Below are 69,225 nucleotides of genomic sequence, written 5' to 3'. Positions count from 1 at the left end.
TATCCCTTATACAGAATTGCTGCACTATTCCTGTTTATGTCATCCAAAATCTTTCTCAAGGGCCCTTTTGCTGTGGCTCAACCAGCTGTGCATGCACAGTATCATATGATTACTCTATATCAAATCACACGTGTCCTCTGGCATTGACTTTAAAACCAAATTAGTGAAATGCCAGTGTACTGCAGTCCACCCCTAATAGCCTCATATTGCTTCTGATTGTTAACAACAAGCAAAATAGCTTTGACAGCACTATTGGATATTCCATGCTTGAGCTAAAGCCCAGGGGTCTAACGCCACCCTATCCTGAGATCCAAGCCCCCCCGGCCTTAGTCCCTGAGGCCCTCTCTCTGGCCCACTTCCTCTTTGCATTACCTCAATCAGGCCAGGCTGCTGACACACTTGTTTAATAATTAAGGGCATGCCCATAACTTCCTCATCCATGTGGAAGTCCACAAATGGTCTTTGTGAAACTCAAGACAGTTAAATGTAACTCCTTACTTTGGGCCATGGTCAGCTCTTCATCGTTTAGTAGCAGAAAAGATGTTATGAAATCTATTCAAGGTGATGGAAAGTATTCAAGAAAGTTTCCCATTAATTACCCACTAATCATGTACTTTATCAAGTCATACAGCTTCCAATGATATATACACAATTAAACGTACATGTAAAACCAGTGTTGGTGCCACCATGACTCTGTGATACAACTCTCAAAGATCAGCTTCAACTGACAATAATATTAGCTTTACATTTAAAAAAAGTTAATATTTAAAAACACTGTAACCAAAACCTTGTGGTATTCCTAGATTACAAATTACCTTGAGATACATCATCTGGAAAATATGAACAAAATAATTTACAGCAATCCATCCAATAGTTCTAGAAATATTTTAGCCAAAAAGATAGCGGACCTATCACCCAACAAAACCATCTCTTGCCACAAGCAAAACCAGCAAAGGTTTGTTAATTTGAAGTTGTAAAGAATTTTTACTGTGGACATTTCTTCTATCTATGCAGCCTTTGTAGACTCTGTCACTGAATCTCCCAAAAATGGGTATGTCCTTGCATTATGGGGTGATGTGAATCTCAGTTTACATGCTTCTCCTGCCCAGTGTGCAGTGTCAGCCTGCTTGTCTGGGGGAGAAAATTCAAAACTTAACATCAACGAAACCAGCACTGTGACCTTCCTGCTTCAGTTAAATCCCCACACACAGCTCAGCGCCTGGAAAATACAAAACCACAAAATGGTATCAGCACAAAGCATCCAAGCCCTGCTGATATACACAAGCGGATCATCATTTAAGCTTACAGAGTGAGTTCCTGACAAAGCTCACCATTATGCTGGAGAAATATTTAATAGTCGTTACTTTCAGGGTGGTAAAAGCTAACAAAGCTGTCAACAAAAATGGTAATCTATTTAATTTGTTTGTACCATTACATATGACTTACATATGACATAATTTTTTCCTGTAAAGTATGAGCCTACATGTGACATGAGGGACATACACCTCATACAAAAATTTACACAAAGGATCAAACATCACTGTCTATCAACTAGCCACAAAGTTCATGTTGACAAATTAAGTTAAACAGCCAGCTAATATTGATGAAGAAACTGATAAAATTGATGATCTGGCTAAAAACACAAACGTTTCATTTGTGCCCCAGTGCTCCTGCCTGCTCCACCTTCAAACTTTTCTAGACCCACCCCTGCATAGCTGAAGTATAAATCCTTTCTACCACCTGTCAACTGCTGTGTTTGTGAAGGATCTAACAAAATCAATACTTTTGGGTAACTATGTGCTAGTATGAACAATGAACTAGATTTTTCCTTTTCACCTAAACAATAAACAAACGCTACTAGAGAGACGGTAATAGCAGCGGAAAATCCTATCAGCTGACAACCGACACCCGTCATGAAACACGGAACAACAGGAAACGGAAAAGACACAAAAGTGCAAAGAACCACTAGACCAGCCATGTTTGTAAACAATGCAGGAAAAGAAAGAAGATAAAAAAAAAGCAAACACCATCATCCTCCACGCTTGTGACACCTATATATTGTTCCATCAATGTTCTTTTTTTACTCAAATCCATCCATAGCCAGCAAGCTCACCTTTCCATTTTGCCTCTAGATGCTTTCAACCCAAAACCCAGACTTACCTTTCCCTGCCTGTCAACTCTGCTCCTTTTCTTTTTTTTTCTTTCTTTTTTTTACCAATGACAGGTTATTGCAGAGCCTGAATTACTGCGAACACAGTACCAATCAGTCTGTTGATCTCATTCCTTTTTATTTTACTTGATTTTTGTTTTAAAGCAAATAAATAAAATAATATAAAAAAGAACACCAGTGAGGAGAGAAGGTATTTCAACAGTGCTATACTATATGCATCAATGCATAAGAAAGACAAGCTTGACAAATAATTGGATAAAATCTACAGGAATTGCTTAGCATCACTGAAACAAAAAATAAATACATACATAAATAACTAGATCTGGGACACTGCACAGTCACAGATTATTGCCACAAAAATTTTTGGGTAGATGGGAATTATGTGAATAATAAGGATTATAGATTTCAGCATTTGTTAATCTTCATTAAAAAGTTTAAGCCTGTTGATCTCATGTCTGACTGTGAAAGGACACTCCACCCTCTCCACCCACCCATCTCAGATTTGGAAGTACTGATGATCATTCCAGTCATTTTACAGTCAGCTGCTAAACTCTCCAGTAAGTGTTGAAGATCAGGGCCCTGATGAAGCAAACAGAACTACATCATCTGCAAAAAAGCAGACCACCCTAAATGCCCTAGCTGTACCTAGAAATTCTATCCATAAAAGTTATGAACAAAATCTGTGACAAAGGGGAAACCTGGTAGAGTCCAACCCTTAATGGAAACAGATCAGACTTAATGCTGGCAATGTGGACCTAGCTTGATACTGGTCTCACAGGTACTGAACAGTTCTCATCAGAGGTTCAGGTACCCCATAATCCTGAAGCACCTTCTAAAGGACTCCCTAAGGGACATGGTCAAATGCCTTTGCCAAGTCTAAAAAGCACATGTAGATTGATTGTAGATTAATTGAGTGCATGGGTAAGCTCTCTAAGACCCTGATGAACGTGTACAGCTGGCCCACTGTTTCACGACCAGGGTGAAAACCTCTGTTCCTTCTGAATCTCAGGTTCAACTTTCCAATCTTCTCTAGAAATCCCGAATAGTCTTTATCATTTTTCAAGTTGTCACATGCACATGCAAGATGGCAGTCATAAATGCATCTGAGGCTGCGCACACCCATTTACCACTAGTAAAAAAAGAAAAAACAACACACTAATAAACTAAAAAAGACAATAAATATAAATATAATAAATAAATGGTAGTGCAAAATATAAACCTTGTTAAAGTGACATGAATAAATGATTTTTGTGTTTTTCAGCAGAAGGTAGGACACTGGCTAGTGTCATTACAGGGTAGAGTTCACAGTTCTGACAGCCTGAGGGAAGAAGCCCCTCCTGAGTCTTTCTGTGTTCACCTTAATGAGCGTCAAGCTAGATTTATACTCGCGCAGTCAGTTACGGCGTAGCTGATGCTGGTGAGTGCGCTATCACACTCCAGCGTAGGGGCATATTTTTGGTGTTGCAGTTTCTCCTCCTAATCTGAAGGTGGTAGCAGGGGTGGTATCAGCCAGTAAACTCACCAGGTTGGAGTTCTTTTGATGGTTCATTTCTGTTCCGGTACATATTTTCTGTTTTAAAACAACAATGGCATCCAATATGATTCAGTCTTTATTAGCTTGTGGAAGAAAACAAAGAAATAATTTGATCAGCCTCTCATCAACTTGATCCATTGGGTGTTGTTTTTAAAAATGGTGGTTACCACACAAATTCAGCGAGAAAATTCAGAAATCTGGAAACTCGTAATCCCAAACTGACCAATCATAAGGGAGTACCTCCGCATTAACTGTCTGTGTAGCAGGGGTGCACATTGGGTCTGGAAGAGGTGTGTGTCGGGCCTCCACGGAGCTATGCAGCTCCTACGGTGGTGACGTAGATGCTGCGTGAATATAAATCCAGCTTCAGGCACAGGCCAACCACTCAAACAGACCGTTGTTAGGATGATGAGGGTCTCTCACAATCCTGTTTACCCTTGCTGTTGTTCTCCTCATGAAGATGTCATGGAGAGTGAGGATTGTTGTACCCAGGGTATGCTCTGCTGACCCCAGCACCCTCTGCAGGGTGACATGGAATCAGGGAGGCCAAGGAATGTGATTCTTCCTGTAGTTGGAGCACACCCCTCAATTCCCTTTCTTAAAGAAGGGAACTACCACCCCATTGCCTACAGAATTGTCTCTGATGTCCATGTGATGTTGCAAAGGTGTGCCAACCAAGAGAGTCCCACAACATCAATAGTAAGTAGTCTTGAGGAATCCCCATTCCTCTGAACCTCCCTATTCAGATCTTATCCACCTCTAAGGCCCTACCACCAAGGAGCTTTTTAACCACTTCAGTGACCTCAGACCCTGAGACAGTAAAGCCCATCCCTGACTCCCCAGGTTCTGCTTCCTCATTGGAACAAACACTGGTAAGATTGAGGTCTTTGAAATACCCTCATCACTGATCCACAATGTCCCAGGTCAAGGTAAATAGTACCTCATTCCAACTGTACACAGTGTTAATGGTGCAATGCTCCTTCCTCCTGAACCACTGAATGTTGTTTGAGAATCTCCTCAAAGCCACCTGGAAGTTGTTCTCTATGGTTTCAACAAACTTCTCCTGTGCCTGTGTTTTTGCCCAACTGTTCTAGAAGCCACATTTAACTTGTCCTTTCGGTTTATCAGCTGCTGCCAGAATAACACAGGCTTAAAAGGACAAGTGATAGGACTCCTTCTTCAGCCTCACAGAATCGCTCTATGAACCATTCTCAGTGACGTCACAATGTTTGTTTGCGCCTCCGCGTTGGGTGACAAAAAGCTAGTTGTAGTTACCAGAAAAAAAAAGATTTTTGGTCGTAAATAGTAAACATGTTTAATATTTACAATTACTACGATTACTATATTGAATATCATCAGAAATGGCACTAGCGGACTTACCTTCCAAACCAGTTCAGCACTTATATGGTCGGGTCAGACAGCGATATTTTGAAAAAAAAAAAAAAGAAAAAACGTGCACTTGTTGGCGCTCAAAATCTGTATGATTTTTCAAATTCCTGGCTAAAAAAACTCCAAAACATCTAACTGACTGCAACTGACCAACATTTAACTTGGAGATAGTTTTTAGGGATGGGAATATTTAGGACCTCCCAATTCGATTGAGTTGTGATTGTGATTATGATTCAGATGTCCACGATGTGATTATTAATGCACCTTCTTTCCCTGTGTGACTACATGACTACCACTATTTTCTGAGTAACATGGTTTCTCATATTTGTTGTGAAAAACAACAAAAAAGAAAACTCTCTTATCTTTTGGTAAATGTAGGACAACTTTTGTTTCTACCAGATATGAGCAAAACATGGAACTGCAAAAAAATTGCTCTCTTGGGTTGACCATATTTCTTTCAGAAATTTTATTTTGTTTATTTTACATCTGACTACGAGCCATTTCCCCCATCCAGAGCCAGTTTTTGGCTGACAAGCACATATGTTTTGGTTGTGTTTACCCACAATGCCCTTTGTATTGTAGTTCGCTTCCTCTATTTGATTAATTTGAAGCAAACCGAGACCTACATTTATAGGCAGAGTCTCTTCTTTCTGAAAGCAGAACACCAACACATTGTTGGACATAAACGACTGCCCATGTTACACTACATACAGACAATATACAGCAGAGCCATTATACCCTGTACAGTGATGGAGGAGTATGTCAGTTTTCCTGGCCAGGACACATTAACCGGACTGCTGGTGGAATTTACAGTAAAGGCTTGTGTCGGTCAGTTGAGAGTTGTGCACACTACAAAAAATATACTTTTGACTGAACTGTCCACATAAGCATTTTGTCTTCTAAATGTGCCAGATCATATCTAAATGAATAATAATATAAAAATAATTATAACACAATGTGAGAGACTAATTGACATATCTTGATAGATACTTTTCTGTTGAAGCTCTCAGTAGTTTAAATTGGTTTCAGTTCTGTTCAGAAATTCAATTAAGAATTTAATATTAAGTCATTATTAAACTTAAAGGAGTCCATCATGATTTTCTAAAGTTGGTCATTTCCTAATTTGTTCCAAAATACAAAGGTTTTTAATGTATAACATAGAAATGTTCAGTTTCACATGAGATGCTGAAATCACAGAGGGTCTCAGATTTTTTTCTCAAAACATTAACTATAACAAATGTATTTAAATGTTTCACTATCCAGGTAACTGGGAAACTGTTTAAACATCTGCTCTCTAGTTTAAACAGCCCATACTCTGAGACTGAATGGTCACTTTTTGCAGTGTACACAGCTCCTCTGGTAAGAGCTGACAAATGGAGAGAGTGCTTTCTGCTGAGAGAGGTCCCTGCAGGTTTTCCAAGCAGGCAGCCAGCCCAGGCCCAGGAAATTATGGATATGTATCATCAACCATCATAATGCTGTCACATAAAAAAACACATACATTCTGTATGTTTCTGTTTGTATGACATTCATGTAGGTTAAATAACCTTCAAAATAGGTAAGATAAAGCAGGTTATAAAATGTGGCTAACACTGACAGTCATATGAATACTTGCAGAGGTATTTAGTTTTTTTTAATTCCTTCTGCACTACTTTAAATTTATACAACCCATTAAGGAAATATTTTAGATCTCAGGCTCAAATGTTTTGTATCTGAAGCTTTTCAGAGTGTTTTCTTCTTTTAATTATCTTAGCATATCTGTGCAACTTTCAGTTGTGATAACCTTTCATGCTTTTTAGTAGACAGAATGTACTCTTAATGCCAGCCACTGCAGCTGCTGTGCCCTTTGCACATACCCTCATCTGGTAGCTGCAGTCCTTGAGGAAAGCAAGGCTTCAGCAGTTTAACAGACTGAACCCCCGTAGAGGACATCTCTGTGGAAAAGTGAAAAATCCTGATGTAACACCTGATAGTGATTAAAGCTGTTTGTTGACTTGCATCGAGTCAGCTTATCTCATTGCAGAATGAGTTAAGTTCAGACACATGGAAACTGAAATATAAAGTCACATGTCCTAAAGCTGTAAAAATGGCCATATTATAACTTTAAATTGCCCAGACATTATTTAGTGCTACTTTTTGACCCACGTGTTTGCAATACACTGTATGAATCACTTTTAATATCTGATGCTTCATCACTCATCCTCCTCCACTCCTTTATTACAATGAACATGAATATGCAGGTTCAGCTAAACAAGGAAATCAATAAACTAAGAATCATTAAGTCTGGCAAGCTTTTATGGCAGTTTCAGTGCCAATCTCATCCCACCAGAGGCCTAAACGCTTTCTCTTTCTAGCTGCAGAAAATAAACAGATTCTATTCTGGTATGTATCAAGCATGCATCATCACCCAGATCCCTCCATTATGTTACAGTGCAGTGAGGTCTGCATGAGTGTTTGATGTTGCGGGAACACTTTCAGCAAAGCACCCCCCCCACACCCCTCTGTGTTGTTGCTGACTCACTGTCATAGCTCCTGAATCTGCTGCCTGCCTGCATTATTTACACACTTACCTTCCACTTCTACTGCCTTCTCAGCACCCACAGCCTGAAACCAGAGGGGCCAGCTCCAATCATCTGGGGTGTCTCTTTCACCGGGATGTCCAGTTATACCAGGACAACTGCTGAAACGACTGCTGACTTCAATGGGAAAAAAAGAGTTCTTGTGTATTTTGATAACTATTATCAGTTTTGTTAGAGGGGTAACCCATATCCCACTAACAAACACTGGTATCTTATGATTGTGACTTTCAAACATACAGTACCTCCATGACAATTGGTTGTCCAGAGACCACAACCACAACCCAACAGCATGATAGCACCTCCATCATGTTTTACTGTGGGTATGTGCTTTCCCTTAATCGTTTGCAAAAACAAGGTGGCATCCTCCTTAGCCTTTGCTACAAACTAGAAAAACTTGGAACCATCTGGAGTGTGGTTTTCATTTTGTAGACAGAAAACACATCTCCATGGCTCCAAGCCAGCTTGGATTACTCAAAATGTGTTTCAAGGTATTTTTACAACTCACTGACCTTCAAAGTTTCTCTTATTAAGTTGCTTCTTTAAACCACATGAATGTGTATTTAAAATTTTTTCTATTGTAAAAACTCATGTTTGCCTTTTAGCACTTCGAATGGATCCATTTTTATGATGTCACATGTGAAGCTCTCCGACAGCTCTGTCACCTACGAGTATTTGAATTCAAACTGCCAATAGTTGATTAAGGTATGAACTCTGAAAATTAAAAACATTAATCTTGTTTTGTTTGGAAAAAACATATTCAAACACAATAATTATGCCTGGAATACATTTTGTGTTTGTATTTTTCATTTCACCATACAAAATACTCTGTTTATTAAAATATTTTGGCCATACAAATCTTGGCTATTTTAATTTATTTAAGAAGATATTCTAAAGTCTGTGTGGACACCTCAAAGTAAATTATACTAATCTCTGGAATACACTGATCAGACAGGACTTTAAACTTTATTTATGTCAGTAGGTCATTAAAATGTTTTTGGAAGATGTTTGTAAAAGCATCCATACAATCCATGAGTCACAGACAAGCATAGACATTTTTTAGCAAAACCACTTGAAATGAAATCACTTTTCTTGTAAACAGACTATACTCTCATTTCATCCCCACATCCTTCTGTAGAGTGTATCATTTCTCTTGTATTCTGGGTTCTTGTCTATTTAATACATCAGCTACAGGGAAAAGTCAGAGCTATAGTATGGGTAAGGGCCAAAAACTGACAAAAGATTTATGTAAGAAAGAAGAAAGACATTGCAAAGAAAATGAAGTGAGCCAGGACTCTGTACTGCTCCCGATAAAATTAATTTAAGAATGTGAGAATATGCAGCATTGTCTATTTTTTACCTTCTATATATAGGTAGATATTTAATTTCATGTAGGCCAGCAACAATTTTTTCTTCATGTTGCCTGTCATTAAGCAATAGAACACTTACTGGTCACTTTATTAGTGGCTAATACTGAGTTGGACCCCATTTTTCCTTCAGAAGTGTTTTAATTCTTTGTTCTTTGTAGCATAGTTTCCATATATATATATATATATATATATAAATATATATATCTATATATATTTATATATATATCCACCTGTGCAAATTTCCTCATTCCTAAATATTCCACAGTCAACTGTCAGTCGTGTTATAACAAAGTGGAAGAGATTGGGAACGACAGCATCTCAGCCACGAAGTGGTAGGCCCCATAAAATGACTGAGTGGGGTCAGTGGATGCTGAGGCACATAGTGCACAAAGGTCAGCAACTTTCTGCATAATCAATTGCTACAATTCTCCAAACTTCATGTATCCTTCAGATCAGCTCAAGAACAGTACAAAGAGAGCTTCTTGGATTGGGTTTCTACGGCCGAGCAGCAGCATCCAAACCTTAAGTCACCAATAGCAATGCATAGTGTCTGATTCAGCGGTGTAGAGAACGCCACTACTAGATTCTGGTTCAGTGGAAACGTGTTCTCTGAAGTGACAAATCGTGCTTCACCGTCGACGATCTGATGGAAGAGTCTGGATATGGCGGTTGCCAGGAGAACAGTACTTGTCTGACTGCACTGTGCCAAGTGTAAAGTTTGGTAGAGGGGGGATTATGGTTTGAGGTTGTTTTTCAGGAGCTAGGCTTAGCCTCTTAGTTCCAGGGAAAGGTACTCTGAATGCTTCAGCATACCAAGAAATTTTGGACAATTCTGTGGGAACAGTTTAGGAATGGCCCTTTCCTGTTCCAACATGACTGTGCAGCAGTGCACAAAGCAAGGTCCATAAAGACAAGGATGAGCGAGTTTGGTGTAGGTAATCTTCATTGCCTTCACAGAGTCCTGACCTCAACACCTTTGGGATGAATTAGAATGGAGGCTGAGAGCCAGGCCTTCTCATCCAACATTAGTTTGACCTCACATATGCGCTTCTCAAGGAATGTTAAAAAATTCCAATAAACACACTCCTAAACCTTGTGGAAAGCCTGAGAAGAGTTGAAGCGCTTATAGCTGCAAAAGTTTGGCCAACATCATATTGAACTAATGTGATTAAGAATGGGATGTCTATTAAGCTCTTACCAGAGTCAAGGCAGGTGAGTCAATACTAATATATATATATATATATATATATATATATGTGTGTGTGCATGTAGTCTGCTTTTCTCTATATCAGCTAAAAATATCACAGGAGTAAAAAAAAAAGGGAGTAAAAAAGGAAAAAGACCTCTGCTGCAGGTATCTACTGCTGCATTGGCTGAGGAGAATGCAGAACTGCAAACTGAAGGACAGCACATATGCTTTGCTCCCTGCAGTGCTTTTATATGAAAAACATATGGCTCTGGAAAATGTTTGAGGACCTTTCTAATCTGCATTCTGGTTACATTCAAGCTGAAATGAATTTCAGTGAGGAAGATGGTATGTCTGATTAACAGTAATGTTTGTAGCATTCAGTGTCACCTTGTGTGCATGACTGATGTTTGACTGCAGAGCTTTGTCTCTGACAAAGTGATCTGCCCCCTAGTGGAAGACATTACAACAGCACACAAGTCTGATCATGAACTGTGTGGGCTACCTGATAGTACTCTGGGACACATGCAGTAAGAGTTCTTCAGTTTTGAATACCCATCAGTAATTATGTTTGATCAAGGCTGTGAGAACAAAACAGTAGACAAACACCAGCTCTGAGTTTTCAGTTTTATTTAAGGTTCATTTTTTCCAGACCTGCAGAGGACAGTTCACTTCCTTTAAGTGCCTCAAAGTAGTTTTTTTTCCTCCTTGAAACATGTTAAAACCCACTGTATGACTCTTGATTTCTCCTGGATGACTTTGTTCATTTTTGTGAATACTGTTAAATAGGGAACAGTTGGGGGGGAGGGGGGGATGGGAGGGGGTCAGAGAGAGAAAAGACAGAGCGAACACGGATCAGAATTAAGACTTTAAAAAGAAAAAAGGCGGTGGTCAGAGAGGCCAACCTCAAATCGTAAAGGCTGAGGGCTCTTTGATTCTTTACTTAAGTACTTGGTATTGTCTTGCAGCACCTCCCTTTGATGCACACTTGCATACAGCTGCTGAAGTCACATACAATATTGCATATTTTTCAGCAGTCAAACACTCCCCTTCCAAACACTCAAGCTTCTTCCTCTCAACCGTCTTATTTTAAGGCCTCGTTTAAGCCCTCATGGGTTGAACAAGAGGACCTGTTAACCCTTTTATTACACTAATTAGTACTTCTGACATATCCCCTTCCATCTTGTAATTGTCTCATCTATGTGGTGGCTGTCCATGTTAGGGCTAGCTATTGTAGGTACCACACAGTGGCACTGTGAGTCTAACCCTAGTGCTCAGGATGTGTGCCATGATCTCCCACAGCCCTGGCTCCCTGTGGTGAGGGTGCTCTATCCTCTGATACAGAGGTTCAGCAAAATTCTCCCTCCAGCAAGATGGGGCCAGTGGGAGCCCCTCACTAAAGAGAATGTGAGCCAAGTGGCCTCTCAGCAGGCCATTTGTGTCCCTACCTAACAGGGAGCCCATGCATAGCCGGTGCCCTCAACTCCTGTGTGTCATCTGCATTCACTCTCTATCCAAAGCTCAGCTTTTTTTTTTTCTAATTTTTGATATTTTTTAAAACCCACTCTCAAAAAAGTGCCAACCCTTCTTATCCCTCTCTCACCTCACCGAATTTTACAACATGGCTGTAAGGTTTAACCGTTTCAGTCTCCTGTTAAGAGTGGGGAAGATGAGGGTCTTTGGGGCAAAGCTTCAAAGAGCAGATTCACAGCTTGCTTCATTCCTCAAAAACCTAATCACACCTTCCCAAAAACACAAATGTTTTCATGCTTAATCATTAGTTATTTTTTTAAAAAAGACCTCACTTCTGCTAATTTGTTTCTTTGCCAGTTTGTAGAGTTAACTTGTGTCACCACTGGGCATCTGATGCTATACAGATTCTTGTGCTCTCCGCTGACAATAAGCTACACAATGAATCCCATGTTACGCCCAGAACTAGGTCTAAGGAGTGGTGATGGCAGCAGACAAAAGGGTAGTGATAACTTGTGTGCCACAAACAAAAACCAAAACAAACAGGCCTTCAGAGTAGACACAAAGGAAGAAGGAAGAGAAAAAGAAGAAAGCAAGTTTGTTACTTTGTTAATTTTTCATACTCTGCAGATTGGTGTATTGCGTTGGGGGTAAAAGGAAGCAGGGTACAGGATGAGTGGGTATAAAGTGGTAGTGGGGGAATGGATGGGTGTTTGCTGCAGTCTGTGTTCAGTGGCGATCCACAGCGGCACTCTGTAGTAGCTCTGTTGCGGCCTGTCCTGGGGGTCTGAAGGCGGTCTGGAAGCCTGGGGGAGGGGAGTGAAACTGGCTGGCGGGGTTGGCTGTGGGAGGGGGCATGTAGGGTGCCCAACCGCTGGCAGCTCTGTGGTGGAGAGGGAGATGGCCATCAAGGAGGCCGCTGTGGAGGGGCTGGGGAGTGGGCACCGCTGAGCAGGCAGGACCATCTATCTCTGTGAGCGCTTGCAGAGACTTGAGCCAGTGTGGTGGGTTGTCGTCTTGGAGACAGTCTAAACTGTTGCCTGCTGATGCTGGGATGCCTAAAGGGATGAGGCAAACAGAGAGGGATCATGAGAGAGATAAGTGATTATACAGATACAATGGCGAGACTTTAACAGAACAAAACTGCAGGGAAGCACAAGATAAATCATTGAGACTTTCAAGCAGAGATGTTTTGTCCTTTTCTGAGGAAGCTTTTTTTTTTTTTTTTTTTTTTTTTTTTTTTTTAAATTTGAGGCACTTGTCAAACCCCTGTTCAGGTAACCTTAAAAAAAATTAATTCTGATGGGTGGGGGGTGTGTCACACTCGTATTTCAATGAATCTACCAGAAATATAGGCTTGACACAAGGGAGGCGACATCGCTCCTTCTCCATTCATTTCCTGTGGAACTTGCACGATGAGGCGAAAACCGCACCTTGCGCTCGTTAACATAGACGTGCATATATAGTAGGATAGGATGAACCCATGTTTGTCTTTCTCTTTTGTACAATAGAGTCTACAGCAGGATTTCTGTCAATTCTAGCAAATTCTTACGACTCGTCATCCTTCAAGCCTTGTCTGGTTTGAAAATGTCAAAATTCCCTCCAATAATCACACCAATCAAATTTCTTGGAGACCAGTAATCCGAGAGCACGATGCGTGGCACTGCCGCTGTCGTTTGTCGCATCCCGTGTGTTGGGTTTCACCTGGGTGGCGGTGAGTTTTGCCTGTCGCTGTCGTTGGTCGCCCCCCCCCATGTGTCAGGCCCGGAATAATTCAGTCAAGATATGAACATTCCAAGTCCAGCAAATGTCCAGCAGGACCTGGTCCAACGTGGTCTGGATTCCCAAAAAGCAGTGGATTTGTCTTTATGTATAATCACAGATCAAAGCTTACTTCACCAACGTCTCCGCTCTGTCGTATCTAAAGAGCCGATGGTGTAGATCTAAATTGCAGCTGGATCTCAACTACACCTTTTCCAAGGCCCCGCTCAACTTCTGATTGGTCAGTAAAGCGTTTGAGAGCAAAGCAGTGTTCCTCTCATACCACTGGTAGATAAACTCAGCATGACAACATCAGCACACACATCAAGTTATTAAATTGTCTCCCCTTTTTTTTTTTCCTCACCGCAATAACTGCACACTGGAGATCCGGCACGGTGCCGGAATACTTTAACCCCTGGACTTCTATAAATTACAAGGATTTTGTGAAAAAATTGTTGTTTTTTCATTCTGAGTTGGGGCTGTTGTACAAAAGTAACCAAACAACTATGCTTGTTGACATCTTGCTGCTTAAACAATTGTAAGGTTTTATAACACTGAGGTGGCTGCATCTAACATTTGAATTTGCAACTCATCTCCTATTTTGGTAAACTTTAAAAATATCTGTCTTTTCTAACCAACTGTATTTGTCATTAAAATACAAGTTTGAAAACAAACTGATTTTAATGTTTTTACAGACCAAGACATCGGTTGAGAAAAAAAAAGCTACTAAATAAAAGTTACTTGCCAAACTAACGCAGTTTACAAAGACTTGAAGAAAGAGTAAGGCAGGAGAAGACATTTCTACCTGTAATAATAGCTGGATCCATCCAACTGGCTGTGCCATCCCAGCTCAAGCTGTGCGAGATGCCTGCTGGCCCTACTGGACCGCCGATGTGGTTAACACTGTTGGAGGATGAGGAGGATGAAGAAGAGGAGGAATTTGGGAGGCCACCAAAGTTGATATTGATGTTGGGCAGGAGAGCTCTCAAGCCATCCTGCCATTCTTTCACATTTAAGCCGTCTATAGAGCCGCTGTTCTCTGCAGGGAGAGAAGAAGAAGAGATATGTTAGTTGCTCCGGTGTTCAGATCACAGATTAATTGCAGTGCTTTTGTTTGTAAAAAAAAAAAATCAATTAAAACTAATCAAAACAAATATCCTAATGCTGTATGGCAGTGTTTACGTGTTGATTAAATAACTTCATTATGTAGCACAGCTGCTTTAACATGCACTGCTTCAATGGGACACAAAAAAGTGCCAAGGTGACCTCAGTGTCTGGTACCTGAGATGGGGATCCCTCCCAGCCCTGTGTTGTGCTGAGGGGGCAGATTCAGGTCTAGGAAGTTACTGTGTGAGGCAGCACTGGCTGAGTGGTTCAAGTGTGGGAGGTTATTTCGTGTGGGAACGCCCATCCAGGGGTGTCTGGCAGCTGGCTGCTGCTGCTGCTGCTGACTGGCCTGGCTGTTGTGGCTGCCGGGGAAACTGAAGGAGCTGTAGATGGCTCTGTGGTGAAGCTGGGGGTGGCGTGGCAGGCCACTCGGGAAGTGGTGGGAGGTGTTGGGGTTAGAAGGTGGCAGGCTGGGACCATGGCTTCCCTGGGTAAGGGGCCCAGGGGACAATGGGCTCTGGTCCTGCACTGACAACTCCTTTTCTATCAGGTCAGCCAAAGCCTTGCGGGTGACGTCGAAAGGATCGAAGCCCAGGTCGTCATCTTGCTGTTTGCTGGACGAGCCAAAGCCAAAGGCCGCCTGCCAGTCTGTGGAGGAAGACACTGGTATTGTGTCTGAGAAGAGAAAAGAAAAGGCAACTTAGTGTGGCCTCAAGACTTGGATGACTCTGTCCATTGCCAACACATCACTATGATCTCTAGGAAATTAATATAAGAACTTAAAATTTCTTTGAGTAAACAAAACTAAATTATAAACTGTTTAGTTTGATTATGAAGTTTTACTTCACCTAACAGTCAATAGCTTGTTTACCTTTCAAGAAAAATATTGATCTATGAATAGATAAACGATGAATAGATACCTGATGTGAAGAGGCTCTGCGGTTCAGGGGTCATGGGCCAGTCAGAACTGGCACGAGGAGAGCTGGGGAAGGGGGGCAGGCCAGCAGGGAGAGGATTTGGATGTCTGAAGTTGCTGTTGTCTGAAAAAAGGGACTGGGACTCAGCTGCCGCACCTTCGAAGGGTGAACGGGCTGAGAGGTCTGACATGCTAATGGGCACCACCAGGATGGGCTTGGTTAGACCCGGGGGAGGGGATGGGGAGTCACTGGTGGGTATCTACAATATCAGGAAAAAAAAAAATTATTTGAGACTGTCCACAGAATCACCCTAATTTACATTGCACCACAAAAAACATACAGGCTGTTTTACCTGTTGTAAAGTCTCTCCATTTACCATACCGATTGACTCTGGAGGTTTGTCACTGGGACTGCAGATAGAAATTATTAATACAGATCACAAAAATGTTTTCTTAAAATAATATGCAAGGAGTTTTTTGTTTTTGTTTTTTTTGTTTTTTTTTTTTAACTCCAAGAAGTGATCAGTATTACCTGTTACTGTCGCAGTTGGAGGAGAAGGGGGACAAGGCAGTGCGCTGGCCAGGACCCAGCTCTGATTCTAACCCATCTGAATTAATAGCTTCTTGGTCTAGATAGTCTAGCAGCGGAGGGGACTTCCGGTCTTCTGAGAGCCCATTGGGCAGTTTGTTGTGCCCTGACAATGTTGGCCACCCATCTTTACCATTGCTGTTGCTGGTTCTGTTACAAGGCAGAAATTTATTATTATTATTATTATTATTATTATTATATATTTTTTAAAAAGCATCACCATGCGATTAAACAACAAAGTAAAACACAAACAAACCCACAACTAACCTCTGTGTGGAGTTGGGTTTACTCTTTGACTTCTCTGTTCCACAAGCTGGAGGTTGTAGAAAGCCAGGGTTAATTTTATAGAGGTCTTGGAGGAGTTTCTGCTCATATTCTTGATGTTTCCCCGCCTAAAAACAAAGCAATACAATAAATAAATAAAAAAAGAACAAAAACAAAACAAAAAAATTAGTTAAGTAAAGAAAAAAAAAGCAAGAGAAAAAAGTTTTACCTGCATCTCCTCTTTAGTAAAGCTAGCAGCTTCATCCCCCAACTCGTGTAGATACATACAATCAGGTTTGGGACATTGCATACTTTTGAGAAAGTAACTGCAATACTTTGTTGTGCCTAAAGAAGCCTGCAAGGGGAAGACAGAAATAGAAGCTCTTAGAAAACTGAATAAAAACAGGAAAAATATGACAGTTCAGGGCCTTGCTGATCTCTGTTAAGTGATCCTACAGCAACAAAGTCAAATTCATTTAAAAAGTTTAATATGTTTGTGTTTAATTATTGTGCCTAATTTACTTCTGAAAGGGGGGGGGGGGGGGAAGCAAAACACACCCATCAGATTACTTTTATACGAATAAAACTAATCGCATCATAAACAGAATAAGCACCTAAAACCAAACTTAGTTACAAACTTAATTTCTTATGGTTAAACTTAAAACAAACTGCAAGCTTTAACTTCTTACCTTGAGTGTTCTGCCATCAACAACCACATTGTTCACACACTGTATTGCTCTTAGAGCATCTTCAGAACGAATGTAAGTGACATAAGCGCTGGCACTGGGCCCCTGAGTTGTAAACAGAGAATTAAAGTAAACATACAAGTCAAACACAACATCTGTGGCTCTCTGTGGTCATAGGATCCTTACTGCTGCGCCAAATACCTCTTCTCATGACCAGCTGATTTCATGATTAATAATTTATTAACTTTCAATCACAAGTTCAGTCATTAATCCTTGAAAATATATTTTACAAAACACTTATTAAACTCCTTCACTTTTTACCTGTGAACCTGCATAAGATGTGCTATTGTTGATGACCACTTTATGGATTTTCCCAAACCTCCCAAAATACTCTGGTCGTTTTAGGACCTGTGGGGGAAAAAAACCCAACACAGTCGGTTCTTTTATGCACAGTATTCATGTACAATGCTACTTAGACATCACTTCCTGTCAGACTACAATCCACATAGGCTTTATCTGCATATATTAACCTAAATCTAGCAGCTAGTACCTTTATTTTTGCACATTATGCTAAAATATCACAAACTTAAAAAGTAGCAAAAGTCACTAAACTTAAAAGCTGTGATTCTGTACTCACCTCTGGGTCAGCAAGTCGCTGCGAGAGCCCCACCACAAACACCAGGTTCCTCTGGACCACTCTGACACTGGCCAGATGCTTGCGGTTTTCTGTCACCTTTTGCTTTTTCTCGTTCTGTTTCTGCTTCTTTTCATTCTTTATCCTTTGGATCTCTTCCTGTGACAGAGGCTTGTACACAGCAGGGTCTTCTGGGTATGGCTACATGAAGAAAAGAAAGAAAGAAAGAAATAATAATAAAAAAAAAAAACAGAATTTAGTTACAAACTCAGTTATACACTTTGTGTAAACGACTGGGAATAAACTGTCAAACATGATCAACTTAAGCTATAGACCTTTTTGTCAAAATAGCTACTTAAAAATGAGGAATGAAACCATTATACAAATATCTGAAGACAAAATCCTCAACAATATGTCAGGTGCATATACAACAGACCCCTGTTCTCATTAATTTTGCGGACCCACAATCCACTGCATCCTTTCCTCACCTTTCTGCAGGCAGGGCAAAGGCCATTCTCATCTGTGCGGATGCGGTGCCAACAGAAGCGGCAGATCTGGTAGCCACAGGTGCAAGGGAAGAAATTGACGTCATCAATCTCTAGTGGCTCCATGCACAGAGGGCATTCCATAGGGTCGTCCTTCATTTCAGGGCTGTGGGACATCCTATTAAACAGTGAGGGCGAGTACTGAAGCTGATCACAGAGCACAAGGCTATGGGGGGAAAAACAATTTAAAAAAAAAAGGTGTAAGTATAAAAAGTGTAGAGCTCAAGTCAGACATTGCTAAAAACTGAACACATTCATTCTTTCTGTCTTTACAAAAAGGTCTTTACAAATGCTTCAGACCAGTATGGTATGGCCAATTTCTATTTAACAGCATAACCTGCTGATCAGCAAAACAACATTACACACAAACAGTTCATTAGTCCACCCAAGATTGGAGTGGTATAACTTCTTCACTGACAAAGATGAGTTTTTATTGGTGCTGATTCAATGCTTTATTTCTTTCGGAAAGTAAAGTTTGTGGTATAGTTGAATTGCACTGAGCTATCACAGAAATACTGCATATATTTTGTCTTTTTCAGAGTAAATTAACTTCATCAAATCACAGCACATGAAGCGCAACACATATGCATGTATCTCCCTTTATGATATGCACATACTTGTCCTTAAAATGCACGAGACCCATGACATTCAGAACCTACAAAAGAGTGACTATTCCTAAATACTGATGAATGCAAGGGCTAGGTCAGCAATTCTCTTTTATAGTTAAAGATTTAGTCTTCTATATGTAAGATGCTATTTTCTTTTAGTTTCATGTTAATATTTTCACCACGGGCTGAAAATGAATCGTTTTATAGACCAATTACAGTCCTGTAATTCTTTTAGGCTTCAGAGAGCAGTTTTCTGATGCTTGTTAAAATGCAATTCTAAAATATGAATTAAGTTTAAATAGATTAACCATCAGTTTATTAATCATTAGATATTCTATTAATCATTACTAATTTAAAGCATTTTAATAAAACGTAAGTTCTGAAAAGTCTCTGGGTCTGACCAGAGCTTTCACAGCCATTACATTGTAGTTGCTTATTAAAAGTCAAATAAGTAATAGTGATAAGTAATAGTTTAATAGATTTAAAACTATTATTATTAAAATTAGATAATTTTCTACCACTTTTTTGTTGCAATTCCAACTGATAACTACCTTAAACTTACTGGGTATTTGGCTAGAGACTCGATTGTGTCCACAGTGATGTTTATGGCTAATGTAGACAGACTCTCTAAATTCAGCTGGCAGAATATTAAGGGAGCTGTTGGTGTCAGATAACCACAGCAAAAGATGAAGATGCGTTCAGAGGTAAATAAAAGAGGAATGAGAAATATATGTGTGTATATATTTTTTTAATTACCCATGAACCAAAGTTATTATAGAGATTATGCAAAATAAGCTCATTCAGGCAATTATGTATTGTACAAGGCCAGTTAAAACACTCTTATAATAAGGGTTTAGTGGTTTTCTAGGTTCTCCCTGGCAGTACAGTTTAATTAATGAAGTTAAATAAACAGAAGATCAAGGCAATATAAAAGTATCAACATGGACAACATGGGCCACACTTACAAAAAATGAATAAAACGGATCCAACTAGAACAAAACATTTTAACCTTCACGAAGGTTGGATTTACTGAGACTTTGTGTTGGACGGCATTATTTTTCGCTGGGTGCGCTGTAGATATTTATGAACAGGCTAAAAACAGAACTAATGACAAATAAGTGTTAATGCGGATGTTGTGCATCTTTCGTGGGTTGAGCATACTTGACACGTCATGATGACCGATGAAATGAAATATAACAGTGCGTTGATATTTAAAAGAAGAGACTGTAGCATTTAAACACAATCCTGGATTCTATGTGACAATCAGCTGCCAGAAGACGCACTCCGTGACAAACCCAGATTGATAAATGCGGATAGGAGCTTGTTTAATTAGACGAAATGCCTACATTTTCAGATGCTTGGCAGTATTCGGACAATAAAATGACATTTACAGGAGTGTCACCGTCTTGCAGAAACACTTGGACACAAAACCGGCAAAATCATGTACAAAGCAAAATTACCTAGATAGCCCGGCTGGTAACTTTAGCTGTTCTGTCAGAGACTGGCTCTGTCTTCTGGATCGTACGTTATGACAGATGTTATTTGACTAACGTTAAGCTAAGCTAACACCAGCTACGACTTAGTAAAAGAAGCCGGTCTAACTACTGGCACAAATCCAGTTCAATCGTATATGTAATAGCAACAACAAAACATACAGACATGAATGCTATCTCAATACTGACGTTCGTGGTAAAGAAAAAAAATGACATGACGTTATGATACACAAAAAGTGACAGCTTGGTTAATGCTAAGCGCTTAGCTTCCATGCTACATTATCACCAGAATGTACGAGGTTTTGAAGCCGAGCTTACGACGCGGCCTATACAAGCTAACTCTGAACTGGAAGCAGTTGTGGGCACTACACACAACTGACACTGCACTAAAAGTATCACAATTACCCGAACAGTAATTCAGTAGGGTTGACAAAACTCTTCACTTAGTCAATAAACCGGCAACTGACGCATCAGTCCTATATTTACTGAGATAGGATGGAAACCGACTTGCCCAGCTAGCGACTTTGCTAACGTTAGCGTTACTTACCCTGTCCGTATTTAGCTTAGGATTCCACTCCAAAGGAGTCACACCAAATTGGGCGGGGACTGAAAGCCGATGTACCTGAAATGTCTAAATTTCTACAAATGGTAACTTAAGATAACAGTAATCGTGCTGTTCTGTTGTAATTAAAAGGCTATAAAGATGTTTGGCCCCTTTCTTTTCTTGGTATTGTTGAGACAAATTACGCTCTAACCACCATCTTAGCTAGCTTTATAGTAGGGAGGAGGGAGTGGAGCACTATTCACTACACTGAGTCTGCGCAAAAGGACAGATGCTTTATGGGAGATGGAGTTTTAAGACTTTATTCACATTCGTTTTCTTCTGTTGCATTCCAGCGCATAACGTTGTTTCATATAAAGTATAAAGGGGTGAAAAGCTGTCTTTATCTTTATGATGTTCCCTGAAAGAGGTCTATACTTGTTTGTCTTATCCTCTTTGTGTGTGTGTACATATATATGTATGTGTGTGTATGTGTGTATATATATATATATATACATATACATATATAGCTCAGTGAGTAAATCATCTGACTTTCACGCAGCAGACCCGGGCTCACATCCCGGCCGGGGCAATTACCAACACCTAGTGTGGGTCCTTAGGCAAGACCCCCTGTGCTACTGCCTACCTCATATGATGAGAGACAAGGGAACATGACGCATACTGGCTCAGACGTCGCCCGGTCAAACAAGGTCTGCGTCAGGTGCTGGGGAACCAGAGCACCCTGGCGAGAAGTGGGCTACTGGAACAAGACGGAAATGGACGAGAGGCGAGAACAAGGCTCTGTTGGAATGTTACTACTCTAGTAACCCTAGTCAGAGGGGTTACATGCAGAGAATGTGGGAAATATTGAATCTTCAAAACCCACAATCAACACTCACTGCCAAACAACTAGTAGCTCAACATTCCAACATCCACAGATGGCAACTGCTATCACAACTTGAGATTGACGAGGTACAACACAAACGCTATGGCAAGGGGGAGCCAGGACACCAGGTCAGGCGGGAGTTAACAACAACTCCTCATCCAGAGATTGGGTATGAAGCCCCAATAAGCATAACCCCACTGAGCGAGGCAGCGACTGACCTAAGAGATAAGATCATGGCAAAAATGAGGCAACCCTGACGCCAATAACAGAGGCTGAGTGGAGCACCATCGGAAAGTCTCAGGGTAATAACAACAGGGCAGACCCGCCAAGGCTGGAGACTGAACAATACTGGAAAAGCATATGGGAGAAGGAGGCATCGCACAACAGTGGTGCACAGTGGCTGATGGATCTACGAGCAGACCACAGCAACCTCCCTCAACAAGAACCAGTAAGTGGCAGACATTCAACAAAGAGTCTCAGGTATGAAAAACTGGACAGCACCAGGGCCTGCCATGGTTCACACCTACTGGCTGAAGAAGCTAACTGCACTCCATGAGCACCTGGCAGCACAAATGACCCAGATGCTATTCTATTCTATTCTACAGTCATTTAGCAGACGCTTTTATCCAAAGCGACTTACATTTGAGAGTAAGAACAACACAAGCATGAATTCAAACAAGATGGGACGCCATAATTAAGTGATAGTCAGACCGCTTTTGAGTTCAGTTGGACCCAGGTGCTGTCATGTAGTGCTACTGCAGTGCATATAATTTTTTTTTTTTTTTTTTTTAGTCATTTTATTTAAATACAGGATCACGATTTCATCACACAATATCAACTTGGTCATAAGTGCATGATTTCATCACATAATATCAACTTGGGCATAAGTGCATGATTTCATCACACAATATCATCTTGGGCATAAGTGCACACAGCTTCTTCAGTACTTGGTTGAGCCAAAAAGATGGACAAATCTTTCTAACTCATTTAGTTAAGCTAAATGTGGAAATACTCCTTAAACAACTGAGTCTTTAGCTTGGTCTTAAAAGTGGATACGGACTCTGCGGATCGGACGGAGTTTGGTAGATCGTTCCACCACCGGGGAACAACAGAGGAGAAGAGTCTAGCTACTGATTTTGCGCCACGTTGTGGTGGGAGCACTAGGCGTCTTTCACTGGTAGAGCGTAACTGTCGAGAGGGAGTGTAGCTCTGGATTAAGGAGTGAAGGTAGACCGGAGCCGTTTGGGTTATTGTTTTGTAAGCCAGAAGCAGAGCTTTGAATTTGATGCGTGCTGCAACTGGAAGCCAGTGAAGAGCAATTAGCAGCGGAGTGACATGAGCTCTTTTGGGCTGGTTGAAGACCAGACGTGCTGCTGCATTCTGGATCATCTGCAGAGGTTTAACTAAGCATGCAGGCAGGCCAGCCAGTAAGGAGTTGCAGTAGTCAATGCCTGAAATGACCAAAGCCTGGACCAGGAGCTGGGTTGTGTGTTCAGTCAGGTAGGGTCTGATCCTCCTGATGTTGTAGAGAGCAAATCGGCAAGACAGGGAAACTGAGGCAACGTGGTCCTTAAAAGTCAGCTGGTTGTCTACCATGACACCAAGATTCCTGGTAGAAGATGTAGGCACTAGTGTGATTGAGTCAAGCTGCACACTTATCTGTGGGGGTAAAGAAGGACTGGCTGGAAAGACAATAAGCTCAGTCTTGGACAGGTTTAGCTGAAGGTGGCGATCCTTCATCCATGTGGAGATATCAGCAAGGCATGCTAATATTCGCATTGAGACGGTTGTGTCATCAGGTGGGAAAGAAAGGAAAAGCTGAGTGCCTAGCAGTGGTAGGAGAAACCATGAGAGCTAATGACTGCACCGAGTGAGGAGGTGTAGTGAAAAGAGAAGAGGGCCGAGCACCGAGCCCTGAGGCACCCCTGTTGTCAGCCCATGTGATCTGGACACGCCCCCTCGCCAAGATACTTTGAATGATCTCCCTGTGAGGTAGGACATAAACCACGAGAGGACAGATCCTGAGATGCCAAGCTCTAAGAGTTTGGAGAACAGTATATGATGGTTAACCGTGTCAAAGGCAGCCGACAGGTCCAGCAGTATAAGGACTGAGGATTGACCAGTGGATCTGGCAACCCGTAGGGAATCAGTAACTGACAGGAGAGCAGTTTCAGTAGAGTGACCTTGCCTATAGCCAGATTGATATGGATCAAACAGGTTGTTGTCTTGGAGGAACTGTGAGACCTGACTGAAGACGGCACGCTCTAGTAATTTAGACATGAATGGAAGCAATGAGACCGGCCGGTAGTTTTCAACCTGGGCTGGGTTGAGTGTGGGTTTCTTCAGCAGTGGGGTAACCCGAGCTTGCTTGAAGGCAGAAGGAAAGACACCGGATTTAAGAGAGGAGTTGATAATATGAGTTACTGCAGATTTGACTGTAGGTAAAATGCTCTGCAGGATGTCAGAGGGAACAGGATCAAGAGGACAGGTTGTGGGTTTTTAGCTGACTAGAAGTTTAGAGACTTCGTCCTCATTTAGACAGCGGAAAGAGCAGAGTGAGGCACCAGTAGCTGGTTTGGCAAGGCTGAGTTGGTCAGGCTCAGTGAATTGGTTACTGATGGTAGCAACCTTTTCAGTGAAGTAGGAAGCAAACATTTCTGCAGTCAGCACAGTGGGAGGCTGAGCAGGTGGTGGAGATAGAAGAGAGTTAAACACCATGAACAGTTGTCGTGTGTTGGGAGCATTGCGGATCTTGTTCTGATAGAAGGCTATCTTGGCCGCCTTTAGGCTGGATGTGAAAGTTACAAGTTTTTGCTGGTACTCAGACAAGTCAGTGTGCTCTTTTGATTTGCGCCACTTTCTTTCTGCCGCCCTGAGTCCGGGTCCTGCTAAAGGATGGGACCCACCCTGAATGGCTAACTGAAGGCCGGACAATCCTGATCCAGAAGGATCCCCTGAAGGGAACAGCTCCATCCAACTATCGGCCAGTAACCTGTCTCCCCACCACATGAAAGCTCATGTCAGGCATCATAGCGGCTAAGATAAGTGGGCACATGGATCAGTACATGAGCACAGCACAGAAGGGCATTGGTAAAAATACCAGAGGAGCAAAACACCAGCTGCTAGTAGATAGAACAGTTGCCCGGGACTGCCGAACCAGGAATACCAATCTATGCACTACCTGGTTTGATTACAAGAAAGCCTATGACTCAATGCCACACACATGGATCATGGAATGCTTGGAGATGTATAACATCAACAGGACTCTAAGAGCCTTCATTGCAAACTCAGTGCGACAGTGGAAGACCACCCTTGAGGCCAACTGCAAGCCAATTGCACAAGTGTCCATCAAATGTGACATATACCAAGGAGATGCCCTGTCCCCTGTGTTGTTCTGCATAGGTCTGAACCCCCTCAGCTAAATAATCACCAAGACTGGCTATGGATACTGACTCAGGAATGGGTCCACCATCAGTCAACTCCTCTACATGGATGACATCAAGCTGTATGCAAAGAGCGAGTGAGACATTGACTCACTGATCCACACAACCAGGATTTACACCAATGACATCAGAATGTCATTCGGACTTGAGAAGTGTGGGTGGATGGTAACAAAGAGAGGGAAGGTAGTCCGTACAGAAGGGGTCTCACTCCCAGACGGCAGAACAGTTGACATTGAGGACAGCTACAAGTACCTTGGAATCCCACAAGCAAATGGCAACCTCGAACAGGCCACAAGAAAAGGAGCCACAGCCAAATACCTCCAACAAGTAAGGCAAGTCTTAAGGAGTCAGCTCAATGGCAAGAACAAGGTCTGGACAATTAACAGCTATGCCCTGCCGGTCATCAGATACCCTGCGGGAATAATAAGCTGGCCAAAAGAAGAGATTCAGATCACAGATGTGGTAGACTGTACACTAAGCGCAAGGAAGGAGGAAGAGGACCAGTGAGTGTCAGAACCACTATCCAGGATGAAACATCCAACATCCTTGAATACATCAGGAAGATGGCCTCAACGGACGAAGTGCTTAGTGAATGTCTCAGGCAGTGGAAAACAGATCATGTGGTGATTGAGGAACCATCATGGGAGGAAAAGCCCCTCCATGGGATGTACCACCGACAGATAACTGAAGTGGCTGATATCGAGAAATCCTACCAATGGCTAGAAAGGGCTGGACTGAAAGACAGCACAGAGGCACTGATCATAGCTGTACAGGAGCAGGCCTTGAGCACCAGAGCAATAGAGGCCCAGATCTACCATACAAGACAAGACCCCAGGTGGAGACTGTTCAAAGAGGCCCCTGAGACAATCCAGCACATAACTGCAGGGTGTAAGATGCTGGCAGGGAAAGCTTACAAGGAGTGTCATAACCAAGTGGCTGGTATAGTGTACAGGAACATCTGGGCGGAGTACAGACTGGAAGCCCCGAGGTCAAGGTGGGAAACACCTCAGAAAGTGGTAGAGAATGACCGAGCTAAGATCCTGTGGGACTTCCAGATCCAGACCGAAAAAATGGTAATGGAAAACCAGCCGGACATTGTGGTGATGGACAAACAGCAAAGGAGAGCCATTGTGGTTGACATTGCAATATCAAGTGATTGCAACATCAGGAAAAAGGCATATGAAAAACTGGAGAAATACCAAGGCCTGAAAGAAGAACTTGAGAAGGCCTGGAAAGTGAAGGCAGTAGTGGTGCCCGTGGTCATCGGAGCACTCAGGGCAGTAACCCCCAAACTGGAAGAGTGGCTACAGCAGATCCCAGGACAAACCTCAGACATCTCGGTCCAGAAGAGTGCAGTCCTAGGAACAGCAAAGATACTGCGCAGAACCCTCAAGCTCCCAGGCCTCTGGTAGAGGACCTGAGCTTGGATGGATGAGAGACTGCCCACGGAGGGCGAGGGGACAATTCGATATCTATAGTATTGACTCACCTGCCTCTCGTAACAACTTAATAGAAATCCCATTCTTGTTGGCCCACCCTTTGCAGCTACAAGCGCTTCAACTCTTCTGGGAAGGTTTTCCACAAGCTTTATGAGTGTGTTTATAGGAATTTTGACCATTCCTCCAGAAGCGCATTTTGTGAGGTCAGCCAATGATGTTGAATGACAAGGCGTGTCGAAAGGCTCTTAAGACTCCGTCGAGTGGAAAAATGGTGAAAGGTATGTAGAAATGTCAAACAATAAAGATGATCAACAGGCAAGGGCAGGAGTTAGCACAGCTACCAGCACTCCCAGTGCTCCATTTAGCATACATACCGGAGCCCTTTGATTTTTCCAAACCACACAAATGGACAAAGTGGATGTGTCACTTCGAGAGATTCCACCAGGCAAGTAATCTAAGTAATCTATCTACAAATTCAGAGGAAAATAAAGTCAATACATTAATATGTTGCATGGGAGATGAAGCGGTTGATGTCTTGAGAAGCTTAAAGCTAACCAAAGCAGAGCAACGGGAATATAAAGTGCACTTTCAGCACACAATGTCGGAGGTCATTGAGGGACTAGATGGTGTGGTCTGTCACACTGATGATGTGTTGGTTTGGGGACACAACCAGGCTGAGCATGATGCCCAACTCCATGCCACCTTGCAGAGACTCAAAATAGCAGGCATAACCCTGAATGTGGGAAAATGTGATCTTTCACAGACAAAGTGACTTTCCTAGGTCACATAATCATGGTCACCAGCATAAGTCCTGACCCGAGGAAAACATAGTCCATTACAGAAATGAAAGAGCCAACAAACTTGGCATAGCTGAGAAGATTCCTGGGCATGGTAAATCAGGTGGGCCAATTTATCCTCCATTTGGCAGATAAAAGATAAAGCACTGACAGATCCTTTTTCCAATAAGAACAGTTGGTATTGGGGTGGAAACCAAGTCAAAGCATTCAAAACTCTGAAAGATGCCTCAGCATCACCCCCAGTGCTTGCAATGTTCTACCCAAACAGAGTATCAGCCGACACTTCATCATATGGGTTAGGAGGTGTTCTCCTCCAGCTGCGGGAAGAAGGATGGAGACCTGTAGCTTACGCATTGAAGTTGCTCTCTCCTACAGAACACAGATATGCAGAAGTGGAAAAAAAGGCCTAAGCTTCTATTTGGGCCTGTGAGCGATTCCGTTATTTCCTAGTAGATAAAGACTTATACCTGTGAACAGATCATTAAGCATTACTGGAAATATGCCTGTCAGTTCATCATATATGCAAGTTCTTATGCCAACTGAATGTCCTGACCACCTTTGGCAAGAGTGGGTACAGAGCTGTTAGAGCTAGGAGGAAAACTTACCTTCTTGCTGTAGACTATCTTTCCAGATTTGTTAAGATTGCCCTGCTATGCAAAACCAAATCCAACAACGTCATCACCCACTTAAAATACTTCTTTGCTCAACATGTCATTCCTGAGGTCCTGATGTCAGACAATGGGCTACAGTTTTATAGACAGACTTTCACAGACTTTGTAGCTGCTTATGGATTTCAAGACATCATTAACAGCCCAAGGTTTCCGCAAAGTAAAGCGGAACGTGCAGTGAAGACTGTAAAAAACCTACTGAAAAAGGGCAGCTGACCCATATACTCTCTCCAAAATGGATATAGCCCTGCTGAGCTCCTCTTTGGCCGACGCTTGCAGACATCATTACCTACCTTTTCCTCACAGCTGGACCCAGCACACTCGCTCAAAAGGAAAGGGAGAAGTCAGATGTCGGACATTTCGAACTACAACAGGTGCCATCGTGCAAAACCTTTGGGCAACTATTCGCCAGGTGACCATGTGTCGGTGAAAGATGCTAAAATACCAGGCACTGTGATCCCAAGTCACTCCACACCAAGATCGTACACAGTGGACTTAGCACAGGGGACAGTGAGACGTAATTGCCTGCATTTAATGCCTTTACATTCACCTTCATACGAAAAGTCTGATAAACAGCAGACTGTGTTGAATGTACCTTCAGAGCAGGTGCCACAAACACCTAGTGTATCTCCTGTTACTCCTGCAAACACTGATGTTGTGAGAACTAGATCAGGAAGAGTCATTGTCAAACCCAAAAGGTTAGATTTTTAAAGAATAGTTAAATAGTATACAGTGTGTTCATAGTTGTTGTATTAATAGTTATTGTTTAAGAGTTATAACTTGAGCACAATGTTTAATGTTATGCTAGGCCATAGAAAGAAGAAAGATGTACTTTTGTATATACATAAGTAAAAAGAAATGCAAAGATTGGATATGCACCATAGTGTAAAACAAACAAACAAAAAAATAATTTGTTTTGTTTTTATCAAAGGGGGAAATGTGGTGTGAACCTAGTTGCTAGTCGAATGTTGTTAATGCTCTTTGATAACTCACCTGACGTGGTGACGTAACATGAGCTGTTGTTGTTGCTGCCTGTTCAGTAAAGCCTCTGGTTAACAGCACACAGTAGTCCCACGTTATTTGTTCAAGTAAGAACACAATAATACTTTCTGCTTTCTGTACAAAGTAAATAACATTTTAAATCCAAGATTAAATTTGTAACTAGAAATTTTCTGAAGAAATTTTAATGGGTGCCAATGAAGCTACTGTACCCGCTCAGATATATCTATTGGCCAAGATGTAAATCAAGGGGCAACCACGATGGAAAAGAAAGAAGAATCTGATGACGTTGCTATGACTACCAAGAAATTCTGTGTCTGCTGACGGGCTCTGAAACAGTCAGAGCCCATAGATGAGTAAGGGCTGGAAGAAAACCTCAGACAACCAATCAAAAAATTCTTGAACTGTGAGAACCAGAAGTATCTGCCCATCTCAGAAATGCAATTTTTTTAAATCATTCTTCGCTTTTATATTGTGAAAAAGGCCCCCACATATATGCAGCCTAGTTTTTATGACATGTTTAAAACGCCGCTCACCTCTAGAGTTGAGGAGAATGGAGTATGTGTACCTGAAGTTCTGAGGTAGTTTGAGAGAAAACTGTAAGCCCTGTTAAAATGCTGATTACACTGGATGAAAGCCAGCTAAAATTTTTACACTTTTATATATGGTTTGTGTAGGCTGTTTGTGTACAGAGAAAACTCTGGGTGTGGGACACGCTTGTTTGAGAAATTGCCAGAATATATATATATATATATATATATATACTTTGGCCAGATTTTAAAGTGCATGATGTCATACGCGAGAGTCTGGAGGGTTTTTCTGTGATTTCTGATTTTTTTTTTCTGAAAAAGTAACCTGCAATTGTATCAAATCCATAGAAGATCTCAGAATATCCTTTCAGACAGTTAAAGTTTTATCATCAGTGGTCTGTTTAAACTTTGAATGATGTTCCAATGTGAAAGTATGGCTGAGTTATAAAGCTCCAAAGTGACCTGGGTTTTTCATAGATTTTGGACGAATCCTATTAATTTCTATAGGACCAAAAATAGCAGTTTTTAGAAATTATGTAAACACCATAAAACTTACTGTCCAGCAAAAGTCAAAGCACACTTCTCCCAATCGAGATGCACATTTTGATATAACGTTTGTGGTGGTGAGGCCGGGAGAAGTTGAGACAGAGAAGTTTAGCAAAAATAAGAATAAATGCAAACAAATAGTAATATGTGTACCTTAATGCTTTCAGCACTGGCACCCATATTTAAATAAACTATTTCAAGTGTTTTGGTTGATAATTAAGAAAATGTTCTGTACCTCCCTTTTGTTGCAGGTAAATGTGCTCCATTAACTATTAAGATATTAAATCATGTTTTAGCACAGAATCCAAAATAAACTCGAATCAAAGTTTTACTGCTGTTTATTCAAGCTGATTATTGTCATGAATTATCATGAAGAAAACAAAGCTAATATTGGTATTATAGCAAGATTATCCCATGATGACTTTGTGATGATGCTTTGTTATGCTGAGAATGACTAACTTGTAATAAGATGACAGTACATGATTGCATGCACGTTCTCAGTTTCTGTACCTCTGGTATTTGTAATTATTCAGTAAAATAAAGTTTAGTAAATTTACATTAGGTATTTCCTCATCTCTCCTATCTCCTGGGCTGAGGTCGCTGAGGTGGTTAAAAAGCTCCTCGGTGGCAAGGCCCCAGGGGGTGGATGAGGTCCGCCCAGAGTTCCTTAAAGCTCTGGATGCTGTAGGGCTGTCTTGGTTGACACGCCTCTGCAGCATCGCATGGACATCGAGGACAGTTCCCATGGACTGGCAGACTGGGGTAGTGGTCCCCCTCTTCAAAAAGGGGGACCGGAGGGTGTGCTCCAACTACAGGGGGATAACACTCTACAGCCTCCCCCGGTAAGGTCTATTCAGGGGTGCTTGAGAGGAGGGTCCGTCGGATAGTTGAACCTCGGATTGAGGAGGAGCAGTGTGGTTTTCGTCCCGGTTGTGGAACAGTGGACCAGCTCTACACCCTCTTTGGGGTCTTTAAGTAGGTGTGGGAGTTTGCCCAACCAATCTACATGTGTTTTGTGGACTTGGAGAAGGCATTCGACCGTGTACCCCGGGGACTCCTCTGGGGGGTTCTCCGGGAGTATGGAGTGCCGGACTCGCTTGTACGAGCTGTCCGGTCCCTGTACGACCAGTATCAGAGCTTGGTCCGCATTGCCGGCAGTAAATCAGAATCGTTTCCAGTGCGGGTTGGACTTCGCCAAGGCTGCCCTCTGTCACCGATTCTGTTCATAACCTTTATGGACAGAATTTCTAGGTGCAGCCGAGGTGTTGAGGGGATCCGGTTCGGTGGCCTCAGGATTGGGTCTCTGCTCTTTGCGGATGATGTGGTTCTGTTTGCTTCATCCAGCCGTGATCTTCAGCTCTCACTGGAGTGATTCGCAGCCAAGTGTGAAGCGGCTGGGATGAGAATCAGCACCTCCAAGTCCGAGACCATGGTCCTCAGCCAGAAAAGGGTGGAGTGCTCTCTCCGGGTCTGCAATAGGGTCCTGCCCCAAGTGGAAGAGTTCACATATCTTGGGGTCTTGTTCACGAGTGAGGGAAGGATGGAGCGGGAGATCGACAGGCTGATCGGTGCGGCGTCTGCAGTGATGCAGACTCTGCATCACTCATCTCTCAGCTGGCCCGGGAACGCCTCGGGATCCCTCCAGATGAGCTGGTGAATGTGGCTGGGGAGAGGAAAGTCTGGGTTTCCCTGCTTAGGAAGCTGCCCCCGCGACCTGACTCTGGATAAGTGGCAGAAAATGGATGGATGGATGGATGGACATTAGGTATTTTATTCCATTACAAAACAATGAATCAAATACATTTGGATACATGGTTTTGTAAATCAAGCCAATTGCTGACATTAATTATCCCAATCACAGCATTTCAATCTAACCACAAATGTTTAGGCTGAAAAAGTTGAAAATACTTAAAACAAAAACAAAAAAAGATAAAAAGCACTAACAAAGCTTAAACACTGAAATTCTGATCTATCCAAACAAAGCCTGGTTCAGGCCATGTCTGTGTTTGGACTTTAATGGGATTAACAAAGTCTAATGAGAGGATTGGGGAAATAGGGTGTGAGGATGCCAAAGACATCCTTGCAGCTAGGAGCCCCATGCGAACACAGGTGTCCGTGTCTTTTCCCAGAAGAATCCCTGCCATTAAAGCACCTGCAAGACTTAAAACAGAGAGGAGAAAAATTTTATGATTTTTGAGAAAGAGAAAGGCAGTGAAAGGGAAGAAGTTATTAAAAAAATTTAAAGTGGATAAAATAGGTTAAGAATTTTTTTGTACCTATCTCCTGCTCCTGACACATTCATCGTCTCGTCTGGGCTCACAGTCAGTGCTGGGTAGTGCAGAGCACAAAGCTGCCTCCTCTACAAATACAATTGCAGAAAACCAAAACAACACATTATCACCGTTGCAGTTGTAATCATCCTCATCTATTTCTATAAAGACAGTGCTTACCCGCTTTTGTTTTCTTGGCTGCAAGTTAACTGAGCCCGCTTCATGCTCTCCACACAGCAGCACACCATTAGGCCCAAGAGTCACCACCATGCAGTGAAGATGCTCCAGAAGAGGGCGTGAGAGAGCCACAACAGTGCTTAGGATCTCATCGAGAGATGTTGGCAGCACTACCACAAGATTAACAGCACCCTTAGCTGCCATCATATTATTTGCATTCTTCACAAGAAGTCTCACAGCTTTCAGTATTATGTAAGATTCTCACTGACTGCATGACCAAGTAAAATGGTTGGGCAAGTATACAGCTGAAGCATTAAATATTTATGCTGGAACAGACCTTACCTCCAGGTGTTTTGATACCCAGAGTTTTATTCATGATGCACAACTCTGCCATGTTTGGAGATGAATAAGACAGAGATTTCCAGGCATCTGAAAGAAAAGGCTTACAAGCCTTTTCTGCATCTGTTGGTTCATACCAAACTGTGACACACAAGGACAAGATTATATTCACATTGATAAAAGTTTCTATTTATGATCATTCATTATTAATTCTCTTTCTTACCATTTATGTTCTGCTTTTTGGCAAGAGAACAAACATAGTTGATGGTGGAGACAGGGATGTTTCCATCGAGACACACAAGAGCAGCTGATGAAAGCTGCCTCTCAAACTTTGACACCTATGAAAGAAATTTTAACACAACAGTGAAGTACTAAGTTAAATTTATGTAATAGTGACTATTAAAAACATATATAAAACCAGGCCAATGGTTAGAGTTGTTTTAGTCAATGCTGAATAAGTCAGAAAACAGTTCTATCCTACTCTCCCAAATCCCAAACTAACATCCTAAAACATCAAATAATGTCCAACCAAATATAAAAAGCCCAATGATTTCAGTTTATCATCTATGGAGTTAAAATTAGTCCAGCAGTCAGTAAGATGTGACAATCAGTCATGTATTAACAGAGTGTGTCATAAGTATAACCATGAGCACCAACACAAGAACAGTTCATGCTTTACTATCATGAGCTTGCCCATATCTTGTTTGTTCATTTACATCATTACCGGTAGTTTTGGGGGATTTTAGGGCATGTGCATACAGTTTCAATGCAGCATGGAAACTATGAATACCTCAGCTCACATTAAAATTACAATCTGAAATTGTATTTTATTGAAAGTAGTAGAATACCAAGTTTTATGTGACGATACTATAGAACAACAACACAAATCCTCATCTAATCTTGCTAAAAGTGACTGTTAATATAACTTACATATTGTTCTGTTATCTGCTGATGAATGTCCATGTCTCCCAGTCCAAGACTGAGCTCGCCACTCTCAGTGATAACAGCACAGTATGTTGCTGTCCTCTGCTCTTCAAGCCTGGCCACACCACTTGTGTTCTAAAGAAAAATATGAAAAGTAATCTTCTTTTCTTTTTTAAATTCATTTGAATAACATAATTTAAATAGTATTCAGTAGTAACCATCTGTTTAATATCCACATACCATATGCTTACAATAGTTAAACACTGCATCACTGTTTGCATCAGCTCCAGTGGCTGAGAGGAACAGAGGTCTATTACCTAATCTACTCAGAGAATCTTAGATGAGAAAAGGCAAAAGAAAAATGTGAGACACAATCAGATGTAGAGTTGGAGAAAACATGCAAAAATGAATACATAAAAAAAAAGAAAAAGAAAGAAAGAAAACCACAACCAGCTATGTTCCGTCCCACACCACCAAACGACTGACAGACACTTCCTGGGTTGGTGTGTCCAAACTGAAAGAGATAAAAAGCATTCTCAGAAGTCAATCTAGTCAATCTATTCCACTGTGCTGCACACAATCGCATGATGCAAATGAAACTTACATGAAGTTTTTTTGTTTGTCCTTTGGCAATGAAATCAACATTTATTCCTCCTATGACAACCTGTAGCAAAATACCATCATAGTGTTGCATTCTTTCTTTTTTAAACAACTTTTTTTTTTTTTTTTTTTACCATTTCCCAGAAATGATAACGTGTTCATACTCACAACATCTGATTCGGAGTTTGTTTGGATTTTTCCAGGATGATGGGTTTGACTTCTTGATGTTTGTTCACTGATTTCTTTTGACAGCGCACAGGCTATCTGACTGCCAACTTTAGCATTGTTATGAATGAGAGCAATGTCTTAAAACAAAACATGTTAAGGACAGTGTAGCTTAACATTGGTCAAAAGGTTATTAGTAGACAACCCAGAGCAGACTACATTATGACATTAGCATTAGCATGTGTATTAATCTTTGTTGTGCCTTTTTACTTTGTTCCACCCAAACGTTTTATGTAATCATGTTCACTTGCAACTTCTCAGTAATTCAGTACATGTTTTTTTATTTATTTATTTTTTTTGTTAAAGATACTGGCCTGGAGAGACTTTCCTTGAGTCAGCTTATTGACCTTTTGAAGAATGAATGGTGTCACATCTCTGCCTGTGACACCACAAGACCTGAAGAAATAAAAAAAAATGAGAACAGAATGTTATAATCTGATGAAAAAATTTCCTTTGATGTCACTAATCGAGTATCTTAAAACCAAAAATGGATCTTGCATGACTGCAGAACACAAAAATACCACAGAAACTTGCTGTACCTCGCCTCAGTCACTGCAGCCTGTATTGCTTCTTCTATGTGCCGGCAGGCTGCTGCATGCTCCTCTGGGATGGGTACTGCTATCAAGACACCACTTTGGAGACCCAGTGACAAGGTGCTTGCTGAATGACGTGAAAAAAAGGAACAGGTGGAAATAATGTATAATAATGAGCCCTAACAGTGTAATGGATATAGTGACTTAATCACACTCTGTGCTAAACATACCAAACACTTTGAGCTTAGTTATACTAAGGAGTGATTAGAATTCTTGTGTTGGGGTTAAAGAAACAGTCAATGTGTAGGAAATAAATGCTTAAGTACCAATGAGTTTTGAAGCTTCACCAGGATCACAGACATGGTACGCTGAGGTGAATCCACTATTTGGAGTGAAGAAGGCTGGAAAATTCTTTGACAATCCATAAGTAGCTACACACACACCCTGTGTTTCCTATTTATAGATAGCAGAAGAAATAATGACTGGTCTGGGTATTTTTTAATTTCAGTCACACATAAAAAGCATGCTCATAGACATTTTCTTACAAGGAACTCCAGGGTGCGACCAATGTCCAGAATAGATTTGACCCCAGCGGATACTACAGTGATGGGAGTCCTTCCAAGCTCTGTAAGATCTGCACTGATATCCAGACCTACACGAAAGATAAATTAGCCACAGGCAACAAATTCTGAGTCTCTGCATGTTTTCAGGAGTGCAATTAGCTCTCTTAATCTTAATTTGACTGTTTTCTTCCGTTGTCCATAAATCCAACCTGCATTAATATGAATCTTTGTGAAAACAATCCAATAACATCTAGAGTGTGTATTTTCAAACAAGGTGCAAGTTGGCTCACTGTTCTGTCCATCTCTGTGAACTCCTCCAATGCCTCCGGTGACAAAAATAGGGATCCCAGCTCTGTGTGCTGCTATCATGGTGGCTGACACGGTTGTTCCTCCAGTGAGACCCTAAAATAAAACATATGGATACAGGACTGCACCGCAAACATCATAAGATCTCATCTTCACACCAAATTTCATGTAAAACCCAAACTAAATCCCAAATCCACTGATTATAACCCTTTATCTAGTGATCTGCTGTGAAGGGTGGGTTGTCATGTTTCTTTTAGATGCAAAAGGAAATTTAGAGAATATGCTGTAAATCATAGTGGTATGGATAAATGATGGGATTGGGCAAAACACAGATTATTTTTTAATTTGTGTTTGAGGTTGAAGTGTAGCAGTCTCACTTTGCTGATCACATAAGGCAGATCGCGTCGTGACACCTTTAGGGGGCTCTTGCATTTGGCAAGGTGCGTGAGCTCATCTGATGACAGTCCAACGTGGATTTCCCCTTCAATAACACCAACCGTGGCTGGAGTGGCACCTTCAGCTTGAACAATGTCCTCCACCTCCTGTGCAGTGCTGGACGGAGACAACAGTCAAACTCATTATCAATTCTTAGACCAAATATCAGAGTTTTCCAGCCTTTGAAACGAATCCAGGACACCTCAGGTTGTGTGGATACGGCATGCCATGTGTAATAATAGTGCTCTCAAGTGCAACCACTGGTTTGTTTTCTGCCAAAGCCTGAGACACAGATGGGTGAACTTTGAAGAGTAAATCTGTGAGAAGAGGAAATATTCAGTTTCGGTGTAGTCAGGCATTTTTAATAATATATGTATAATAAACAGGTTTTTTTCTTACCCTTGTTGCAAAGTGTGTTAATTCCTCTTAGGATGAGCGTAGAAGCTCTCTTCAGGATTCTCATTGTGTTCAGATTTGATGGGAAACCCTGATAAAATGATAGATTTGACTGGAGCAGCATTAGCAGTTTATCTCCTTCCAATAAATCTGAGTAAATCAATTCGTTTTCACTGTTTCATGACAATGTGTTTTAGTGAATGAATCCCAGTGGTCCCAACTCAGTTTTCTTCTCAACAAGACAACAAATGCTGGCTCTTTACTTGACTTGAGAGGTAGGTGGGTGGTAATACTGTCTTCTCAAAGCAAGAATGAGATTAAAATGAAAAAAGTCTAAATGTTTAAACGAAGTTAAAACGAAGTTTAATGATGGTTTAACACACAAATCTCTAAAAAAAAAACTAAACAAAAAAACAGCAGTCTAGAGACATCACCTCTTCAACATCTATTAAAATATTACTGTTACTAGTATAAATAAAAATATGTTTTGTTTGGCTTGTTTATTTGCTTAAAATGTGAAAAGGATGTGCCCAGTTTAAATATTGTTTATCTATATTCATCACGATGAAGTCTAGTAATTATCAAAATAAAAAACAACTTTACCTCATGTTCTCCAAGGAAAATGTTTACATGTGTTCCCAAGTTGTATCTCAACGTGCAGTGCTTTGCCACTGTAGAGCTGGAGTCCTATTCACCCATTGTGAGGATTTTCTTTGCCCCAGTTAGCTGGCACAAATTCCCACCATCCTCTCCCCTTTTGGGGCCACTCTTACAAGTAAACAAATAAGCTTCTTCTCCTACTTTACCATGCACTAAAACCTGCTAACACAATATCACAAAGACACGCATCCACATTTAAGCCCATAAGACTCATTTTATTCCAACACTGGAAAGACTGCCTTTAATCTAAAATATGATGACTTTAAGTGAAAGGATGAAAAAATATGTGAATACAAACACATCCATTCATTTATACTTAAAACTTAAACTTAAATCTTGTGTAAATCAAAAGCTGCTCTAAAGCATGTCAAAATATACCACAATCACATGTTAACATAAACTTGTTTTTTATAGGAGGGAGATAATATTTACCCTGCATGCCTGCGCTATGATATATAAAAAGTCCACAGCTCATTTCATTTGGTCAGTCATTTATATAAAAAGTTAAGCGCTTACCTTCTCCAAAGCCACAAAAAGCTACAAACTTTGCCCAGAAGGCTGAACTTTGACCCAAAAACTGTTTACACAGCCTGCAGCCAACAACCACAGGGTTCTGCTGTCTCTCTGAAACTGGCTTCTAACTGAAAACAGTGATAATAATGTGACATACCGACATAATGCAGCATGCAGAACAGAAATCGAAAATATGAAGAACTGAACATAAAAGCAATATATATGTGTGAAATATTGACGTAGATCATTTAGTGTATATTCTGCATGTAACACGTGATATTTTACTCAGTCATAAAAATCTTCAGATCCAGAGACAACCTAACTAAAGCAGCTGACTCTGCCACCCTCAACAAGGTCAGGGTTAAACTCAAATGTCAAGCACATCTTATGTGTTTCAGCCAGCTGAGGACTGGTTTTATTTGCAGTGAAACCATTTTCTTGTGTCTCTGTATGACTGACGTGTTGGTTTGAGTCTAAAAGACAGTAGGTTGAGAAGCTTTGAATTATTGTTAAGTCTTCATTAGCTTCATCATTGGTCATCTCATCCTCTAAATCTGGGTTTTCCAGTATTTCATCCTCAAACCACTGTGGATTCTCCAGCTGATGTGCATGGAAAGCCTCTATAGCATCGCGCAGGGCTCTACCTGAGGGGCACTGATGGTAACTGGTCTCTGAAAGGCCATCGATTTTCTTCACTCGGCCTGGTTCATGTTTTTCTGTGTCCAAGATTCTAAAAAAGACCTCCTCGAACTGTTTCATTAGTTGGTATCGTACTGTAATATTAAAAGGGGAAGGAATATCTTCTTCTGAAGAAATGTCATCAAAGTAAGCCACAATGTACTTTTTATATGAAGCAGAGCGGATGAAATGAGGGAGGAGGAGAGTAAGGGATGGAGTAAGCATGTCACCAACAGGTGAGCGGGTGTCTTCTCTTAGAAAAACTGTTTTGGCACCACACATGGCTCTCCATTTGGCTTGTACTCCTCGTGAGCAAAGAATTAATATCTTATCTGAGGAGTTTTCTATTTGTTTTTTGTGCCAATCTAACCACTGGATGCTTCCCAACACTCCCAATCTGGTCGAATCCAGCAGGTCCAAGACCACTTCAGTACCACATTTTGTTGCCAGGAAGGCGGAGAACTTGAGAACGATGTTTTTGTATAAAGGATGGTCGAGTGAGTAGATGATAAGGACGCGTTTTCTCTCTTGAACTTGAAAAACACCTGGTTGTTCTTTAGCAGCAGATGACGATGTGTTCAGATGATCTGAGTGATGAATGAAATCCTTAATTATGTATCTATTCATGCTGCAAGATACAGGTAATTAAGTTAATATATTATGAGGGTAACCTTTATGAGAGGTTCTCCATAGCAAAAAGGCAAGACAACCACCTCCAACAATCAGCAGCCCCACACATGTCTCTATAAGATAGGGCCTTGCTGGAATATCTAAAAAATAAAGACAAAATAAAAAAGATAATTAAAACAATACTGACATGTAGTGGTAAAACTCAAATATAAAAGTTCAGATATAAGTTTAATTTAAGGGGTAAAAACCTCATAAAGCATTAGCATCATATCAGTAATTAAAATGGTCTTATACTCACTTTTGCAGTAATCTACTGTTTTCTCGGCTCTCTCACAATCATCTTTGCAGCCTATGAAAAATGGCTGTATCTTCAAAACATACAGTATAAGATGAGCTCTTGTCACTTTGTCTCTGCAGAAAATATTACTTCAAGTGTTAGGATTGCAACATCAAATGAACCGCTCACTTACCATTACCAGCAGTTCACATTCTGAGAGCTGAGACGAATCAAACTCGAATGTCACGTTCAGAGATGTCCTGTTTTCCTGTTAGTGCAATGGAGACATAATACACATTTTGTCTTAAGGTGTAAACAAGCCAGGAGAACATAGTTACTCGTCCTTTACAAAAAAAAAAAGAGTAACACATTCACTGTCTCTACCTTTGAAATGTTTTTTGAGAAACTGAGATCACCATTCTTGATGGAAACCTGGAATCTCTCTGAATACTGTGCTGTCGCAAACGCCACAACAATGGAAATTTTAGGCTCCCTCTCAATGGACACAGAAATTTTGGGAGTCCACAGACTGCCTGGAATATCACACATGGAAGCAAGGAATATTATATATATATATATGTTATAATGCCGTGTGCCATGTTAAAAGTAAAAAAAATATATTTACCATTTTCCTGACACACTTGAGCCCACTGAATTGTCTCATCATTACATCCTGGTAGTAACAGTAAATGTCACAATTAAGTGGGTTGAAGTAATGACTGAAACAGCAAAAGTATTTATTGTGATTTTTTTCTTTTCTTTTTTTTTTTTTTTTTTCCTGTCCAGCATCATAGCAAGCACAATGGTGGTCCGGCTGCTGTGTTGTGCTGAATAATTTTATATTGCCAAAAGGAACCTTATGGATATAAGGCCCCTTAGGCATCATTCTTTATTTTTAAATTTGTCTATTGGTAAATTACGTATTAATGCTGTACTTGACAAGTGACAAGAGTAGTGGGAGAAAAATAAATGCATCATATAATCATCTTCATGATATGACAGTAACTTACCTGGGATGATAATTGGCCTTTCAATCCGGTTTCCACTGTTAGATTCAGGCAAATTGGAAACTGTCACGATATAGTTATGTTTTGGCTCTACGACAACATCCAAGGAAAAGTTCCACTTGTAGCAAAAAAATAAAACCAACAGACAAACAAACAAATAAACAAACAAACAAATAAATAAATCTCTACACAGACAGCTCAATGTGCAGAGACTTTTATCTGAAATGATTTACAGATGAAGAGCAACATTGAAGCATCAGGGGAGCAACAAATCCTAGTGCAAGCATTAAACGCTCAATCTATTCAGATAGTACAGTTTACCTGCTTTAGCAGGTAAATTGAGGTGAGCATGTTAGGGTGTTAAAGTGAATAGGAGGAGTTGATATCAGAAGAAGTAATAAATAATGGTGTGACATGCTCTTCATGGCTGGTTGAACATCAAACATGTTGCAGCCAACTCAAGGCATTCAAAGGATTTTCTTTTCTTCTTTGTTGTAGCAACATAGCTAAAAAACAAAACGGTAATCAGTCATCAGTCATGGCATCAAAGTTTCTTGCAGCCCTGACTGAGGAGAGAAATGAAGCAGTGAGTTTCGAATTATCAGGCTGATGGTTCATGAAGAAACCTGGAGGTAACAAAAGGTACTGGTTGGCCGTCACTGAGGCAAGTTAGGGCAAAACAAGTTTGGTAAAGAGGAGGCACATGCTGAGCTCAATGTAGAGCACAGAAATTCTAAAGATTCATTAACGTCACTGACAGTGGTAACAGGTAATTTCGGGGAAACCACGGAGGAAATGTTTAAGCAGGTTGTAAAGGTTTGGTGGTCCAACAGTCACGGTTGTGAAGCAGAGGGTTGATCCAAGAGGACACAGTAGAGTAAATTAGGTTGTGGTCAGAGAAGAGGTGCGACCATTTCGCCATGTGTGGCAGTTTCAACTAAGAATGAGGTCAAGTTCTTTGCCTTCTTTGTAAGCTGGAGAGCTGTGGACTGAAACTCAAATGAATGGATTGGAGACAGGAAGTCAGCGGAGTTCGGACTCTCTGTTGTCTTTCAGTCCAGAAAATACGTAGTTACCCTCTGCTATCATTCACAAAGCTCCCCACTTGTCAGTATGGACAGCAGATAAAAACCACAGAGAACTGTATGAAACATATAACAGTTATAAAGTATAATATATAACACTGTAAAACTTTGAAAGACACAATTTAAAAGGCAACAGCAATAGCAAAAACAAGGTAAAAGACAGTTAAGCTAAAGAAAAATGAGTAAGCATAATAATAAACTTCTGTTAGCCTTACCCTTCTGTCTTTCTCGACGTCTGTTTTATCTAATGGTCTGAATCCTTCAAGTTTGTAAGAAAACTTCACACACAAGCTTTGATTTTCGTTTTTATCCACAATATTTATCTCTGATCCACGGACGGCGAGAACAGATCCTGTAATCAGAAAATGATACATATGACAAAACTGTTAAATCTGATTAATTTTTCTGTATTTATGACCCAAAATGTAATATTTAATAACCACATACTGGCTACATGAGTTTTTTAATGACCAATTCTACACTTATTTAAGGTAAGCCTTTTTTTCCTTTCTATCTTTAATGTAGTAACAGAACTGCAGATTTTGGGATTACTCACCATCACCCTGTAATTTCCAAGCCACTTTTAGAACAGGAACAATCTTATTTTTATCCACACTGATTTTCCCATGGTCATGATCCCACAAAGGCCCAGTCGGAGCGTTCTTATGGTCAACCTTGTCGTTATCTGAGCAGTAATCTGACATTTACAGATTCCATGTGTCATAAACAGTTCAGAGATGTGTACTTATCTGCAGTAGTGGAAAATAATGTACTCAAATACTAAACATAAGTGTAATTTTGAGGTACTAACACTGCTTAATTATTTGTATTTAAAACAAAATTATTCTACTTCTTACTCTATTACATTTAAGGTATCAGGAAACCTCAGTGTTACTGATAAGACACGAGAAAGTTCAATGAAAACTGACATATTACCTATTTTGCAATGATCAAGACCCTAGAAACACAAGATAGAAAACATACACAGTGAGGTCATGAAGTTCTGATGAACTTTAATGACTTTGCAAAAGTAGAATCCTCACCATTTGGCTGCAGTCCTTATACTCATCAAGAATCCTAAGACAAAACAGTACGGTGAGTCCAGCAGAAAAACAAAAATATATAAAAGAAAAATGGCTCATTATAATATAACGCTTGTAGATTTGCAGCATTTGTGAAAAGAGTTTAAAAAAAAATGAGCAAATGAGAAAAAAACTGAAATTATCAGCTTGGCTTGTAAAGTTAGTTCAATATTTGGAACACAAAGAAAGCTCGCTGTGGTACGATTTCAGATTGCAATTTGTTGGATTTTTATCAGATGCTGACGTCTGAAAACACAGGAAGCAGGTGCTTCTCAAAAGTGGTTTGCAGCTTTCTCTCTCATGTACAGAGTGATTAATGACTGCAGTGTGCAGCATTTTGTTCGTTGAAGCAAATCCTCTTTTTAAACATCATACAGTCACTGGGGGGCAGTATTTGACAAATGTATAATAAGGAAATGTCCTATTTACACAGGATACATTGCAATTTAGAGGCTAAAACCAAGTTAATAGTGAGATGTTGTATAAAAAATGTATCCAGTAGCAAGTGGGTGGATGGGACATCTGAACAACAAGCACAAAGTCCCACCCAACTATTTTAGAAAATATGTTTTCACATTGACAGCGACTCCAGGCAATAATACCTGAATATAGAAATAGTCAACATCTGAGTTCAGAGGATCAGCACTAAAAGCCAATAAAGCTTTCAACATTTCATCTACTAAAACTCCAGCTATTCACTGCCTGGTTACCAGGGATTACTTTCTATAGAATAGAAATGCAGTCATGGCTATGTGTTAATACCTGTTGCATTGTCTAGGTCATTGTCTACTGAGGCAAACTGAGCTCAAATGTATCAGTTTACATAACACTGAGACAAACAGACAGACAATGACACTGAAATCTGACCAGAATAGACTGCAGGGGTCAAATCTGAACTCTCCTTGTGCGTGAGAGTGGTGTCAGGTATTGACAAGGTGGCATTTTGATACAAATGTAAAAATATACTTTATACTACAGCTGTCCTTGATTGTGATGTGATTGCCACATACAGGTAAAAAATGTTTTTTTTTTTTTTACAAACTTACTAGTGATATATATCATAGTTTTTAGCTTCTTAACTAATTCTATTTGCTTTATAAGGAAAATTGTACTTTTTGGTAAATTTGTTAACAGACATTCATCAAACTAGTTCATGCCTAGAACCATGTTACAGTCCGTTTTAATCGTAACCATGCTTTAAATCTATGTATAGCAATTGCAAATACTATACATAAAGGTTTTACCAGATTTAAAGATTTAAAGTGGCATAAAAACTGCACAGTACAACCACACAGGTAATGTTTTATGCTCTGGGGCATTGTTAGGATAATGTCTTCTACTGAGAGGATAAAAAAAACAAACAAAAAGAAAAGATAATTTCCATTAACATAAAACAAGCCTTCTTAAAACAACTGTACTTTGATGCTATCCTCTGCCAGAACAGGCCATGGCACAAATTTTAAAAAGCACACGTGCTCTGTGTTCATGGCATCTGCAAAGAGGGTGGCTCAGCTGTCAGTTAGGTGACGGACGTGTGAGGTGTGCCCTTGTGCAATACAATCACATGAAATAAATGGGTCACGGGTTGAGGGCAAATCAAAAAGGCATTGTCCATTATGATGCAGCTACTGTCAGGTGGACAGGGTGTCTATTTTAACGAGCCAATCACACGATGCTTTGAATACACAGATCTTTCACTAATAACCATAAAGTGCTCTTCCTTTACCTGATCAACTGCTAAACTACTGCCCTGTCTGCTTTCCTTTCACCTTCAAGGTAAGTTTAAGTTTTAATCAAACTTATATCTACCAGAAGAAAATAAAAGCAGTATTAAGGGTTTTGAATGGGAAGGTTTAACCTGACCTTGCAATATAAAGAGATCAAGAGGAGAGCCTTCTCTCCTACTGTGACAACAGCCCAGGCATTTAAGCAAGAGTCTCTACAGTATTTGTCTGGGTCAAGTTGAGTCTGGCTTTAATTTAGTAATGAAGACTGCATGCATATCTGCATGCCCCTGACACAAATACTGCACTGGTATTTATGAATGGGAGTCCCAGCCAAGTCGTTACTTTTGTCAAGGTCTTTATGCAACTTTCTGAACATAGCAGTCTCACTTTCACTACAACACAAATTTCTTACGGAACTCTAGATCCTCTAAGTGAGGAAATGTAAGCTGAGGATGAGACTGCCAAGCGAAGTATTGGCGACTGATTTGAGGTGTTGATGGTTCACTTGTATGAACTGGCAATGTACCGGGAGAGGCACAAGTCTGCAGGCTTCTTAAAATTCGCCCTCTGTCTGGCTGGCTTTATCTAAAGTGGATGATAATGTCAAAAGCACTGACCTGCTTTAACTTAGCTCTCACACCTTCGCCTGTTTATTAACATATAACACCATGGTTAAATTTACAGGGTTATGTAAAAAATGTGGAAACTTATGCCAGCTGCTTCCACATATGACAGTAGAAAGAGACAAACAAGATGATAAGATACAAATAATGTGGCTAAATTTACTTTGGTCCAATCCATTTTCCTCTTAACATGGAACTTGATTTGTGAAAGACAGTTCAGTTAATACAATTTTAGCCTTAAAAGATTTAAAATGTTATAAAATTTGGATTGAAAACCCATATGCAATCTATTCAGTTGCTCTTACAATCTTAAAAGGTTTGGTGTTTTTCCACTTTTGGTTGCCAAACATTTGTACTTTCTCTGGCATCATCAAGGCAACAGCAGCTCCTGGCACACCCAGAAGAATGGGGGCAATGCTGTCCAATATAGCTGTGTGCTGTCAGCCTTTAATAATGACAGGACAAATATCCAGTCTGAGAAGAGAACTGAAGGTTCCTGATGACAAATAAGTTCAATAATATTATCAAACAATTAGCTATCTGGATTATTCAGTTGTATTAACTTAAATCATGGGACTGAAAGTAACAGTTGTTTCATAAATTAGTAAGCAGATTATTCTTTTAATGAAAAGATGCATTGTTTTGTTCATAATGTGTCAGAAACAAAAAACAAAAACAAGATGATGTCGGTTAATAATATTCAGCTTGGAATCAGATGTACCAAATAATGATCCTGTAAAAGAACATTTAACATTAAAATAATGAAAAATTTTTACCCCATAAATATGCTGTATTTCTTTTCCTAAGGTACTATAACCTGCTGCCATGTCTGAGGGGTGAGTGTTGGCCTCCTTTTTTAATGTATATTATCACCAATATTTTTTTTCAATATGCCTTTTCCATTATTTTCTATGTATTCCTAAATAGTAAGACAATACACACACACACACATATATATATATTGGGTTTCATTTTGGTCTGTTTGTCATCTTACATGCTCATGAAGACCGGTAAGTCAAAAAATTCAGATTTAACACATTTAATATAACTTAAAACCTTCTTCAATAACATCCTTTACTGTATTATTGTGCCTTTTGTTTTTCTCACAGAAAAAATCTAAATATTCAGCTACACGCCGGCTGCAGTTAAAGGTAAGCCTTGTAGATTAATTTTTTTTTTAAATATAAGCCTGATATTTAATGGGGGGCTTATTAAGGTTTTGCTATTTTTCAGTCCAAGCTGCTGAAGAAGGCAGCTTCTATGTTGGTAGTTGAAAAAGAAGAGAAAAAACTTGAGAAAGAAAGAGTTGTGAGTGAATCTTTTCCTCCACTGAAGCTGTCAGGCCTATCAGTCCAGGAGCTCCAGGTACTGCCACATCAAATAATATTAATCCACTCCTTACTATCCCACACAATTTTGATTGCTTTCTTTCTTCTTTACAGGACCTTTGCAAAGAATTACACCGCAAGATCGACGTCGTGGATGAGACGCGTTATGATATGGAGCTCAAAGTTGCCAAAAATGAGTCTGAGGTATAAAAATGGTCAGGGAGTACTAACATTACCATAGTGAAGCAGAAATTGTAGTTTAGCTTCATCTGAAATGGTCTCATACACAGATTCAGACACTGAGACTGAAGATCATTGAGCTGAAGGGTGTGAAGAGGCCTAGCTTGAAGAGGGTGAAGAAAACGACAGACGACATGCTGGGTGCATGCACCGATGCTTCCAAACTCATGAAGGCTGATTTCAAGGCCAACCTGAAGACAGTGAAGAAAGAGGAGGAAAAGGTACAACTAAAACATGCACAAAAGAAAAAAATGTATTTAGAAATTAGTTTATAATTTACTGTATATGTATGCATTTGTTTTTCTCTCTACAGAGGGAAGAGGTGACGGACTGGCGTAAGAATGTGGAGGCCATGTCCGGTATGGAGGGCAGGAAGAAGATGTTTACTACGGGACAATAAGAGAACGCTCATGTTAAATACATTTGTTAGCAACACATCATCTTTCATAAGTTAACTTTAAGTCTGCAATGCTGGAACTCTCCCCTCCTCCCTAATTATGCCCCCTTGTTTATCATTAGAATTACTGTAAGAATTTAGAAAGTTTACATTTCATGATGAAATAAAAATAGCTTTAAATCTTTATCATGACAGAATGTAAATTTTTATATATAAGGTAAAAGCACATGCCATGATTGCAGTAATATTGTATTCGCTTCGTGAAGTTGGGCTAAAGAATAGCTCATTAGCTTTGTAAACTATAAGTGCAGTATTTGTAATGCACAGACGATGGCGCTGTCTCTCTGTCTGTAATACATGTGATGCTGAATAAATAATTAGGACCATATGCTTGAATTATCACTTTGTGTTGTTCTATTGCTTTGTAAAATTTTAATACACACTTTAATTCTTCCAGTGCCATCAATAATCCTGATATATCAGACAAAACAGACTATAATGACTCTGAGCTTATTGTGGTGTACACTGCTGTTATGAACCTGGCATTGGAGAATACAAGTGTAGTGATATACAATATACTGGCTGTCAGGACAGGAGCATCTATTTTAGTTGGCCACTCACAGAAGGCAAATGGACCTATTAAATTTGAGACTTGAGTTTTCTTCTTGTCATTTAAAGACAGAGACTGAGCACATCAACTTGTTTTTCTGCAGAAATAGAAAAGGTATGTTGATTTGTCCTTATGGGTTGCAATAATGTGTCTAAATAATAATATATAGGAAGTTTTAAAATTATGCATTTATGTTTAATAATGAAAATTAGAAGGTGCTTTAATAATGTATAACTTAGAGCCAGTCATCAAAGAATAGCAATAAAATGTAATATTTCTCATTATAATAAATATTGGTCGAACCAATAACATTTAAGACACAACATATGAATTAACTCATGCTACTTAGAATGTGAGTTTAGAAATGAGCTATATTGAGCCGTTAATATACATATTTAATTCTAAATATGTAATTTCAAGTATTTTAAATAAATAAAAAAAAAAACACCTTTAGTTTGTGCTATTTGGTGAAAACTAAACTTGACGGAGATTCTGACATGGCTAACATGGAGATGGACAGAGTCCAATTAGGATTAAAAAAAGAACCTTATTCTAACTATCTGCAGCACTCAAGCATGCAGTGTTGCTAATTTAAAGGCTCAGTGTTGGTATGTTACCGTTCCAAGGTCTGCATGACTTGAACTTGGCCGAGTCAACAAGAAGTGGATTAACAGTGTGTGCAGTAGTAAAGTTTTTTTTTTTTTCTTTTTGAGACGCTTATTTCAGAAGCAGGCAAGTTGGAAAAAAAAAACAAAAAAAAACAAAAACTTGATAATTATACACTATTCCAAAAAAGGTTAGGGATATTCAGTTCCAAGTAAAATTTACAGTGATAAAATATCACAAATACAGGGCATTTAGGTAAAATCATGCAGTACAGATTCCTGCAACTGAAACAATTTATTGGAACGATACTTAACAGCAATGATGGGTACACCTCTATAAATATATATATATAAATATATATATATATATATACTAGTGTCTCAGTAAAGTCATGTTTTAGGTGTCATCTAGAGATGGTCAAATCCCTTTCACCTGTAAAGGTTAAAGTGCCTTTCAGGTCATTTTAAGATCATGCATAAAGCCACATATCCCTACCTTTTGTGAGCAGTGTATATGCTGTTGATCATGTTGCTGCTACCATCTGTCTCTAAAGTTCTTTTCTGATCACATAACATTAAACATTGTAACATTTTTACAGACAAAAGTCAAGCATGTCTGAGGCGTAAGTGATGATTTTTCTTTCTCTAAATATTGTCAACCTACTGTATATTTCTGTGCATTAAAAAATAAGTAAAACAATTCTTAATTTTTATATGTCAAAACTAAATCTCTGCTTATTTATTTTCCCACATAATATCCACTACAGACCGGTAAGTTGTTGTATAACAGGTACAGCTAGTCTAAAGGTATTTTCTCTTTTCTTCTGTAACTCACATTTTTGCAAAATGCTTATATGTAGAAAAAGTCAAAGATCTCTGCATCTCGCAGACTGGCTCTTAAGGTATTGTCTTCTTCGTTTATTCTACAACTGATAATCTCTTGCAACTCATGATTTGTGGCACCATCCACAAGTCCAAGTTTGCTTTTTTGTTTTAATTTATTTTAGACCAAGCTGCTGAAAGTAGCGGCTGGGATGTTTGAAAAGGAAAAGGAGGACAAGAAGGCAGAGAGAGAGGGTATTTTAAGGGAGAGAGTTCCTCCGCTTCAGCTGTCTGGTTTGTCCATTCAGGACCTTCAGGTATGTGCAGTTTACTGCATACGCTGCTCATCAGTGAACATGCCAACAATGTTCTTTTCTTTTTATTCATATAAAACAGATGCTGTGCTATCAGATGTAGTTGGTTCATTAGAGATCAGTAGATCTTAAGTAACAGATATCTATCACAGCACTATTAACAGACACCACAATGTTTAACAAATAACTTTAAAAAAAAAAAGCCAATTTTTTTCACATATTTACATCCTCTCTTTGTTTGCAGGCTCTATGCAAAGAACTTCACCATAAAATAGATGTTGTAGATGAGGAACGCTATGACATTGAACTCAAGGTGGCCAAAAACACCACAGAGGTGCGCATTCAGCCATGCAGTTTGGTTTAAGAAATGCATTTTTAAATTACGCATGTTCATTCACTGCAAACGGGAGTGCTCTTGTGTAGTGTAAGATTTTCATTTTTAATCATTATCAATTCTTTGAATTACATATGTTTGAAGTATAAACACCACACCTTTTTTTTTATTTTATTTTATTGCTTCCTGCAGATTGAAAATCTTTCTGCAAAAATCTTTGAGTTAAAGGGTAAGATGAAACGACCTGCCCTTAAACGGGTAAAGATTTCAGCTGACGCCATGTTGGGAGCTCTGTTGGGTGCAAAAGTTAAAGAGTCTGTGGACTTCAAAGCGAACCTAAAGACAGTGAAGAAAGAGGAGGAGAAGGTAAGTTTCCCAACTGCAACAGCAGATGGAAGTTTTTGTTCAATTATGTGGTATTACTTATCTTTAGTTGTGAAAACACAGTATCATAAAAAGCTATTTTCTTCCCACAACCAGAAAGAGGAGGTGACTGACTGGCGTAAGAACGTGGAGGCCATGTCTGGTATGGAGGGCAGGAAGAAGCTGTTTGATGCTGGACAATAGATTCATGTTTCATGACACTTTGTGTACAGATACATTTTTAAGTAGTACATGTCACAGCACACAATAAACAAACTTACTGTTTAGGTTTAAATGTGAATGTGTGTGCAGATAAAGAAATATAACTACATTTTGCAGAAAGAGTTGCACTGTGTTATGATTGTCTGCTACTGGCACTTGTAAAATGTAAAAATTTAAACCAATAACTGTATACTTTTACCCCAGAAAGAATATAAGTAAGAAAAATATTCCTTTTTGTTCTTGAAAACCATGCTAATAAAATCTTCTGGTAAAAACCCAACACTGATGATGTACTTGTTCTTTTTCCGGGTTTATTCCATGATCTGAGTGGCTTCCTGAGCTCACTAAAATAAACTAGATGGCAGCAAAAGTTCCACCAGAAAAAAGTAGCTTAATCATCTTTTTAAAGAAAAGCAACAGTAAGATTTGCATCAAGTTTAAACTGACGCTACTACAGCTGAGGTCTGCAAAAAAAAACAAAAAAAAAAAACACTTTTAACAAAAAAGGACCTGAAACAATTAGATAAAAAAAGTAAAAGAGAATTATGAAAAATCATTGAGATTATTATTGTGGAAAATCACTTCATGTCTGAGGTTAGGGAACTGAATAAGGATGAACAATATAAAAAAATGCATGTTATATTCAGTGTTGCCACACCTGTTGCTAATATTCAGTGTATTCACAAGGACTGAATTCCATTCTTGCTCCCATTTTTTCTAGTTGGTTGTAAAACATAAACAAAAGCAAGGCTGCCTCTAAGTGGAATGCAGCCACCATCAATTTTAAGTCAAAATCTCTGTGATGTTGCAATAGATTTTGCAGTATTAATATCATCCAAAATGATCTGAGATACATAACCTGCAAGACAAAAAGGCTGGATATCACAGTTTGGGACTTTTCCTCTTTTAAACAGTCACTGTGATACAAAGTAATTTGAACCAAGCCCAAGGCTTGCACTTGGCTATTCTTGTTCAACTGTTTGCGGCCTACCCATCCCTATGTGAGGGCATGAGTTGCAGCCTTTTGTGTGAACATTTGACTCCCTGTTTCATCACTGACGCACTGAACTCTGACTGACTCACTTTACAAACCATTGTGCCATGACGAGCACCTGTCCTTGTTTCTCTCCTGGCCTAAATAAAACTTGACAAACCTTTGGCTTTTCTTGCTTACCTCAAAAGGGAGTCCTTTAATGTGTCATCAGGCTTCAACACTGTGTCATCACACATATGTAGAACAATAGTGACGCAAATATAACAGTAGCGGACAGAGGATGTGCACTTACAGGCGTACTACCATCTTGCTTTTTGCAATTAGGAGATGAAACATAAGTGAAGGAATGATAATATTGCTTATTTTTAAGACTTTAAGATGTGACCAATAGTATATGGGAATGAATATAAAAATAAATGAAAGAAATCACTATGAGTTAATGACACTTTGAAACACTTTTTGAGATCTCCCATGTCGCTCATGGCCTGAAATGAAGGTGCAGAACAAATGAACCCTTTAGCTCTGCTTTGATTTCCTCCTTCTGACTCCATAACAACTTAATCCAAACTTTGACAAGCTGGGACTGGCAAGAAGTAAATTTGTTTGACACTGACCTTGCTTAAGTTTCCACACCTCTCTGAATGTGTCCTGTCACTTCCACTAACAGGTGTTGCAGAAAGGTTTCAAGATACCCAAATATCTGAGCCTATAAATGAAGTTTTATTACCTCCTTTGCTGTTTGAATATTGTTGTGAAGTTATGGGCCACAGTAAATGTCACGGCTGGTGGACAGACAGTGGCAGAAGAACAGACACAGCTCTATTTTAGTAAGACCATTCCCATTTAGAAGAGACACTATAAATTTGATTGATCTTTTTCCATCGTCTTCCAGAAAGTTGAGGGTGGCTTCCTCACACACACTTATCTTCACTTTTGAGTTGCGTCTCTAGGAGCTGCGTGACTTCAAATAGGTACAGATTTCTGAAACTTAATTTTGGTGATAACGGTATTTTAACATGTTAAAATACTTACTAACAGGCACTACTACTACTACTTCTGTGTCTGAGTGTCTTGTCCATCTGTTGCTATTTTGCTAAGATGCTGTTATCGTTTAACATTAACAACAAGTTGAACATAGTCATCTCACATGCCTGTGGATTATCTGGTCATTCACCTTTTTTGTCACCTGCACAGACACTTTCATCAGTTATTTAACACATACACCACCTCAGTTTGCAGACATTTTTTAATGCAAAGCAAATGTTTTCCCAAATGTTTAAAAGTCGATTTTCTACAAATTTGTGCTTTTTTTTAAATGAATTTTAAATTATTATAATGCATTGGTATCATGTATCAGAATTTTCATGAATATCTAATAGTTTTATCTCATTTTTATTTTATTTTTGCATGAATTAAAAGACACATTAAAATCACCAGTATATGTACATTTCAGTATATGTAACATATAAAAAATAATCATTATAAAGAGCAAAGTGTAAATTAGAACAGAATTAGTAACTTTTAACCTTCTGCACACAGCAGTACTTGTATCTTTAGGGGAGTGACTGTGTGTGCCCAGCTTTATGGGCCATTGAATGTTTGGAGTGAGTAAAATACTTTGGCCAGAGCAGTCACAGAGTGGATCAATCTTCAGCACAGAGCTCAACTAAACAGGTTATGAATGTGCAAAGAATTTATCAGATTTGTGAGCATGATGCATCAGTGCATGACAATAATAATGATAAAAATTGAATTCTTATCATAGTTTTCTTGCTGTTACTTATTTTTCTTTGGTTTTCATATTCCAGAGTCCAGCAGAATTTAAGACAATCATGGCTGATGCGTAAGTACCATCACTTTTAGTTTATATCAAATCAGAAGTGTCAAAAGAATATGCTTTGGTTTGATATTCATTTTATAAAAATGTCTGTATCTTTTCTCCTACTTCTTAACACCCCAATAGACCTGTAAGTATCTATTCCAGTGTATTGTAAATGACACTATTTCTTTCTATTTTCTGTCTGTTAAGGCTACAATAAAACATATATCTAGATGTGCTGTACCACATAAAAAAAACAGATTTTCTTATGTATTATTTGTGAATTACAGAAAAAATCAAAGATATCTTCCTCTCGGAAACTGGGATTAAAGGTAAGATTTACATTATTTTTTGGGGAATGTCAGATTTTTTAGAATTCATTAACTATGAAAATTAACACTTGTGAGACTTTAACTTTGCATATTTGTACAAAAAAAAGCTGTTTTCAAACTCTGACAAACAGAACCCTTATATTTTAAAATACAGTATGACGTTATTTTTTACAGATCCCTGCAGCATGAGAGACGTGTGTTTTAACTGAAGGATGTTTACAGCCTGTCTATAAGGCATTTATGAATGTATTTTAAGAGTGTGCTACATCCTTGTTAAGTTTAACAGTTTGTACAAAACATTTCTTGCAACTGTCCAACCACTAACCTGGAAAGCCAGACAAAATAAGAAGAAACACTCCTTCCATTCACTTTTGATTTTTATTTTTGATTTTTTTCCCCCACCAAAGATTAGATTGTTGGCAATCGCCGCTCAGATGCTGCAGGAGGAGAATGAGCAGAAGTTGAAAGAAAAAGAAACCGCACTTACAGAGAGACTTCCTCCTTTAAATATATCTGGTCTATCTTTGCAAGACCTGCAGGTGCTTGATTTTATCATTAAATTTTTTTTCTGACAAATGGTAACTTTCTATTTGCAGAAGGGCAATGTTAAAATACCACACTTTACCATCTTTTACAGGACCTATGCAAAGACTTGCACCACAAGATTGATGTTGTGGATGAGGAGCGGTATGATATTGCCCTAAAAGTTTCCAAAAATGACACAGAGGTGAGCTGCTCAAGAATGAATAGAAAAAAGGAGAAATATCTTGTTAATTTTCCGATTTCCATTGTTGTCTCTACATAAATAAGGTCATAACAATGACAAAGCAATAAACTGAAAACAAAAAATAAATACTGCCCCACAGTGGCAGCATGGTTGTAACAACAAGCTACACAAAGCCTTTGGATTTCTTTATCGGCAATGGCAATGTATGACCTGCAGGGGGCAGTCGAACATTATTTAAAGAGTAAAAAAAGAGTACTAACGCTACTTAATTATGTTTTTTGGTCTCTACTGCAGACATTTATTCATTTGCTGAAGCTGAAAACTGCTAAACACTTTGCAGTTTATAACAACAAGGAAGCCCATTCACAATCAAATTGTTTTTTTTTCCCCATTTTTCCATAGCTATTTGATATTTGATTGTTTTAAAACTTAACAGGCTGTTAGACTTCTTTTAAAATTCCTGCTTTTATTATTTATATTTTATCACTAAAATCATAATCGATCTGTTAGCAGAGATTAAATAAATATTTATAAGTATATTGTCATTAGTCTCAATCATGTAAAAACAGGGTTAGGTCTCTTTGTCACATTGCACGGCTAGGTCACTATAATATCTAAGAAAGGAAAAGCCTAACCCTAACTCTGCATTTATAGTATTCTTAACATTTTCTAAAGACTACTATGATTTCAAAGTAAGCAAGGTTATTCTGTTGGTTGCAAGTTCCAGTTTGTGTCATTGTGTCACTGAGTCACTTCATCCTTTGTGCCAGTGGTTTCTGCAAGGCCCCCCTTTCATCAACAACATTACAATCAAGAGCCCCCATCCCACCAACACTCCTACACTGAACAACAGCATAAATACAAAACTTCTTTTTGCTCCCATTTTCCATGAGCTGAACTCAAAGCTCAAAACCCTTTTCTATGTACACAAAAAGCTTATTTCTCTTGAATATTATTCATTAAATCTGACTTAATGTCTTCATGCACCAGGCTGTCAGGCAGCTGAACTCTTTACTAAAACTCCCACACCGATATAGGTGGACGTCTGTATCTTGTATGTGGAGCTGAACTGACAATAATGGCAACTCTGACTCTAAGTGTGTGTTAGTGAGCCTTAGGCACACTTGTGCATCAATCATGCTGTCTAATTAGTATCTTGAAATGCCATACCAGTGAGGTGGATGGATCATCTCGGCAAAGAAGAAGTACTCACTAACATATTCAGACAGATTTGTGAACAATATTTGAGAGAAATAGGCCTGTTGTGTCCATAGAAAAAGTCTTGGATCTTTGAGTTCAGCTCATGAAAAATGGGAGGAAAAACAAAAGTGTTGATTTGTGTATTTTTGTTCAGTGTATGTGCACCCAAGCACTAACAAAAAAATGTATGAAGACAAAATAATAATTTTTTGGCCGACAAATAGTCTTAAATGTATTGGCTGCTACTTCAGTTAAAACCAAATCAGCGATGGAGAGCATTTTTAATTTCTCTGCTTTAGTGTGAGGATTTTTAAGACTAGGAAACTCTGCATGCTACTTAATATGAAGTGCTGGTTGCATCTGTTTACGTCAGCTGTGTAGTTTATTTCTGAGTGATCGGTGGTCTTTTCTTTGTGTCCTAGATGAGAAATGACTTGTTTTGTCTCATTTTGTTAGATGCTAATATTTTGGCCACCATTGTACTGGTGAAGCCCAGAGCAAGATGTACTCTACCTTGTCATATTTTCCCAAATCTTGTCATATTGTCTTGTCCATGTTTTTCTAGCTGCTAAGAGCACAGTATACAGTAGCATACTGTGCGCTGCTATCTACAATCAACATTTTAAAAAGCTGAAGTCCAGGTCAATTTGTAACCCTTCCAACCCTTCTACAGGCTGGAGCCATGCTTCAGAAAGTCTGAGTACATAGCATCTGTTGAGCAAGAGTGCAAAATGTGGCTCCAGAAACATTTAAAACAAACAAAACAAGTCCCCCTCAGTTAAGGTTTAACACTATTTTTATATATTCTTACCTATTTTCAGGGTCAAAGCTGAACTTTAATCTCTATTTTGTGATGAAATGACATACTGTAGAGACTCATGTCCATATCATGACTCATCAGAAAGCAGATAATACAGTAGGAATGTTTTCTATCATGCATTGCTTTGGCCAGATTCAAAACATGAACCTGAAGATCACCGAGCTTCAGAGTAAGTTCAAGAAGCCGCACCTCAAGAGAGTGAAGATCTCAGCTGAAGCCATGCTGAGCGTTCTGCTGGGCTCAAAACATAAAGAATCCATTGACTTCAAGGCAAACCTCAAAACAGTCAAGAAGGAAGAGGAAAAGGTGAACTTGGTTGATGCTTTTGCTCTTGTAAATTCTTTATATGATGCCTATTTTAGTCAAGAGATTTGTTTTATTTTGGCTGTTTGTCCATGATGCATTTTTTTTTTTTTTTACAGAAAGAGGAGGTTACTGACTGGCGTAAAAACGTGGAGGCCATGTCTGGCATGGAGGGCAGGAAGAAGCTGTTTGATGCTTCTGGCAACTAAGGAAACAATCGCTTTTGTTCAAGAGATGTCCTCATTAGTTCCTGAAATGACTTAATTTCTTATCTAAATAATATTGAAATGTGAAGTATAAGCAGGATAAACCTTTAAAACTGGAAGAGAAATCAAGCGTGTTTTGTTTTTGTTTTTTTTTTTTACTTGTTTATGGAAACAACAACAAGAATAACATGGGGATTTACTCTCAGAATCGAACTGTATGTTGATTAAACGCTGACTTAAAGGCACTTAATTATTTTAAGTACAGTTTTGTGTATTAAACATGGATGAGCGCTTGAGGCAATTCCTCTCTGCAGCCTTGAGATGGCAGCATTGTTCTTTAAAATCATCACAATGTACTGAGAAACTTACAGACTTTTGTTCAGAGTGTAGATGGAGGATTACAGTTTAGCCCTTATGAGGCTCCAGCTTCTAGATCATTTCTCTAGATCTGTTATGACAAGCTATCATTTGCTAGACATCCAAAATGAACTGGCCATTAAAGATGCGTCTTAAAAGTCAACAACATGATTGCTGTCTTTGTAAATATTTTTTAAAGGCAGAATGTTAATATATAGTTTAAGGTTTGTTATGAGAAAGACAAGTTCTGCTGTTTTATTTGCTTCTCTGTACGATTTTAAAATGACTTTTGAGTCTTTGCAAGTTTAATCACATTAATTCATGAGAGCCCTTCAGACTTCACCTTCTAGTCTGTATAGATGGAGGCACTAAGAAAGCATCGCATGAGTAAGTCCCAGGAAGAACTTTCACACTTCACACATGTGGGATATGGGAGACGCAAGAATGGTGAGGACAGAGGGTCTATTTTAGTGAGCCACTCACATGAGCGTTGGAATCTATATATCTACCCTCTTTCATCCCTTCTCATCTCAGAAAAAGACGGCTGTGGGTATATGTCACCTACCTGAGAAGGTAAGGAGTTTATTTGGAAAATAAAGAGGATGATCAACCAAAGTAAACCTTTTTATTACCAAAGAATTTATAAAGACTGTGTTGCTTCTTCACAATTAACAGTATTTTAACAATACAAGGTTTAATTTCACCTGTAAGACAGTAATAATGTTAATGATAGCTTTCATTTGTGAAAACCTACAGCTGAGTGAATGTTCAATTTTTTTTTTTTTTAACAAACTATTTTCTGTGAGTCAGAAAAAACAGGTTTGAGATTTTCTGTCTTTCTCTAAGCTTGTTCAGACTGACCAGTTTACAGGTCATTTGATAGATGTTTGAAGTTTTTGACCTTTAAACAAAGTCGTACATTGTTTGTGCTTTCTGCTATGTTTGTAAATCAAGTGGTAGAATACAAGAAATTTATTGAATGAAATGGATTTTTTCTGAAGGTAATTTTGCTCAGTTTTAATGTATCTTGCTTAAACCTAATTAGCAGAAATTGATCTTTCCTTTTCTTCTAATCTTATACTGACAGATTTAAAACAGAGAACTGCAACCATGTCTGAAGCGTAAGTATTCACTTACTTTTATTACCCTTTAACTCAGGTCTTTTAATAAGCAAGACACCATAAATAAAAGAAGCATATCTTTTTTTCTATCTTTTTGCATTACGGATGCCATTTTTCTTATTGTACAGGCCTTCGGTGAGTTGAGTTTATTTTAATAGATTTATGTCTGAATTAACACAATGAGTTGTGGGATTAAAACTAGCCATTCCAGCAGTAAATATTTAACCATTTTGGTTCTCCTAATTCATACTGACTGTATAGATTTAGTGACATTGTTGTACAAATAACTAATATCATGATTCAAATAACAAAATTATGAATGCCACAAAATCTAGATGAACAACAGGGACTCGATTTATTTAGCTGAGTGTAAGTTAATGTATCAGTTAGATGTGATTTTCTACCCCACTCTATTTAGTTAGTTTCCAAACTAGACATATTTTTAAAAAAAATAAAATGAAAAAAAACCTCACTAACACAATAAAATTCGCTCCTCACTGCAGAAATCTAAACAGAATGTACACTGTTTCCCTTTCCAGAAACCAAAGCCAAAAATCTCTGCATCACGCAGACTGTTTTTGAAGGTAGGTCTTTGTGTAAATAAGTGTAAATTGCTTTCTGTAAGCATGGTTAACAAAACACTGTTTCAGTGAAGCTGTTTTCTTTTTCTTAGACCAAACTGCTAAAAAAGGCCACAACTTTGCTTGAGAATGATAAGCAAGTCAGAAAAGATGAAAGAGAGAGGATCCTCTCTGAAAGAGTGCCAGCCCTCCAGGTGTCGGGTCTGTCTTTGCAGGAATTACAGGTACATTTAGGTTTCAAACCAATTTTTCTATATTAAAGGATGCATTTGGTTCTAGCAATAATAAAAATAAAGTTAAAACACTTAAGAGTTAAAATGAACATAACTGTCTCTCAAAAAGAGTCATTTACTTTAAATCCCTTTCCCAACCACTTGCACACTAAATTGTGTGTGATCAGATGGGGTGTAAATAGTCTCGGTTTATTTGCAGATGTTTCAGGTGATTAACCATTACTACTCTTATCCAAACTATTGATTAACCTCAATAGTAATGTCTATAGCCATAAACATAAATGTCCACAGCTTCCATAGGAATGATTAGAGAACACTTGCAGTGGAAAATATGTTTAAAAAAAACAGGATTAATCACAGAAACTCTGAAACACCCTGGTATATTGTCTATTTCATTAACAAATCCATCCATATACATATTACACTCTCTTTCTGAATTGCTTCTTACTATATCAATGTTTACATGAATTTATGCATATCAGTTTAAGTCTGATGCAAGAAAGGTTTCTATCCACAGAATCTTTGCAAGGAGCTACACCAGAAAATTGATAAGGCTGATGAAGAGCGCTATGATGTTGCTGCTAAAGTGACAATAAATGACAAAGAGGTAAGCAAAAGTTGTCAAGAACTAATATCCTTTTCTATGTCCAACTAAACATCACCACCACAGTCATATGAGACTCAGTATGAACCTAATATCTTGTGGTAATTTGTGTTAAGGATGAGTTTGTGCTTTTGTGCTGGAAAAAAGATACAGGACCTGTCTCAAAAGATCTTTGAGCTGAAAGGCAAAATGAAGAGACCAAACCTGAGGAGGGTGAGGGTGTCTGCAGATGCCATGCTGGGAGCTCTGTTGGGTGCAAAGGTCAAAGAGTCTGTGGACTTCAAGGCCAACCTCAAGACTGTGAAGAAGGAGGAAGAAAAGGTAAGAGAAGCATGTATAGACTTACATTAATTCAGTTAAGTTTATTTAATTTATATAGTACAGTTAAGGAAAATAGTTTCTGGCTGGTTAATCTCAGATGTACCTAAAATGTAACACTTGCTACATCATTCCACAGAAAGAAGAGGTGACTGACTGGCGTAAGAATGTGGATGCCATGTCTGGAATGGAGGGCAGGAAGAAGCTGTTTGATGCTGGGCAGTAGATTTGAAGTGAAGGTGTTTGCTGTAGTAAAACAGATGGAGACAGTTACTTTCCTTTCAATTATGTTCACTTTATAATGAATTAAGTGAAAACAGAGACCAGTTGAATGGCACAGTTCATGTTTGTAACTGGCAATAGTGAACATATTGACTTAGATTTTCTATTAATACATATTGTTTTTTGTATTATGAAAACATATGTATTTCATATATTAGAGCACTTAATCGTATTTGAAGTTTTTAGTACATTATATTCGTCTGAAATTAGTGCTACTGTTGTTTGTCCATTTCTCTTGAATAATGTTGCAGTGCTGTTTGACCTTTTATATACATAAAATCACCAATGTTCACAGGGAATACAAATTAACTTAATCTTTATCTACAATATCTTATCTATATTATTCCTATCTTGCTTTAAGCACAGGCTCCTTTGATAAACTGGACTGATAAAGAGAATGGATACACATTCCAGAGGCAACTTATTATTGAGTCAGCTGTCAAACCATTTAAAATGAATGTGATCACTTACACATTAAAAGCAAAGGGGTGTTATGATTTGTGTATCAAATAATAAAGTGTATTTATTGATGAGAAGGCTATTTCTTTTCTTACAGCATTAAAACCTTGTACGATTGGTGTGTACCATTTTAATGTTTGCAATATTGTTAATTGTATATTTATGGGTGTTTAATGTTGTAAATCAAAAGTAGACAAATCACTAGGCTTATTCCATAAATGGTCTCTTAATTGGTTTAGATCCATCCATCAATTAAATTTAATCAATCATTAAAGTTTGCCAAAATTTAGTTGTAGGCCTAATGCATGTATGAATATCAGGATTTCTGCCAAATGTTCAGAGATAAACCAGTCATTTGGTGTTAAAAAAAAAGTTGTTCCTCACAAGCAAAGTCATTTTACTTTAGGATTGATGGTTTTATTTTTATAATTTTAAATAAAGTTATTGTTAAAATAAATGCAAACTGTGATAGCCTTAAGAATATGTGAAATGGTGCAACATTTAAACACTCAGAGGATAATCTGTGCAATCCTGATTTCTTATTTAGCTTTTCCTGACATTATAGTCAATTAAAAACAAATATAAAGTATGTGAGGTTAAGTCTGTTTGTTCTTTTGTTCAAGTAACAGCATTTTGTTCATATATTTGCAAACTAAGTTGTCAATAAGTGATGTACATCGCTTGCAAATACAAAACTTCTCCTACATATGAACCAAGAAGCCCAGAACCTGCTACAGAGTACAGTTAACTTGTATCTCACCTACACATCCACAACGCTGACTACTACCCCGCCCTTCTTCCGCGGTGAACGTGCACGACGGTTTATGCTCCTCCTAATATGGGCATAACTCTCATCGAGAGACCACCCATTAGTGATGTTCAGTGTTTTAATTGGTGAATGGGTACGTCAATCATGAACATCCAGGGAACGCTGCTGTGGCCTGCAGCGTAACGTCAACATAGACGAGCGTTTCATCCACATTTAGACCGGATTTAAAACCCACACAGGGTAAGATATATTTATTTTTCAATATCTTGATCATTTTAAGATGAGATTGTCGAAGGCCTGTGCTTCTGACTTACATATATTGGCTTTTTCTTGTTTTTTTTTTCTTTTAATAAAAAATGTAAACACTTAGCATTGATGCTCAGATCGTGTCATTCATCTTTTCGAGTTAGCTAACAAACATCCAGTTATTGTGTGTGTGTGTGTGTATATATATATATATATATATATATATATATATATATATATATATATATACATATATATATATATATATATATATATATATTAGTTAGCTGTTTTCTGACTTGCCCATGAAGGAATGCTGATAAGGGCAAGTGCTGGAGATGTAACTGTCTTCAGCCGGTCTCGTTTTTGGAGACAACCTTTAACCTTTTGCTTGGCTCCCTCCAAGAAGTCCCTTCTCCTGGACTCGGGCCACCAACTACTGAATTCTGTTAAAATATCTGTGTTATTATCTTGTTATCATTAACGATATTATGTGTGTGTTTATTTCTATTTCTACTGAATATATAGTTTTCTGCTGCAAGAGTTCGGATGTCCAAGTACAAACTTCTTCTGCTGAGGCATGGAGAGGGGGCCTGGAACAAAGAGAACCGTTTCTGCAGCTGGGTTGACCAGAAGCTGAGCGAGGATGGGGTGAAGGAGGCCCAGGACTGTGGCAAGCTCCTTAACGAGCAGGGCTACAAGTTTGACTTAGTCTTCACCTCCATTCTCAGCCGATCTATCCAGACAGCATGGCTGGTACTCGAGGCTATGGGCCAAGAGTGGGTCCCAGTCGTCAAGTCTTGGAGGCTTAATGAACGCCACTATGGAGCCCTGATTGGACTCAACCGGGCTGAGATGGCTCTGCAACATGGAGAGGAACGGGTGAAGTTATGGAGAAGAAGCTACGACATCACTCCACCCCCAATTGATGAATCCCATCCTTATTTTCTGGAAATCTACAATGACCGCAGATACACCACTTGTGATGTGCAACTGGAGAACCTTCCCCGAGCTGAGAGCCTAAAGGAGGTGTTGGGCAGACTGCTGCCATACTGGGACAGCACTGTGGTCCCAGAGATAAGAAAAGGCAAGACTGTACTGATTTCAGCCCATGGAAACAGCTGCAGGGCCCTGCTGAAGCATCTGGAAGGTATGTTGCTGAACGAAGCCCACCCCATATAACAGTACTGTTTGAGTTTTTGTCTGTTCTAGGTGAATGTGTTTAGTTTAAATCAGCAGCTGTTTCTCCACTATGCAGGGTGCTGTTTCTAGTCAGTCATTGAATGAGGTAGGACATATTTTAAGTTCCAGGAATGGAAGGTTGAACTTGTGTAAAAAGGCCAGTGAGTTTATGTTACATTTGGCTATGGCCATGAAATCCATGCTGACCTTTTATCATGCTTGTAAGCCTTGGTAGCTCCGTGTGCCACAGCTCACTCAGCAACTTAAGACATATTGACAGCTACTGTCGAAATGCAGCACAGGATACATACAGGCTGCTGTCATAGATTTCCTGAATATATTGAGTAATAAAGGTGAAATGACACTGCAAACTGTCATTAAGCCTTGTTATCGGTTTTATATAGTGTGTCTTCTGTATTTAAAACAGCATATTGCATATTTTATTGTATGATGCAGTAAGAAATTCAAATTTTATCAGCTTACTTTCTCTGTGAAACACTTTGACACGTGTCTGTAAATAATACAGATTTTAACTTTAAACTGTTCTATTCATTTAAATTCACTGTAAGATAACATCAGTTAACTTTTTTTCAATAGGTGTATCAGATGAGGATATTGCCAACGTGACATTACCTACGGGGATACCTGTGCTGCTTGAACTGGATGAAAACCTCAGGCCTGTGAAACCACGACAGCTGTTGGGAGACCAGGCAAAGATTCAGGCAGCCATTAAAAAGGTGGAGGACCAGGGAAAAGCCAAACCAACAACTTGAATACATCAGAATGTCTGAAAGACTACACCCAGCCCTGCTCTCATTGCCTATATTCTTATTTATTACACACAGTAGCAGGCAAACTCTTTAACAGACTTGAGTTACTGATTACATAAAAGTGGGCAATAATTTGTTGATTAGATTTTGAGGATAAGTCTAAATTTTACAGCTGAGTGACTGTATGTGTGCTAGTCAGCCTGGTCAGGATGCAGCTTGTAAGTGTTGCACATCGGACTGATCACGCTTGCCCGGAAAAAACATTGTACTGTAAATGTTTCAGCATAGTGCTGAATTGTGTTGTATGTGTTAGGAACCCTTCCGTCTTCATCTTGTTTGTAAGTGAATTGCACCCACTTCTCCTTTTGTGGTGACTAAAGTGGTTATTTATTTATTTACTTAGAACCTCTACTTTGCTCACTTATGGTAAAGTAATTAAGCTAAAAAGTCTCCATATTTTGTCATAAAGTATGTTTATCTGTTACATTGTCCAGCTTTAGGATTATTTCTTGGATTTTAAACGTGCCTTCACTATTAATTCATCTGTTTTTAAACAAGCTTTTTATAGAGAAGGGGTGCTCAAAGTCGGACCTCTATGGCTACAGTCCTGCAGATTTTGTATGTTTCCCTCTACAGCACACCTGATCAGATTAAATGGGTCAACATGCTTGAGCAACACTTGACAACAAGCTGTTAAGGAGAGCCATTTAATTTGAATCCGGTGTGTTGGAGCAGGGAAACATCTAAAATCTGCAGGATTGCGGCTTTTGAGGACTGGAGCTGGACACAAATAGCTCTTTTATTTATTATAATTTCTTCTTGGGAAAAATAAAGTATTTTTCATTTCATTTAAGAATGAAAGCACTCTAATAACAAGTCTTACCTCATAAAAATTGCGAACCAGGCCCTTCATTCCTGAAATATGGGTAGCTGTAAGCCACAGAAGTGCTATAAATATGCTAAACCACTGAGATCCCGTTTATATATTTATGGATTTCTCATACTTTAAATGGGTCTGCTCAGTGTGATAACTAGAGTAGCCTTTGTTTACATGGTGCATCAACTCTGACATCGAATGGGTTGTGATTAAAAAGGCTTTGGCTTACAGCATACTGGTATGATAGCTGGTTCATGCTTTGCACTTTTGGAGAGGATTTCATGAGGTTTTTGAAAATGTGTCCCTTTGTTACAGAAAAAGCAACTGTGATTTGAAAATATAATTTCATACAGCATGAAGGTGTCATATAGACTAGTTTTATTTTCTAAATTATTATAATACATGGGTAATTTGATTTTCTTTATATTAAGATAATAACATACGAGGTGACAATGTAACAAATAGCACTGTATGTCTTGTAGCTGTATTTTGGTTCCGGTTAAGTTGGTAAATGTGCATTTTTTGTACCCCATGTTTTCTCTGCATGTATGTCACGCTGCTCTCTCTGCACGTACATCACTGTTATTTTGTACACTGGCTTATTAGGTCATCAGAGGAAATGGCCAAATGAGGAAAACACAGATATGTTTGCAGTTTCATGTAATATCTTGTCTTCTGTTGTCACCAGTTGAAGCTTTGCTGGATGAAATAAAAGGAAGCTCAAACGTTCCTGACAGTTTGGTTATTATTTCTGTCATATGGCTAATTTCAAGATTTGTTTTATTATTTGTTTTCCAATGGAGAGGCATCTCAGACGTCACAGTGATGCAGTTAGCTGTAAATTTTATGGTGGAGCAATAGAGGATAAATCAGAAAACAAACAGCAGTAATTGTTTGGGGAGAACATACATTCCTGTAGTTTGGGTTCTGGTTGCCTGGAGAGTACTGGAAACAATAAACCGCTTAGATACCACAGATGGATCCAGAGGATTGGCTCTTCATTTCTCAACCATTTCTGTAATATGAACAGACCAGAAGGGCGAGTCTTTGAAAAACCCTCTAATTGGTTAAAAATTCTCTGACATGGAGCCAGTGATCAACATGACAGTATTTACTCCTATCCATATGTTAATATGGGTACATGCATCTTGATTGACAGTGCTGTGCTGACCATGTTTCACTTGCACACCTAATCACTCAATTCTGCGATCTGAAATGCATTTATTTTTCTTTAACAAATGTTCACCAGCAACAGAGCAGGTGTGAAAAAAGTTGATTAATCAGTGCAGTGGTGTGTGATAATGATTAAAGAAAAAAAAAAAAGAAAAAGAACAAACTTTGGGGAAAGATTTTCTCAGAAAGACTAATTTATATTCTTTGGTTTTTAAGTGCATGGACCAACATTAGACTGATAAAACCATGAGCTAATTTCTGAATGCTTGAGCAGGCGGGGCTGTCCACAGCGTGCAGTGCTTATAAACCTCCGGTTGCTCTTCGTCTGCTGATTTCCAACAGGAACAACCACTTTGTCTGCAGGCCTGGTAAGTTTGCATCACACATTATGATCACTTTTATCAAGGAATGTTGGGTTTTATATTGGAGTGACATATTTGGGTGAAGATTATCCAGTAAATTTATTCAGAATTAAATAAGTATTCACATTTGTGTTGGATATTCATATCATCATCTGGTGGGATTACAAGGCAGGTGTGGACCCCCTTAAAAACAGCATATGCTTTAGTTTGTGCAAGGCAATGAGAAACAGCTGCTCTACAAGACTTAAATAAAAAAAGAGCTTATTTTATAAAGATGAGTTATTCTATTTCTACATCCACAACTTTCTCTAACCAGAATTATACCTTTTAAATATTTGCAAATAAATTTCTCATACTACAAATTTGGTAGGGGTACAAAGTCTCTGTTGAGGTGTCGAAATGTTTCCCTGATATACAGATTGGAAAGAATCATGTAAAGACTGTCCATTTTTCATTCTCCTTTTGTAAAGTAATTCTAAACCACAGGATGTTGATCTAAGTCTCTACAAATAAGAAGATTCAACTCCCAGCTTCTTATTTTTCCCGTTTTGGAGCATTAGCACTGGCATCCACTCTGTCCAGTGCAGTGGTAAAAACTCTAATTCATTTCACATTCTGTTACTCACACACTGAGCAGACATCTGGTTGTGCACATACCGTTTGTTGGTGGGCATGCCAAGTCAGACTCTGATTCCTCAGATGGTGTTGGAGAGGAGCCACATGAGGCTGCAATGTGTGAGACCACAGGTTTGTCTTGTAGGGGACTGGAGGTGTGTTTGAATTTCCAGAGCATCCTGACTCTCTCGCTCCCTTCTCTTGATTGCCGAAGTCACATAAAAGTGAAAACATTTCTTCTCTTTATTTTAGCATGAAGTGTACAAGTCATCTGAAACACATTTGACTTCAGACACTGCACTAACATGCATAGACTGAACATAATATAAAAATAACAACACTAAAAGACAAGTGCACAGATATATATATATATATATGAAATTATATGCTCAGGTGGGAACACTTACATTAAAGATACTTTGAATCTGTACAAAGTGCCTATCTGCATGGAGGCTGTGTCATAAAAACTGGGACTTGTGTTGTTTATTTAACTCACACAGATAACTTTTTAAGTTGACCTTGAAAGCAGTCATTAAAAAGAAGTAGAGATTTAGGTTTGCTAAATGAGAAGCTGATTCAGGGTTAATTCAGCTGCTGGTGTTTTTGTCTGAGTACAAAAGGGTCTTTGTATCCAAAAGGTGGTGCGATTTGACAGAGAGGAGGACTGTGTGCTCTCTGCTTGTGCCAGTGGGACAGGCATGGGAGAGGAAATGGTTTTCCACATGAGCAAATTACAGGAGGGGTAGAGGTGAGTGTTATTGGCTCTGACGTTAATGGAGTCATTCATCAGCAATCACTTCAGCACAGAGAACAAAATGACTGAGAGGAAAGATTTATTTTAAGTGTTTCTTTCTATTCCACTGTTTAGAAAGACTATAAACTCAGCACCCAACAGCCACCATAAACAGTTTTACTCCCTTTCATATTAATAATGAGCCTTCCAGCATTATTATGGAAAGCTGATTCATTGTGATCACAATGGAAATAAGCTATTCTTAGGTTGCCACTTTGCCCAGCAGCAGGTATTTCCTAGAATAAACTTTACTCTCTTTCTGTGGCTTTTCTTGCCAAGCTAGGACACTACAACTGTCAGTCCTTGTACTTCCATAAAAGGAGGCAGAGTACAACATCTGAGCAGATGGGATTCAGAACACAGAATGCACTTTTCATTGAGTTTCACCTTATATTTTGGATTCAGCATTTTCACCAGGCATATTTTAACCCAGTTTCTAATTGCTTGGTCAACAATGATCTCCACCAATTTTCTGATTATGGACTTGTGCTACTTCGCTAATTTAAAAAAAAAGCTGCAAAGCTGGAAAGCCGGACAGCCTGAGTGTCCCACTGAGCTTGTTACTTAGTGAGGAAATTTGAACAGATTGTCACTCGACCGGCTCTTCAGCCACACATACAACAAACACAGCTTTTCAACTAAACTATAAACACACACATTTTAACAAGCAACAGAAAAGGTCACCGTGCAGCATGCTGTTGCTTGTAAACCGTGTGGAATTTGTGTCCTGGTCATGTACTTTTTCATATGTGACCATGTTTGGTCATGTGGAGTCAGCAGCTGGAGCTTCTTGACTGATTGCAAACGCCTCTCTGGCAAATGTTTATAAGTGTGTTGAAGCACTTTCTCCATTCTTTAATAAGGAACTCATCTGGTTATGGAAAAGAGAGTATGTTAATTAACTATACACTACATGTTTCCATATGTTTAGCAAAGAAATGACCAATTTAATTTCAATGAGAACATCAGTGGGGTATTAATATCCTCAACAATAAAGAAGTAAGACTTAAAGCAAACAGATTTCTAGCATTTGATAAATATAGACATGTATCCAGCACAAAAGGAGGGTAAAATACTTGATTTTTTTACAGTGATTATAATATTTATCTTGCTAGCTAGTCAAACAGTTACTTTATTGTCCATTAATGTAAATAACACCACTTGAACATAAATTTAGAGGTAAATAACTTTATATCTTTTAACTTGCCAAGGCCTCTTAACTTCTTATTAGTGTTGATGTTCGACTGCAGCTGGAGTTTCACTGTGCAAACATGAAAGTAATGTTTGTTTGACAGTATTCACTGGACTGACCAACACATCAGAAACTCCAAGGAGCTCAGTACTGATCTGGGAGAGGGTCTAAACAACTGCAAGATCATCAGTTCACACAGTTATATATAAATTTGTTACTGGGAAGTGTGGTCACAAAATCTGTTCACATGGTCAAGAAAAACGTACGGACAACAAAGCACAGGCCTGCCATGAAATGGATTCTGCTTAAACATAAGAATTATTTAGATTAATGTGGATTAAGAGGCTGTCATCCAATAAAGAAGCTCCGGCTCCAAGGTCTAAACTTTTAAGACAGATGTTTGCTGGTGATCACATTTACAAAGAAATAACCTTGTGGAGATAATCTTTGTTGTCAGA

General features: G+C 39.1%; 7 protein-coding genes across 14 annotated transcripts; 5 read left to right on the top strand and 2 right to left on the bottom strand.

The window, feature by feature from the left end:
• Nucleotides 1-10,840: 10,840 nt before the first annotated feature.
• Nucleotides 10,841-21,073, bottom strand: cnot4a (CCR4-NOT transcription complex, subunit 4a). Of its 2 annotated transcripts, none has more exons than XM_041997206.1 (13): nucleotides 20,846-21,073; nucleotides 18,141-18,363; nucleotides 17,656-17,853; nucleotides 17,340-17,426; nucleotides 17,022-17,123; nucleotides 16,562-16,687; nucleotides 16,336-16,460; nucleotides 16,012-16,218; nucleotides 15,833-15,890; nucleotides 15,484-15,739; nucleotides 14,738-15,238; nucleotides 14,262-14,495; nucleotides 10,841-12,753 (listed from the first exon to the last, which is right to left on the bottom strand). In XM_041997206.1, the coding sequence occupies exons 2-13, from the start codon at nucleotides 18,312-18,314 to the stop codon at nucleotides 12,425-12,427; spliced, it is 2,397 nt and encodes a 798-aa protein (XP_041853140.1). In that variant the 5' UTR covers nucleotides 18,315-18,363; nucleotides 20,846-21,073; the 3' UTR covers nucleotides 10,841-12,424. The 2 variants fall into 2 exon arrangements, with proteins under 2 accessions (XP_041853140.1, XP_041853141.1); XM_041997207.1 differs by having other exon boundaries at nucleotides 18,141-18,315.
• A 10,829-nt stretch (nucleotides 21,074-31,902) lies between these two features.
• Nucleotides 31,903-43,355, bottom strand: zgc:136858 (uncharacterized protein LOC678543 homolog). Of its 5 annotated transcripts, none has more exons than XM_041996758.1 (19): nucleotides 37,519-38,372; nucleotides 36,919-37,006; nucleotides 36,722-36,836; nucleotides 36,462-36,636; nucleotides 36,069-36,180; nucleotides 35,761-35,867; nucleotides 35,542-35,668; nucleotides 35,222-35,342; nucleotides 34,993-35,078; nucleotides 34,626-34,762; nucleotides 34,462-34,521; nucleotides 34,308-34,371; nucleotides 34,098-34,192; nucleotides 33,864-33,992; nucleotides 33,157-33,271; nucleotides 32,937-33,074; nucleotides 32,598-32,764; nucleotides 32,424-32,506; nucleotides 31,903-32,307 (listed from the first exon to the last, which is right to left on the bottom strand). In XM_041996758.1, exons 2-19 carry the CDS (start codon nucleotides 36,980-36,982, stop codon nucleotides 32,097-32,099), a joined length of 2,106 nt encoding a protein of 701 aa, XP_041852692.1. In that variant the 5' UTR covers nucleotides 36,983-37,006; nucleotides 37,519-38,372; the 3' UTR covers nucleotides 31,903-32,096. The 5 variants fall into 5 exon arrangements, 4 of the variants coding, with proteins under 4 accessions (XP_041852692.1, XP_041852693.1, XP_041852694.1 ...); XM_041996759.1 differs by having other exon boundaries at nucleotides 38,008-38,372; XM_041996760.1 differs by having other exon boundaries at nucleotides 38,092-38,372.
• LOC121647396 (troponin I, slow skeletal muscle-like) lies at nucleotides 42,841-47,536 on the top strand. Of its 3 annotated transcripts, none has more exons than XM_041996765.1 (8): nucleotides 42,841-42,860; nucleotides 46,005-46,033; nucleotides 46,204-46,207; nucleotides 46,307-46,348; nucleotides 46,431-46,562; nucleotides 46,640-46,729; nucleotides 46,816-46,986; nucleotides 47,079-47,536. In XM_041996765.1, exons 2-8 carry the CDS (start codon nucleotides 46,023-46,025, stop codon nucleotides 47,163-47,165), a joined length of 537 nt encoding a protein of 178 aa, XP_041852699.1. In that variant the 5' UTR covers nucleotides 42,841-42,860; nucleotides 46,005-46,022; the 3' UTR covers nucleotides 47,166-47,536. The 3 variants fall into 3 exon arrangements, with proteins under 3 accessions (XP_041852699.1, XP_041852698.1, XP_041852700.1); XM_041996764.1 differs by lacking the exon at nucleotides 42,841-42,860 and adding an exon at nucleotides 44,268-44,623; XM_041996766.1 differs by lacking the exon at nucleotides 42,841-42,860 and adding an exon at nucleotides 45,621-45,801.
• Nucleotides 47,537-47,844: 308 nt separating this feature from the next.
• LOC121647395 (troponin I, slow skeletal muscle-like) lies at nucleotides 47,845-50,671 on the top strand. Its single transcript, XM_041996763.1, has 8 exons — nucleotides 47,845-47,886; nucleotides 48,977-49,000; nucleotides 49,145-49,148; nucleotides 49,238-49,279; nucleotides 49,385-49,516; nucleotides 49,758-49,847; nucleotides 50,040-50,213; nucleotides 50,328-50,671. Exons 2-8 carry the CDS (start codon nucleotides 48,990-48,992, stop codon nucleotides 50,412-50,414), a joined length of 540 nt encoding a protein of 179 aa, XP_041852697.1. The 5' UTR covers nucleotides 47,845-47,886; nucleotides 48,977-48,989; the 3' UTR covers nucleotides 50,415-50,671.
• Nucleotides 50,672-53,258: 2,587 nt separating this feature from the next.
• LOC121648105 (troponin I, slow skeletal muscle-like) lies at nucleotides 53,259-56,836 on the top strand. The gene is made up of 7 exons (XM_041998053.1): nucleotides 53,259-53,269; nucleotides 53,390-53,393; nucleotides 53,506-53,577; nucleotides 53,985-54,116; nucleotides 54,215-54,304; nucleotides 56,457-56,630; nucleotides 56,747-56,836. Exons 1-7 carry the CDS (start codon nucleotides 53,259-53,261, stop codon nucleotides 56,834-56,836), a joined length of 573 nt encoding a protein of 190 aa, XP_041853987.1.
• Nucleotides 56,837-57,652: 816 nt separating this feature from the next.
• tnni4b.3 (troponin I4b, tandem duplicate 3) lies at nucleotides 57,653-60,806 on the top strand. The gene is made up of 8 exons (XM_041996762.1): nucleotides 57,653-57,763; nucleotides 58,278-58,311; nucleotides 58,440-58,446; nucleotides 58,851-58,895; nucleotides 58,985-59,116; nucleotides 59,643-59,732; nucleotides 59,877-60,050; nucleotides 60,187-60,806. Exons 2-8 carry the CDS (start codon nucleotides 58,301-58,303, stop codon nucleotides 60,271-60,273), a joined length of 546 nt encoding a protein of 181 aa, XP_041852696.1. The 5' UTR covers nucleotides 57,653-57,763; nucleotides 58,278-58,300; the 3' UTR covers nucleotides 60,274-60,806.
• A 904-nt stretch (nucleotides 60,807-61,710) lies between these two features.
• bpgm (2,3-bisphosphoglycerate mutase) lies at nucleotides 61,711-65,361 on the top strand. Its single transcript, XM_041995969.1, has 3 exons — nucleotides 61,711-61,797; nucleotides 62,332-62,953; nucleotides 63,583-65,361. Exons 2-3 carry the CDS (start codon nucleotides 62,353-62,355, stop codon nucleotides 63,756-63,758), a joined length of 777 nt encoding a protein of 258 aa, XP_041851903.1. The 5' UTR covers nucleotides 61,711-61,797; nucleotides 62,332-62,352; the 3' UTR covers nucleotides 63,759-65,361.
• Nucleotides 65,362-69,225: the final 3,864 nt, after the last annotated feature.

The sequence above is a fragment of the Melanotaenia boesemani genome, chromosome 10 (assembly GCF_017639745.1).
Source record: "Melanotaenia boesemani isolate fMelBoe1 chromosome 10, fMelBoe1.pri, whole genome shotgun sequence".
In the NCBI taxonomy this organism is placed as follows: Eukaryota; Metazoa; Chordata; class Actinopteri; order Atheriniformes; family Melanotaeniidae; genus Melanotaenia; species Melanotaenia boesemani.
Note: the sequence above shows the minus strand (reverse complement) of the source record. Positions and strands in the feature narration are given on the sequence as shown.

Excerpts from the sequence above, each read along its gene's own strand:
- cnot4a (XM_041997206.1), bottom strand. The coding sequence starts at position 18,314 with ATGTCCCACAGCCCTGAAATGAAGGACGACCCTATGGAATGCCCTCTG. Across the intron at positions 17,427-17,655 it reads AGCGACTTGCTGACCCAGAG|GTCCTAAAACGACCAGAGTA; the intron begins GTGAGTACAGAA and ends TTTCCCCCACAG. Across the intron at positions 16,688-17,021 it reads TTGATGGCAGAACACTCAAG|GCTTCTTTAGGCACAACAAA; the intron begins GTAAGAAGTTAA and ends TTCCCCTTGCAG.
- zgc:136858 (XM_041996757.1), bottom strand. The coding sequence starts at position 37,039 with ATGCTGCTCCAGTCAAATCTATCATTTTATCAGGGTTTCCCATCAAAT. Across the intron at positions 34,193-34,307 it reads TGTGGGACGGAACATAGCTG|ATTCTCTGAGTAGATTAGGT; the intron begins GTTGTGGTTTTC and ends TTCTCATCTAAG. Across the intron at positions 33,993-34,097 it reads TTAACTATTGTAAGCATATG|AACACAAGTGGTGTGGCCAG; the intron begins GTATGTGGATAT and ends ATTTTTCTTTAG.
- LOC121647396 (XM_041996765.1), top strand. Across the intron at positions 46,730-46,815 it reads TTGCCAAAAATGAGTCTGAG|ATTCAGACACTGAGACTGAA; the intron begins GTATAAAAATGG and ends TCTCATACACAG. Across the intron at positions 46,987-47,078 it reads TGAAGAAAGAGGAGGAAAAG|AGGGAAGAGGTGACGGACTG; the intron begins GTACAACTAAAA and ends TTCTCTCTACAG.
- LOC121647395 (XM_041996763.1), top strand. Across the intron at positions 49,280-49,384 it reads CTCGCAGACTGGCTCTTAAG|ACCAAGCTGCTGAAAGTAGC; the intron begins GTATTGTCTTCT and ends AATTTATTTTAG. Across the intron at positions 49,848-50,039 it reads TGGCCAAAAACACCACAGAG|ATTGAAAATCTTTCTGCAAA; the intron begins GTGCGCATTCAG and ends TGCTTCCTGCAG.
- LOC121648105 (XM_041998053.1), top strand. Across the intron at positions 53,578-53,984 it reads CTCGGAAACTGGGATTAAAG|ATTAGATTGTTGGCAATCGC; the intron begins GTAAGATTTACA and ends CCCCCACCAAAG. Across the intron at positions 54,305-56,456 it reads TTTCCAAAAATGACACAGAG|ATTCAAAACATGAACCTGAA; the intron begins GTGAGCTGCTCA and ends TGCTTTGGCCAG.
- tnni4b.3 (XM_041996762.1), top strand. Across the intron at positions 58,896-58,984 it reads CACGCAGACTGTTTTTGAAG|ACCAAACTGCTAAAAAAGGC; the intron begins GTAGGTCTTTGT and ends TCTTTTTCTTAG. Across the intron at positions 59,733-59,876 it reads TGACAATAAATGACAAAGAG|ATACAGGACCTGTCTCAAAA; the intron begins GTAAGCAAAAGT and ends GCTGGAAAAAAG.
- bpgm (XM_041995969.1), top strand. The coding sequence starts at position 62,353 with ATGTCCAAGTACAAACTTCTTCTGCTGAGGCATGGAGAGGGGGCCTGG. Across the intron at positions 62,954-63,582 it reads CCTGCTGAAGCATCTGGAAG|GTGTATCAGATGAGGATATT; the intron begins GTATGTTGCTGA and ends TTTTTTCAATAG.